The 72,089-nt window shown below is 43.4% G+C and overlaps 8 non-coding genes across 8 annotated transcripts; all 8 read right to left on the bottom strand.

Annotated features, from left to right (window-relative positions):
- Positions 1-13,457: 13,457 nt before the first annotated feature.
- On the bottom strand, positions 13,458-13,530 carry trnaf-gaa (transfer RNA phenylalanine (anticodon GAA)). Its single transcript has one exon. It is a non-coding gene; the product is annotated as a tRNA-Phe (tRNA).
- A 4,553-nt stretch (positions 13,531-18,083) lies between these two features.
- Positions 18,084-18,156, bottom strand: trnaf-gaa (transfer RNA phenylalanine (anticodon GAA)). The gene has a single exon. It is a non-coding gene; the product is annotated as a tRNA-Phe (tRNA).
- A 4,540-nt stretch (positions 18,157-22,696) lies between these two features.
- On the bottom strand, positions 22,697-22,769 carry trnaf-gaa (transfer RNA phenylalanine (anticodon GAA)). The gene has a single exon. It is a non-coding gene; the product is annotated as a tRNA-Phe (tRNA).
- Positions 22,770-31,999: 9,230 nt separating this feature from the next.
- trnaf-gaa (transfer RNA phenylalanine (anticodon GAA)) lies at positions 32,000-32,072 on the bottom strand. The gene has a single exon. It is a non-coding gene; the product is annotated as a tRNA-Phe (tRNA).
- A 9,825-nt stretch (positions 32,073-41,897) lies between these two features.
- Positions 41,898-41,970, bottom strand: trnaf-gaa (transfer RNA phenylalanine (anticodon GAA)). The gene has a single exon. It is a non-coding gene; the product is annotated as a tRNA-Phe (tRNA).
- A 13,738-nt stretch (positions 41,971-55,708) lies between these two features.
- On the bottom strand, positions 55,709-55,781 carry trnaf-gaa (transfer RNA phenylalanine (anticodon GAA)). The gene has a single exon. It is a non-coding gene; the product is annotated as a tRNA-Phe (tRNA).
- A 916-nt stretch (positions 55,782-56,697) lies between these two features.
- Positions 56,698-56,786, bottom strand: trnap-agg (transfer RNA proline (anticodon AGG)). Its single transcript is given in 2 exon segments — positions 56,698-56,733; positions 56,751-56,786. It is a non-coding gene; the product is annotated as a tRNA-Pro (tRNA).
- Positions 56,787-69,529: 12,743 nt separating this feature from the next.
- Positions 69,530-69,602, bottom strand: trnaf-gaa (transfer RNA phenylalanine (anticodon GAA)). The gene has a single exon. It is a non-coding gene; the product is annotated as a tRNA-Phe (tRNA).
- Positions 69,603-72,089: the final 2,487 nt, after the last annotated feature.

Genomic DNA, 72,089 nt, shown 5'->3' with positions numbered 1-72,089 from the left:
GCTCAGCGGCCTAGAATCCGCCCTATCTGTGACAGGAGCGGGGCGCGCAGGCGCGGTAGAGACAGCTCTGTCAGCAGCAAGAGCTGCGGAAACGGAGTTGGAGCGGGATATTCACAAAGTGCGAGAAGACTTTGCGGGCTCACACAGCTGGAGCAGGGCCTCAGGCCACAATAGCATGGAACAATCCCATCTGTATCCCTGCGGATGGCGGTGGTGAAGCTTTTCCCGGTGAGGCTTTCCGAAACGGCGTCTTTCAATGGATAAGAATTGGGGACTGGGCAGGGAGCGTCTCTAAATGAAAAAAATTAGGGTACTGGTCAGGGAGCGTCTGTAAATGGATAAGAATTGGGGACTGGGCAGGGAGCGTCTCTAAATGAATAAAATTAGGGTACTGGTCAGGGAGCGTCTGTAAATGGATAAGAATTGGGGACTGGGCAGGGAGCGTCTGCAAATGGATAAGAATTGGGGGACTGGGCAGGGAGCATCTCTAAATGAATAAGATTTGGGTACTGGGCAGGGAGTGTCTATAATTGAATAAGAGTTGGAGACTGGGCAGGGAGCGTTTCTAAATGAATAAGATTTGGGGACTGGGCAGGGAGCGTCGATAAATGCTTAAGAATTGGGGACTGGTTCGGGAGCGTTTTTTTATTCGTTCGTGGGATGTGGGCGTCGCTGGCTCGATCTCAGCTCGAGTAATGTGTCCAGTTCTGGGCACCAGGCTTTAGAAAGGACATCAAAGCTTCTGAGACAGTTCAGAGGAGATTTACTAGAATGATACCAGAGATGAGGGGTGTCAGTTCTCTGGACAGGCTGGTGAAGCTGGGATTGTTCTCCTCAGAGTAGAGAAGGTTAAGGGAAGATTTAATAGAGGTGTTCAGAATCATGAAGGATTTTCATAGGGTAGAGAGGGAGAAACTGTTTCCACTGTCCTGGGGGGTCAGTAACCAGAGGACACAGATTAAAAATAATTGGCCAAAGATGTCAAGGGGAGGTGAGGAGAGATCTTTTTACCCAGTAACTGATTCGGATTTGGAATGAATTGTCTGACAGGGTGGTGGAAACAGATTCAATTATAACTTTCATAAAGGAATTGGACAAATATTTCAAAGTGAAATTCTCCAGGATTATGGGGAAATAGGCAGGGGGTTGGACTAATTGCATCTTTTTGTCAGAGAGTCAGCAGAGGCACAATGGGGCCGAATGGCCTCCTGTGCTGGATGATTCGATGAACATAAGAACGAGGAGCCGGAGTCGGCAAGTCAGCCACTCGAGCCTGCTCTGCCATTCAATACAATCATGGCTGATCTCATCACGGCAGTTCTTGTTTCTTGCCAGTAGATGTCACTTCACTCCAATACAGTGAAGTTTACAAATCTGAGAGAGACACAACAGGAAATAATTGTTCACATTATATTGAATGTGTGGGATTTAGAAATACTAGGAGTGGAGACGAGTTATTACTTGTCTGCTCGATCCCCATAGCCCTGTAAAATTATTTCCTTCAAGTGCCCATTCAAATTCCTTTTGTAATCCTCGATTGTCTCCATTTCCACCGCCCTCGTGGGCAGCGAGTTACAGATCATCACCAATCAGTGTAAGAAAGTTCTTGCGCACATTCCCCCTGTACCTCCTGTCCAAAACCTTCAATCTGTGTCCCCTAGTCCTTGTACCAATAGTTAACGGGAACAATGTTTCCTTGCCAACTTATTTAAAACTGTCATAGCCGAAAACACATCTATCAATTCTCCCCTCACTCTCCTTTGATGCAGGTAGAACAACCCTAGCTTTTCCAACCTAACCTTGTAACTAAAATCCTCCATCCCTGGATCCATTCTGGTGAATTTCCTCTGCATCCTCTCAAGGACGCTCACATTCTTTCTTAAGTGTGGTAAGCAAAACTGGAAGCAACACGCCAACTGGGGCCTAACCAGAGCTTTATAATGGTTCAGCATAACTTCCCTGCTTTGTACTCAATGCCTCTTTTTTTCAAGCCCAAGATCCCATATGCTTTGCTAACCACTCTCGCAATATGTCTTGCCACCTTCAAAGATTGATGCACATGAACCCCAAGTCCCTCTATTCCAACACACACTTTAGAACTGTGCCATTAAGTAAATATTGCCTCTCCCTATTCCTTATGCCAAAATACATCACCTCACACTTGTCACTATTAAATTCCATCTGCCACCTGTCTGCCCATTCTGCTAGCCTATCATTGTCCTGTTGCAGGCAGTTCATATCATCCTCACTGTTTGCCACTCCTCCAAGTTTGTTGTCATCGGGATATTTTGAGATTCTACTCAATATTCCAAGATCCAAGTCACTTATCTTTAGCAAAAAAAGCAGTGGTTCTAGCACTGACCCTTGGGGAACACCTCTGTCGACTATCCTCCAGTCTGATAAAGAATCATTTCATAAGACTCCCTGTTTTCTGTCCTTAAACCAATTTTCTATCCAATTGGACACTGACCCTCCTATACCACGAACCTCAATTTTGTAAACCCCACTTTTATGTGGTACCTTGTCAAACGCTTCCTTAAAATCCATATAAACAACATCCACTGCATTCCCTTCATCAACCTGCTCTGTTAGTTCATCAAAAAATGCAGTTAGATTAGTCAAGCATGAACTCCCATTTATAAATCCATGCTCACTCTACTTAATTAACTCAAACCTCTCCAAGTGACTGTTGATTTTTTACCCTGATTATTCTTTCTAAAACCTTACCCACCGCTGCTGTTAATCTAACTAGCCTGTAGTTACCCGGACTGTCCTTACACCCTTTCTTGAATAAGGGCGTCGCATTTGCCACTGTTTACTCCTGGCACCTCCCCCGTATCCAGGGAAGATTGGAAGATTATGGCAAACTCTTCCATTATCTGCATCCGCATTTCCTTTCGCAACCTGGGATGCCAGCCATCCAGACCAGGTGATTTATCTAACCTAAGCACAGCCAGCCTTTTTAGTACCTCCCTCTCTCAATTTGTACCCTCTCCATTGACTCTACTCTCTTCACTTCGACTGATATTTTGTCAAATTCCACTTCCTTAGTGATCACTGATACAAAGAACTCATTAAGTAGATTAACATTGCCCTGCACCTCTAAGCTTATATTATCCTTTTTGTCCCTAATAGGCCCGACTCAACCTCTTACTACCCACTTATCATTTACATGCTGCTCGAAGATTTTTGGGTTTCCTTTCATGTTGACTGCCAGTCTATTCTTATAGAAATAGAGAGTAAGCAAATATAGAAGATGTAAGTATTTCCCATCCTTGATGAGGTGGAACTTTCTTATGTTGTGGGTGGTAATGACTTGGCCCACGAGTGTGGTGGAAGCAGAGACAATCGATGATTTGAAAAGGAAATTAGATGGATACTTGAAGGAAAGAAACTTGCAGGAGGAAAGGGATTGAGCTGGTGAGTGGAACTGACTAGATTGCTCCGGGGAGAGCCAGCATGGACGTGATAGGCCAAACGACCACCTTCTATGCTGTAAATGACTCTGTGTTGTTTCTCAAATTCAATCCACTGGTGCTTGGTAAATAATTTCAAAGTAAATTGTGCAACTGGAAAATCAGAACCAAGGCAAGGGACGCATAAGGAAGCAAAGTTGCTGTAACCCGGGATTGAACCAGGAACCTTTAGATCTTCAGTTTAACGCTCTCCCAACTGAGCTATTTTAGCCCTACATTAACAGTAGCTTGTTGTCCTTGTTTTGGAAGAAAATACATACATTCAAGTTTTCCAAAAAATTAAAGAACACAACATGTGAGTAATATTCCCCATTGCTTTCTCAGTACTGATGGATTGTGAAGCGGGAGACAGCCAGAAGTGCCACTGAGCCGCACAGACCCCGAGCTGAGAATGAAATGAGATCAAATTCAATCTTTCATCGTGAGATGCTGCTGAGAGGTAAGAGTCCTGAATCAAAGCGAGACTTGCTCATTTCAAACACTCCCTGTACTCTCTGCTCATGAAGCCTTAAAAAAGGGAAAAACAGAATGGCACTCAAACTCACAACCCTGCCATTAAAAGTCTCATATTCGACTGACAGAACTGTCACTTCTACTCGGTCTCTTATTGGATGGATGCAACTCCAACGCAGGGATGGCATTCAAATCCTCCCATGGGTCTACATGTCAGACTGAGTTCCATGTTGTAGACTCAAGCAAAGGAAATCTGCTCACTTCCAAAACTATCAGCGAATTGAAGCTGATTACAATCAACATCATCAGAGGTCAGAACTACCTGGTGAAAGAAGACACCCTGAAGAAGGATCCACAATTATTCAAAGGCATCGACAAAGTGAAAACCAAGAAAATCGATGAGTCAATGCAAGCCAAACAACAGAAACACTGAAGAATTCCATTCCATTCCAGTCCAGATGTTTTTGGAGTCAGGTCACAATTCCAGCAACAACTTTATATTCCCACTTGGCTATCTGTACATTTAGTTAATTACAATTTTGTCGACAAGCTCTTTGAATCCAGTTGTCTTGTCCTCAAGCCAGCTCCGTATGGAAGTCAATTCCGCCTTCTGCAAGGCTGAAACCAGTAGATAACCTTAATCTAAAAATGCCAGCAGACCAGGGCTCGTCCGGGACTTGAACCCGGGATTTCACGCATGTTAATTAACCATACTCCCTAAGCGAGGATCATACCCCTGGACCAACGAGCCACTGACAGGTCAGGTTTTATTAGCTGCTGTGGAATTTCACTGGAACCCCCCAGCCAATCATCCATTTTTTTTCAGATCAAAGCAACATCCTGCAAATGCTGAAATAAAAACAGAAAGTGCTGGAAATGTTCAGCAGCTCTGGCAGCATCTGTGCTGTGAGAAACACAGTTAACGTTTCAGGGCACTCACCTTTTCTTTCAGCCATCCTTTCAGACTGCTTCTGTCCATCCAATCTCACTTTCTATTCTATCCACATTCTAACCATTCACTACGTTACTACATTTTTCATGAATTCCTCATTTCTTTTATTAATGACAATTTTGTATTTCTGGCCTTTGCTTCAGACACCACTACAAGTGGAATCATGTCTCCATCTACCCAATCAAACCACTTCGCTGTCTCCTCACATTGCAATGTTTCTTTAACCCTGACAGACTGTGGAGTTTCTGCTGCTTGATTGCAGTTCTTGCTTCCCGCCAGTAGATGTCACCTCACTCCAATACAGTGAAGTTTACAAATCTGAGAGAGACACAACAGGAAATAATTGTTCACATTATAGTGAATGTGTGGGATTTAGAAATACTAGGAGTGGAGACGAGTTATTATTGCACTCTGCTATTACATCTTTTATAATGGACTCCAGCATTTTCCCCACGACTGATGTCAGGCTTCTTTTGGGCCCCCTTATCTCGAGAGACAATGGATACGCGCCTGGAGGTGGTCAGTGTTTTGTGAAGCAGCGCCTGGAGTGGCTATAAAGGCCAATTCTGGAGTGACAGGCTCTTCCACAGGTGCTGCAGAGAAATTTGTTTGTCGGGGCTGTTGCACAGTTGGCTCTCCCCTTGCGCCTCTGTCTTTTTTCCTGCCAACAACTAAGTCTCTTCGACTCGCCACAATTTAGCCCTGTCTTTATGGCTGCCCGCCAGCTCTGGCGAATGCTGGCAACTGACTCCCACGACTTGTGATCAATGTCACACGATTTCATGTCGCGTTTGCAGACGTCTTTATAGCGGAGACATGGACGGCTGGTGGGTCTGATACCAGTGGCGAGCTCGCTGTACAATGTGTCTTTGGGGATCCTGCCATCTTCCATGCGGCTCACATGGCCAAGCCATCTCAAGCGCCGCTGACTCAGTAGTGTGTATAAGCTGGGGGTGTTGGCCGCTTCAAGGACTTCTGTGTTGGAGATATAGTCCTGCCACCTGATGCCAAGTATTCTCCGAAGGCAGCGAAGATGGAATGAATTGAGACGTCGCTCTTGGCTGGCATACCTTGTCCAGGCCTCGCTAACCGGTATATAATTCGCTGTTTTCTTTCTGCCTCTTTTTTTAAACAGCGGAGTTACATTAACTACCGTCCAATCCATTGGAACTGTTCCAGAGTCGATAGAAGTTTGAAAAAAGACCAGAAATGCATCTGCTATTTCAAGGGCCACTTCCTTAAGTACTCTGGGATGTAGATTATCAGGCCCTGGGGATGTATCGGCCTTCAATCCCATCAATTTCCCAAACATTTCCTACCAATACTGATTTCATACAGTTCCTCCTTCTCACTAGACCCTATGTTCCCCAACATTTCTGGGAGATAATTTGTATCCTCCTTTGTGAAGACAGATCCAAAGTATGTATTTAATTGGTCTGCCATTTCTTTGTTCCCCATTATAAATTCCCCCGTTTCTGACTGTAAGGGGCCCACATTTGTCTTCACTAATCTTTTTCTCTACACATATCTATAGAAGCTTTTACAGTCAGTTTTTATGTTCTCTGCTAGCTTACTCTCATACTCTATTTCCCCCTTCTTAATCAATCCTTTTGTCCTCCTCTGCTAAATTCCAAACTGCTCACAATCTTCAGGTTTGCTGCTTGTTCTGGCCATTTTATATTTCTCCTCCTTGGATCTAATACTTTCCTTAATTTCTTTTGTAAGCCACAGTTGAGCCACCCTTCCTGTTTTACTTTTGCACAGACAGGAATGAACAATTGTTGTAATTCATCCATGCGCTCTTTAAATGCTAGCCATTGCCTATCCACTGTCAACCCTTTAAGTAACGTTCCCCAATCTATCATAGCCAACTCCCGCCTCATACCTTCATAGTTTTCTTTGTTTAGATTCAGGACCCGAGTCTCGGAATCAACTCTCTCACTCTCCATCTTAATGAAGAATTTTATCATATTATGGGCGCACTTCCCCAAGGGACCCCACACAACAAGATTGTTAACTAATCCTTTCTCATTACACAATACCCAGTCCAGGATGGCCTGTTCTCTAGAGGTGTTATACACCTCTATCAATTCTCCACTCAATCTCCTTTGAGAAAGGCAGAATAATCCTAGCTTTTCCAACCTAACCTTGTAACTAAAATCCCCCATCCCTGGATCCATTCTGGTAAATCGCCTCTGCGTCCTCTCAAGGACCCTCACATTCTTTCTAAAGTCTGCTGAGCAGAACTGTAAGCAACACTCCAATTGGGGCCTAACCAGAGTTTTATAATGGTTCAGCATAACTTCCCTGCTTTTGTACTCAATGCCTCTACTTATAAAGCCCAAGATCCCATATGCTTTGCGAACCACTCTCGCAATATGACTTGCCTCCTTGAAAGATTGATGCACATGAACCCCAAGTCCCTCTATTCCAGTATACTCTTTAGAACTGTGCCATTAAGTATATATTGCCTCTCCCTATTCCTTATGCCAAAATACATCACCTCACACTTGTCACTATTAAATTCCATCTGCCACCTGTCTGCCCATTCTGCTAGCCTATCACTGTCCTGTTGCAGGCAGTTCATATCATCTTCACTGTTTGCCGCTCCTCCAGGTTTGGTGTCATCGGCATATTTTGAGATTCTACTCTGTATTCCAAGATCCAAGTCAATTACCTTGAGCAAAAAAAGCAGTGGTTCTAGCACTGACCCTTGGGGAAAACCACTGTCGACTATCCTCCAGTCTGACAAAGAACCATTTAATAAGACTCGCTGTTTTCTGTCCTTCAACCAATTTTCTATCCAATTGGACACTGACCCTCCTATACCACGAACCTCAATTTTGTTAACCGCCCTTTTATGTGGTACCTTGTCAAACGCTACCTTAAAATCCATATAAACAACATCCACTGCATTCCCTTCATCAACCTGCTCTGTTAGTTCATCAGAAAATGCAGTTAGATTAGTCAAGCATGAACTCCCATTTATAAATCCATGCTCACTCTCCTTAATTAACTCGAACCTCTCCAAGTGACTGTTGATTTTTTACCCTGATTATTCTTTCCAAAACCTTACCCACCGCTGCTGTTAATCTAACTAGCCTGTAGTTACCCGGACTGTCCTTACACCCTTTCTTGAATAAGGGTGTCGCATTTGCCACTGTTTAATCCTCTGGCACCTCCCCCGTATCCAGGGAAGATTGGAAGATTATAGCAAGCCCTTCCGTTATCTGCATCCGCATTTCCTTTCGCAACCTGGGATGTGAGCCATCCGGACCAGGTGATTTATCTTCCCTGAGCACAGCCAGCCTTTTCAGTACCTCCCTCTCTCAATTTGTACCCTCTCCATTGACTCTACTCTCTTCACATCGACTGATATTTTGTCAAATTCCACTTCCTTAGTGATCACTGATGCAATGTACTCATTAAGTAGATTAACATTGCCCTGCACCTCTAAGCTTATATTATCCTTTTTGTCCCTAATAGGCCCGACTCAACCTCTTACTACCCACTTATCATTTACATGCTGCTCGAAGATTTTTGGGTTTCCTTTCATGTTGACTGTCAGTCTATTCTCATGGAAAGAGAGAATAAGCAAATATAGATGATATAAGTATTTCCCATACTTGATGAGGTGGAATTTTTTATGCTGTGGGTAGTAATGTCTTGGCCCACGAGTGTGGTGGAAGCAGAGACAATCAATGATTTGAAAAGGAAATTAGATGGATACTTGAAGGAAAGAAACTTGCAGGAGGAAAGGGACCGAGCTGGTGAGTGGAACTGACTAGATTGCTCCGGGGAGAGCCAGCATGGACGTGATAGGCCAAACGACCACCTTCTGTGCTGTAAATGACTCTGTGTTGTTTCTCAAATTCAATCCACTGGTGCTTGGTAAATAATTTCAAAGTAAATTGTGCAACCGGAAAATCAGAACCAAGGCAAGGGACGCATCAGGAAGCAAAATTGCTGAAACCCGGGACCTTTAGATCTTCAGTCTAACGCTCTCCCAACTGAGCTATTTCAGCCCTACATTAACAGTGGCTTGGTGTCCTTGTTTTGGAAGAAAATACATACATTCAAGTTTTCCAAAAAATTAAAGAACACAACATGTGAGTAATATTCCCCATTGCTTTCTCAGTACTGATGGATTGTGAAGCGGGAGACAGCCAGAAGTCCACTGAGCCGCACAGACCCCGAGCTGAGAATGAAATGAGATCAAATTCAATCTTTCATAGTGAGATGCTGCTGAGAGGTAAGAGTCCTGAATCAAAGCGAGACTTGCTCATTTCAAACACTCCCTGTACTCTCTGCTCATGAAGCCTTAAAAAAGGGAAAAACAGAATGGCACTCAAACTCACAACCCTGCCATTAAAAGTGTCATATTCGACTGACAGAACTGTCACTTCTACTCAGTCTCTTATTGGATGGATGCAACTCCAACGCAGGGGTGGCATTCAAATCCTCCCATGGGTCCACATGTCAGACTGAGTTCCATGTTGTAGACTCAAGCAAAGGAAATCTGCTCACTTCCAAAACTATCAGCGAATTGAAGCTGATTACAATCAACATCATCAGAGGTCAGAACTACCTGGTGAAAGAAGACACCCTGAAGAAGGATCCACAATTATTCAAAGGCATCGACAAAGTGAAAAACAAGAAAATCGATGAGTCAATGCAAGCCAAACAACAGAAACACTGAAGAATTCCATTCCATTCCAGTCCAGAACCCAGTCCTGTTGTTTTTGGAGTCAGGTCACAATTACATCAACAACTTTATATTCCCACTTGGCTATCTGTACATTTAGTTAATTGCAATTTTGTCGACAAGCTCTTTGAATCCAGTTGTCTGGTCCTCAAGCCAGCTCCGTATGGAAGTCAATTCCACCTTCTGCAAGGCTGAAACCAATAGATAACCTTAATCTAAAAATGCCAGCAGACCAGGGCTCGTCCGGGACTTGAACCCGGGATCTCTCGCATGTTAATTAACCATACTCCCAAAGTGAGAATCATACCCCTAGACCAACGAGCCACAGACAAGTCATGCTTTATTAGCTGCTGTGGAATTTCACTGGAACACCCCAGCCAATCATCCATTTTTTTTCAGATCAAAGCAACATCCTGCAAATGCTGAAATAAAAACAGAAAGTGCTGGAAATGTTCAGCAGCTCTGGCAGCATCTGTGCTGTGAGAAACACAGTTAACGTTTCAGGGCACTCACCTTTTGTTTCAGCCATCCTTTCAGACTGCTTCTGTCCATCCAATCTCACTTTCTATTCTATCCACATTCTAACCATTCACTACGTTACTACATTTTTCATGAATTCCTCATTTCTTTTATTAATGACAATTTTGTATTTCTGGCCTTTGCTTCAGACACCACCACAAGTGGAATCATGTCTCCATCTACCCAATCAAACCACTTCGCTGTCTCCTCACATTGCAATGTTTCTTTAACCCTGACAGACTGTGGAGTTTCTGCTGCTTCATTGCAGTTCTTGCTTCCCGCCAGTAGATGTCACCTCACTCCAATACAGTGAAGTTTACAAATCTGAGAGAGACACAACAGGAAATAATTGTTCACATTATAGTGAATGTGTGGGATTTAGAAATACTAGGAGTGGAGACGAGTTATTATTGCACTCTGCTATTACATCTTTTATAATGGACTCCAGCATTTTCCCCACGACTGATGTCAGGCTAACCGGTATATAATTCGCTGTTTTCTTTCTGCCTCTTTTTTTAAATAGTGGAGTTACATTAACTACCGTCCAATCCATTTGAACTGTTCCAGAGTCTACAGAATTTTGAAAAAAGACCAGAAATGCATCTGCTATTTCAAGGGCCACTTCCTTTGGTACTCTGGGATGCAGAATATCAGGCCTTGGGGATTTATCGGCCTTCAATCCCATCAATTTCCCAAACATTCCCTACTAATACTGATTTCATACAGTTCCTCCTTCTCACTAGACCCTATGTTCCCCAACATTTCTGGGAGATAATTTGTATCCTCCTTTGTGAAGACAGATCCAAAGTATGTATTTAATTGGTCTGCCATTTCTTTGTTCCCCATTATAAATTCCCCCGTTTCTGACTGTAAGGGGCCCACATTTGTCTTCACTAATCTTTTTCTCTACACATATCTATAGAAGCTTTTACAGTCAGTTTTTATGTTCTCTGCTAGCTTACTCTCATACTCTATTTCCCCCTTCTTAATCAATCCTTTTGTCCTCCTCTGCTAAATTCCAAACTGCTCACAATCTTCAGGTTTGCTGCTTGTTCTGGCCATTTTATATTTCTCCTCCTTGGATCTAATACTTTCCTTAATTTCTTTTGTAAGCCACAGTTGAGCCACCCTTCCTGTTTTACTTTTGCACAGACAGGAATGAACAATTGTTGTAATTCATCCATGCGCTCTTTAAATGCTAGCCATTGCCTATCCACTGTCAACCCTTTAAGTAACGTTCCCCAATCTATCATAGCCAACTCCCGCCTCATACCTTCATAGTTTTCTTTGTTTAGATTCAGGACCCGAGTCTCGGAATCAACTCTCTCACTCTCCATCTTAATGAAGAATTTTATCATATTATGGGCGCACTTCCCCAAGGGACCCCACACAACAAGATCGTTAACTAATCCTTTCTCATTACACAATACCCAGTCCAGGATGGCCTGTTCTCTAGAGGTGTTATACACCTCTATCAATTCTCCACTCAATCTCCTTTGAGAAAGGCAGAATAATCCTAGCTTTTCCAACCTAACCTTGTAACTAAAATCCCCCATCCCTGGATCCATTCTGGTAAATCGCCTCTGCGTCCTCTCAAGGACCCTCACATTCTTTCTAAAGTCTGCTGAGCAGAACTGTAAGCAACACTCCAATTGGGGCCTAACCAGAGTTTTATAATGGTTCAGCATAACTTCCCTGCTTTTGTACTCAATGCCTCTGTTTATAAAGCCCAAGATCCCATATGCTTGGCGAAGCACTCTCGCAATATGACTTGCCTCCTTCAAAGATTGATGCACATGAACCCCAAGTCCCTCTATTCCACAACACTCTTTAGAACTGTGCCATTAAGTATATATTGCCTCTCCCTATTCCTTATGCCAAAATACATCACCTCACACTTGTCACTATTAAATTCCATCTGCCACCTGTCTGCCCATTCTGCTAGCCTATCACTGTCCTGTTGCAGGCAGTTCATATCATCTTCACTGTTTGCCGCTCCTCCAGGTTTGGTGTCATCGGCATATTTTGAGATTCTACTCTGTATTCCAAGATCCAAGTCACTTACCTTGAGCAAAAAAAACAGTGGTTCCAGCACTGACCCTTGGGGAACACCACTGTCGACTATCCTCCAGTCTGACAAAGAACCATTTAATAAGACTCGCTGTTTTCTGTCCTTAAACCAATTTTCTATCCAATTGGACACTGACCCTCCTATACCACGAACCTCAATTTTGTTAACCGCCCTTTTATGTGGTACCTTGTCAAACGCTTCCTTAAAATCCATATAAACAACATCCACTGCATTCCCTTCATCAACCTGCTCTGTTAGTTCATCAAAAAATGCAGTTAGATTAGTCAAGCATGAACTCCCATTTATAAATCCATGCTCACTCTCCTTAATTAACTCGAACCTCTCCAAGTGACTGTTGATTTTTTACCCTGATTATTCTTTCTAAAACCTTACCCACCGCTGCTGTTAATCTAACTAGCCTGTAGTTACCCGGACTGTCCTTACACCCTTTCTTGAATAAGGGTGTCGCATTTGCCACTGTTTAATCCTCTGGCACCTCCCCCGTATCCAGGGAAGATTGGAAGATTATAGCAAGCCCTTCCGTTATCTGCATCCGCATTTCCTTTCGCAACCTGGGATGTGAGCCATCCGGACCAGGTGATTTATCTTCCCTAAGCACAGCCAGCCTTTTTAGTACCTCCCTCTCCTAATTTGTACTCTCTCCATTGACTCTACTCTCTTCACATCGACTGATATTTTGTCAAATTCCACTTCCTCAGTGATCACTGATGCAAAGTACTCATTAAGTAGATTAACATTGCCCTGCACCTCTAAGCTTATATTATCCTTTTTGTCCCTAATAGGCCCGACTCAACCTCTTACTACCCACTTATCATTTACATGCTGCTCGAAGATTTTTGGGTTTCTTTTCATGTTGACTGCCAGTCTATTCTCATAGAAATAGAGAATAAGCAAATATAGAAGATGTAAGTATTTCCCATCCTTGATGAGGTGGAATTTTTTATGTTGTGGGTGGTAATGTCTTGGCCCACGATTGTGGTGGAAGCAGAGACAATCAATGATTTGAAAAGGAAATTGGATGGATACTTGAAGGAAAGAAACTTGCAGGAGGAAAGGGATCGAGCTGGTGAGTGGAACTGACTAGATTGCTCCGGGGAGAGCCAGCATGGACGTGATAGGCCAAATGACCACCTTCTATGTTGTAAATGACTCTGTGTTGTTTCTCAAATTCAATCCACTGGTGCTTGGGAAATAATCTCAAAGTAAATTGTGCAACTGGAAAATCAGAACCAAGGCAAGGGACGCATAAGGAAGCAAAATTGCTGAAACCCGGGATTGAACCAGGGACCTTTAGATCTTCAGTCTAACGCTCTCCCAACTGAGCTATTTCAGCCCTACATTAACAGCGGTTTGGTGTCCTTGTTTTGGAAGAAAATACATACATTCAAGTTTTCCAAAAAATTAAAGAACACAACATGTGAGTAATATTCCCCATTGCTTTCTCAGTACTGATGGATTGTGAAGCGGGAGACAGCCAGAAGTGCCACTGAGCCGCACAGACCCCGAGCTGAGAATGAAATGAGATCAAATTCAATCTTTCATCGTGAGATGCTGCTGAGAGGTAAGAGTCCTGAATCAAAGCGAGACTTGCTCATTTCAAACACTCCCTGTACTCTCTGCTCATGAAGCCTTAAAAAAGGGAAAAACAGAATGGCACTCAAACTCACAACCCTGCCATTAAAAGTCTCATATTCGACTGACAGAACTGTCACTTCTACTCGGTCTCTTATTGGATGGATGCAACTCCAACGCAGGGATGGCATTCAAATCCTCCCATGGGTCTACATGTCAGACTGAGTTCCATGTTGTAGACTCAAGCAAAGGAAATCTGCTCACTTCCAAAACTATCAGCGAATTGAAGCTGATTACAATCAACATCATCAGAGGTCAGAACTACCTGGTGAAAGAAGACACCCTGAAGAAGGATCCACAATTATTCAAAGGCATCGACAAAGTGAAAACCAAGAAAATCGATGAGTCAATGCAAGCCAAACAACAGAAACACTGAAGAATTCCATTCCATTCCAGTCGAGAACCCAGTCCTGTTGTTTTTGGAGTCAGTTCACAATTACAGCAACAACTTTATATTCCCACTTGGCTATCTGTACATTTAGTTAATTACAATTTTGTCGACAAGCTGTTTGAATCCAGTTGTCTGGTCCTCAAGCCAGCTCCGTATGGAAGTCAATTCCACCTTCTGCAAGGCTGAAACCAATAGATAACCTTAATCTAAAAATGCCAGCAGACCAGGGCTCGTTCAGGACTTGAACCCGGGATCTCTCGCATGTTAATTAACTATTCCCCCTAAGCGAGAATCATACCCCAAGACCAACAAGCCACTGACAAGTCAGGCTTTATTAGCTGCTGTGGAATTTCACTGGAACACCCCAGCCAATCATCCATTTTTTTTCAGATCAAAGCAACATCCTGCAAATGCTGAAATAAAAACAGAAAGTGCTGGAAATGTTCAGCAGCTCTGGCAGCATCTGTGCTGTGAGAAACACAGTTAACGTTTCTGGGCACTCACCTTTTGTTTCAGCCATCCTTTCAGACTGCTTCTGTCCATCCAATCTCACTTTCTATTCTATCCACATTCTAACCATTCACTACGTTACTACATTTTTCATGAATTCCTCATTTCTTTTATTAATGACAATTTTGTATTTCTGGCCTTTGCTTCAGACACCACCACAAGTGGAATCATGTCTCCATCTACCCAATCAAACCACTTCGCTCTCTCCTCACATTGCAATGTTTCTTTAACCCTGACAGACTGTGGAGTTTCTGCTGCTTCATTGCAGTTCTTGCTTCCCGCCAGTAAAATGTCACCTCACTCCAATACAGTGAAGTTTACAAATCTGAGAGAGACACAACAGGAAATAATTGTTCACATTATAGTGAATATGTGGGATTTAGAAATACTAGGAGTGGAGACGAGTTATTATTGCACTCTGCTATTACATCTTTTATAATGGACTCCAGCATTTTCCCCACGACTGATGTCAGGCTAACCGGTATATAATTCGCTGTTTTCTTTCTGCCTCTTTTTTTAAATAGTGGAGTTACATTAACTACCATCCAATCCATTTGAACTGTTCCAGAGTCTACAGAATTTTGAAAAAAGACCAGAAATGCATCTGCTATTTCAAGGGCCACTTCCTTAAGTACTCTGGGATGCAGATTATCAGGCCTTGGGGATTTATCGGCCTTCAATCCCATCAATTTCCCAAACATTCCCTACTAATACTGATTTCATACAGTTCCTCCTTCTCATTAGACCCTATGTTCCCCAACATTTCTGGGAGATAATTTGTATCCTCCTTTGTGAAGACAGATCCAAAGTATGTATTTAATTGGTCTGCCATTTCTTTGTTCCCCATTATAAATTCCCCCGTTTCTGACTGTAAGGGGCCCACATTTGTCTTCACTAATCTTTTTCTCTACACATATCTATAGAAGCTTTTACAGTCAGTTTTTATGTTCTCTGCTAGCTTACTCTCATACTCTATTTCCCCCTTCTTAATCAATCCTTTTGTCCTCCTCTGCTAAATTCCAAACTGCTCACAATCTTCAGGTTTGCTGCTTGTTCTGGCCATTTTATATTTCTCCTCCTTGGATCTAATACTTTCCTTAATTTCTTTTGTAAGCCACAGTTGAGCCACCCTTCCTGTTTTACTTTTGCACAGACAGGAATGAACAATTGTTGTAATTCATCCATGCGCTCTTTAAATGCTAGCCATTGCCTATCCACTGTCAACCCTTTAAGTAACGTTCCCCAATCTATCATCGCCAACTCCCGCCTCATACCTTCATAGTTTTCTTTGTTTAGATTCAGGACCCGAGTCTCGGAATCAACTCTCTCACTCTCCATCTTAATGAAGAATTTTATCATATTATGGGCGCACTTCCCCAAGGGACCCCACACAACAAGATTGTTAACTAATCCTTTCTCATTACACAATACCCAGTCCAGGATGGCCTGTTCTCTAGAGGTGTTATACACCTCTATCAATTCTCCACTCAATCTCCTTTGAGAAAGGCAGAATAATCCTAGCTTTTCCAACCTAACCTTGTAACTAAAATCCCCCATCCCTGGATCCATTCTGGTAAATCACCTCTGCGTCCTCTCAAGGACCCTCACATTCTTTCTAAAGTCTGCTGAGCAGAACTGGAAGCAACACTCCAATTGGGGCCTAACCAGAGTTTTATAATGGTTCAGCATAACTTCCCTGCTTTTGTACTCAATGCCTCTGTTTATAAAGCCCAAGATCCCATATGCTTTGCGAACCACTCTCGCAATATGACTTGCCTCCTTCAAAGATTGATGCACATAAACCCCAAGTCCCTCTATTCCAGAACACTCTTTAGAACTGTGCCATTAAGTATATATTGCCTCTCCCTATTCCTTATGCCAAAATACATCACCTCACACTTGTCACTATTAAATTCCATCTGCCACCTGTCTGCCCATTCTGCTAGCCTATCACTGTCCTGTTGCAGGCAGTTCATATCATCTTCACTGTTTGCCGCTCCTCCAGGTTTGGTGTCATCGGCATATTTTGAGATTCTACTCTGTATTCCAAGATCCAAGTCACTTACCTTGAGCAAAAAAAACAGTGGTTCTAGCACTGACCCTTGGGGAACACCACTGTCGACTATCCTCCAGTCTGACAAAGAACCATTTAATAAGACTCGCTGTTTTCTGTCCTTAAACCAATTTTCTATCCAATTGGACACTGACCCTCCTATACCACGAACCTCAATTTTGTTAACCGCCCTTTTATGTGGTACCTTGTCAAACGCTTCCTTAAAATCCATATCAACAACATCCACTGCATTCCCTTCATCAACCTGCTCTGTTAGTTCATCAAAAAATGCAGTTAGATTAGTCAAGCATGAACTCCCATTTATAAATCCATGCTCACTCTCCTTAATTAACTCGAACCTCTCCAAGTGACTGTTGATTTTTTACCCTGATTATTCTTTTTAAAACCTTACCCACCGCTGCTGTTAATCTAACTAGCCTGTAGTTACCCGGACTGTCCTTACACCCTTTCTTGAATAAGGGTGTCGCATTTGCCACTGTTTAATCCTCTGGCACCTCCCCCGTATCCAGGGAAGATTGGAAGATTATAGCAAGCCCTTCCGTTATCTGCATCCGCATTTCCTTTCGCAACCTGGGATGTGAGCCATCCGGACCAGGTGATTTATCTTCCCTAAGCACAGCCAGCCTTTTTAGTACCTCCCTCTCCTAATTTGTACCCTCTCCATTGACTCTACTTTCTTCACTTCGACTGATATTTTGTCAAATTCCACTTCCTCAGTGATCACTGATGCAAAGTACTCATTAAGTAGATTAACATTGCCCTGCACCTCTAAGCTTATATTATCCTTTTTGTCCCTCATCGGCCCGACTCAACCTCATACTACTCACTTATCATTTACATGTTGCTCGAAGATTTTTGGGTTTCCTTTCATGTTGACTGCCAGTCTATTCTCATAGAAATAGAGAATAAGCAAATATAGAAGATGTAAGTATTTCCCATCCTTGATGAGGTGGAATTTTTTATGTTGTGGGTGGTAATGTCTTGGCCCACGAGTGAGGTGGAAGCAGAGACAATCAATGATTTGAAAAGGAAATTGGATGGATACTTGAAGGAAAGAAACTTGCAGGAGGAAAGGGATCGAGCTGGTGAGTGGAACTGACTAGATTGCTCCGGGGAGAGCCAGCACGGACGTGATAGGCCAAATGACCACCTTCTATGTTGTAAATGACTCTGTGTTGTTTCTCAAATTCAATCCACTGGTGTTTGGGAAATAATCTCAAAGTAAATTGTGCAACTGGAAAATCAAAACCAAGGCAAGGGACGCATAAGGAAGCGAAATTGCTGAAACCCGGGATTGAACCAGGGACCTTTCGATCTTCAGTCTAACGCTCTCCCAACTGAGCTATTTCAGCCCTACATTAACAACGGCTTGGTGTCCTTGTTTTGGAAGAAAATACATACATTCAAGTTTTCCAAAAAATTAAAGAACACAACATGTGAGTAATATTCCCCATTGCTTTCTCAGTACTGATTGATTGTGAAGCGGGAGACAGCCAGAAGAGCCACTGAGCCGCACAGACCCCGAGCTGAGAATGAAATGAGATCAAATTCAATCTTTCATCGTGAGATGCTGCTGAGAGGTAAGAGTCCTGAATCAAAGCGAGACTTGCTCATTTCAAACACTCCCTGTACTCTCTGCTCATGAAGCCTTAAAAAAGGGAAAAACAGAATGGCACTCAAACTCACAACCCTGCCATTAAAAGTGTCATATTCGACTGACAGAACTGTCACTTCTACTCGGTCTCTTATTGGATGGATGCAACTCCAACGCAGGGATGGCATTCAAATCCTCCCATGGGTCCACATGTCAGACTGAGTTCCATGTTGTAGACTCAAGCAAACGAAATCTGCTCACTTCCAAAACTATCAGCGAATTGAAGCTGATTACAATCAACATCATCAGAGGTCAGAACTACCTGGTGAAAGAAGACACCCTGAAGAAGGATCCACAATTATTCAAAGGCATCGACAAAGTGAAAAACAAGAAAATCGATGAGTCAATGCAAGCCAAACAACAGAAACACTGAAGAATTCCATTCCATTCCAGTCCTGTTGTTTTTGGAGTCAGGTCACAATTACAGCAACAACTTTATATTCCCACTTGGCTATCTGTACATTTAGTTAATTACAATTTTGTCGACAAGCTCTTTGAATCCAGTTGTCTGGTCCTCAAGCCAGCTCCGTATGGAAGTCAATTCCACCTTCTGCAAGGCTGAAACCAATAGATAACCTTAATCTAAAAATGCCAGCAGACCAGGGCTCGTCCGGGACTTGAACCCAGGATCTCTCACATGTTAATTAACCATACTCCCAAAGCGAGAACCATACCCCTAGACCAACGAGCCACTGACAAGTCAGGCTTTATTAGCTGCTGTGGAATTTCACTGGAACACCCCAGCCAATCATCCATTTTTTTTCAGATCAAAGCAACATCCTGCAAATGCTGAAATAAAAACAGAAAGTGCTGGAAATGTTCAGCAGCTCTGGCAGCATCTATGCTGTGAGAAACACAGTTAACGTTTCAGGGCACTCACCTTTTGTTTCAGCCATCCTTTCAGACTGCTTCTGTCCATCCAATCTCACTTTCTATTCTATCCACATTCTAACCATTCACTACGTTGCTACATTTTTCATGAATTCCTCATTTCTTTTATTAATGACAATTTTGTATTTCTGGCCTTTGCTTCAGACACCACCACAAGTGGAATCATGTCTCCATCTACCCAATCAAACCACTTCGCTGTATCCTCACATTGCAATGTTTCTTTAACCCTGACAGACTGTGGAGTTTCTGCTGCTTGCTTGCAGTTCTTGATTCCCGCCAGTAGATGTCACCTCACTCCAATACAGTGAAGTTTACAAATCTGAGAGAGACACAACAGGAAATAATTGTTCACATTATAGTGAATGTGTGGGATTTAGAAATACTCGGAGTGGAGACGAGTTATTATTGCACTCTGCTATTACATCTTTTATAATGGACTCCAGCATTTTCCCCACGACTGATGTCAGGCTAACCGGTATATAATTCGCTGTTTTCTTTCTGCCTCTTTTTTTAAAAAGTGGAGTTACATTAACTACCGTCCAATCCATTGGAACTGTTCCAGAGTCGATAGAATTTTGAAAAAAGACCAGAAATGCATCTGCCATTTCAAGGGCCACTTCCTTAAGTACTCTGGGATGTAGATTATCAGGCCCTGGGGATTTATCGGCCTTCAATCCCATCAATTTCCCAAACATTCCCTACTAATACTGATTTCATACAGTTCCTCCTTCTCACTAGACCCTATGTTCCCCAACATTTCTGGGAGATAATTTGTATCCTCCTTTGTGAAGACAGATCCAAAGTATGTATTTAATTGGTCTGCCATTTCTTTGTTCCCCATTATAAATTCCCCCGTTTCTGACTGTAAGGGGCCCACATTTGTCTTCACTAATCTTTTTCTCTACACATATCTATAGAAGCTTTTACAGTCAGTTTTTATGTTCTCTGCTAGCTTACTCTCATACTCTATTTCCCCCTTCTTAATCAATCCTTTTGTCCTCCTCTGCTAAATTCCAAACTGCTCACAATCTTCAGGTTTGCTGCTTGTTCTGGCCATTTTATATTTCTCCTCCTTGGATCTAATACTTTCCTTAATTTCTTTTGTAAGCCACAGTTGAGCCACCCTTCCTGTTTTACTTTTGCACAGACAGGAATGAACAATTGTTGTAATTCATCCATGCGCTCTTTAAATGCTAGCCATTGCCTATCCACTGTCAACCCTTTAAGTAACGTTCCCCAATCTATCATAGCCAACTCCCGCCTCATACCTTCATAGTTTTCTTTGTTTAGATTCAGGACCCGAGTCTCGGAATCAACTCTCTCACTCTCCATCTTAATGAAGAATTTTATCATATTATGGGCGCACTTCCCCAAGGGACCCCACACAACAAGATTGTTAACTAATCCTTTCTCATTACACAATACCCAGTCCAGGATGGCCTGTTCTCTAGAGGTGTTATACACCTCTATCAATTCTCCACTCAATCTCCTTTGAGAAAGGCAGAATAATCCTAGCTTTTCCAACCTAACCTTGTAACTAAAATCCCCCATCCCTGGATCCATTCTGGTAAATTGCCTCTGCGTCCTCTCAAGGACCCTCACATTCTTTCTAAAGTCTGCTGAGCAGAACTGGAAGCAACACTCCAATTGGGGCCTAACCAGAGTTTTATAATGGTTCAGCATAACTTCCCTGCTTTTGTACTCAATGCCTCTACTGATAAAGCCCAAGATCCCATATGCTTTGCGAACCACTCTCGCAATATGACTTGCCTCCTTCAAAGATTGATGCACATGAACCCCAAGTCCCTCTATTCCAGTATACTCTTTAGAACTGTGCCATTAAGTATATATTGCCTCTCCCTATTCCTTATGCCAAAATACATCACCTCACACTTGTCACTATTAAATTCCATCTGCCATCTGTCTGCCCATTCTGCGAGCCTATCACTGTCCTGTTGCAGGCAGTTCATATCATCTTCACTGTTTGCCGCTCCTCCAGGTTTGGTGTCATTGGCATATTTTGAGATTCTACTCTGTATTCCAAGATCCAAGTCACTTACCTTGAGCAAAAAAAACAGTGGTTCTAGCACTGACCCTTGGGGAACACCACTGTCGACTATCCTCCAGTCTGACAAAGAACCATTTAATAAGACTCGCTGTTTTCTGTCCTTAAACCAATTTTCTATCCAATTGGACACTGACCCTCCTATACCACGAACCTCAATTTTGTTAACCGCCCTTTTATGTGGTACCTTGTCAAACGCTTCCTTAAAATCCATATAAACAACATCCACTGCATTCCCTTCATCAACCTGCTCTGTTAGTTCATCAAAAAATGCAGTTAGATTAGTCAAGCATGAACTCCCATTTATAAATCCATGCTCACTCTCCTTAATTAACTCGAACCTCTCCAAGTGACTGTTGATTTTTTACCCTGATTATTCTTTTTAAAACCTTACCCACCGCTGCTGTTAATCTAACTAGCCTGTAGTTACCCGGACTGTCCTTACACCCTTTCTTGAATAAGGGTGTCGCATTTGCCACTGTTTAATCCTCTGGCACCTCCCCCGTATCCAGCGAAGATTGGAAGATTATAGCAAGCCCTTCCGTTATCTGCATCCGCATTTCCTTTCGCAACCTGGGATGTGAGCCATCTGGACCAGGTGATTTATCTTCCCTAAGCACAGCCAGCCTTTTTAGTACCTCCCTCTCCTAATTTGTACCCTCTCCATTGACTCTACTTTCTTCACTTCGACTGATATTTTGTCAAATTCCACTTCCTCAGTGATCACTGATGCAAAGTACTCATTAAGTAGATTAACATTGCCCTGCACCTCTAAGCTTATATTATCCTTTTTGTCCCTAATAGGCCCGACTCAACCTCTTACTACTCACTTATCATTTACATGCTGCTCGAAGATTTTTGGGTTTCCTTTCATGTTGACTGCCAGTCTATTCTCATAGAAATAGAGAATAAGCAAATATAGAAGATGTAAGTATTTCCCATCCTTGATGAGGTGGAATTTTTTATGTTGTGGGTGGTAATGTCTTGGCCCACGAGTGTGGTGGAAGCAGAGACAATCAATGATTTGAAAAGGAAATTGGATGGATACTTGAAGGAAAGAAACTTGCAGGAGGAAAGGGATCGAGCTGGTGAGTGGAACTGACTGGATTGCTCCGGGGAGAGCCAGCACGGACGTGATAGGCCAAATGACCACCTTCTATGTTGTAAATGACTCTGTGTTGTTTCTCAAATTCAATCCACTGGTGTTTGGGAAATAATCTCAAAGTAAATTGTGCAACTGGAAAATCAAAACCAAGGCAAGGGACGCATAAGGAAGCGAAATTGCTGAAACCCGGGATTGAACCAGGGACCTTTAGATCTTCAGTCTAACGCTCTCCCAACTGAGCTATTTCAGCCCTACATTAACAACAGCTTGGTGTCCTTGTTTTGGAAGAAAATACATACATTCAAGTTTTCCAAAAAATTAAAGAACACAACATGTGAGTAATATTCCCCATTGCTTTCTCAGTACTGATGGATTGTGAAGCGGGAGACAGCCAGAAGAGCCAATGAGCCGCACAGACCCCGAGCTGAGAATGAAATGAGATCAAATTCAATCTTTCATCGTGAGATGCTGCTGAGAGGTAAGAGTCCTGAATCAAAGCGAGACTTGCTCATTTCAAACACTCCCTGTACTCTCTGCTCATGAAGCCTTAAAAAAGGGAAAAACAGAATGGCACTCAAACTCACAACCCTGCCATGAAAAGTCTCATATTCGACTGACAGAACTGTCACTTCTACTCGGTCTCTTATTGGATGGATGCAACTCCAACGCAGGGATGGCATTCAAATCCTCCCATGGGTCCACATGTCAGACTGAGTTCCATGTTGTAGACTCAAGCAAACGAAATCTGCTCACTTCCAAAACTATCAGCGAATTGAAGCTGATTACAATCAACATCATCAGAGGTCAGAACTACCTGGTGAAAGAAGACACCCTGAAGAAGGATCCACAATTATTCAAAGGCATCGACAAAGTGAAAAACAAGAAAATCGATGAGTCAATGCAAGCCAAACAACAGAAACACTGAAGAATTCCATTCCATTCCAGTCCTGTTGTTTTTGGAGTCAGGTCACAATTACAGCAACAACTTTATATTCCCACTTGGCTATCTGTACATTTAGTTAATTACAATTTTGTCGACAAGCTCTTTGAATCCAGTTGTCTGGTCCTCAAGCCAGCTCCGTGTGGAAGTCAATTCCACCTTCTGCAAGGCTGAAACCAATAGATAACCTTAATCTAAAAATGCCAGCAGACCAGGGCTCGTCCGGGACTTGAACCCGGGATCTCTCACATGTTAATTAACCATACTCCCAAAGCGAGAATCATACCCCTAGACCAACGAGCCACTGACAAGTCAGGCTTTATTAGCTGCTGTGGAATTTCACTGGAACACCCCAGCCAATCATCCATTTTTTTTCAGATCAAAGCAACATCCTGCAAATGCTGAAATAAAAACAGAAAGTGCTGGAAATGTTCAGCAGCTCTGGCAGCATCTGTGCTGTGAGAAACACAGTTAACGTTTCAGGGCACTCACCTTTTGTTTCAGCCATCCTTTCAGACTGCTTCTGTCCATCCAATCTCACTTTCTATTCTATCCACATTCTAACCATTCACTACGTTACTACATTTTTCATGAATTCCTCATTTCTTTTATTAATGACAATTTTGTATTTCTGGCCTTTGCTTCAGACACCACCACAAGTAGAATCATGTCTCCATCTACCCAATCAAACCACTTCGCTGGATCCTCACATTGCAATGTTTCTTTAACCCTGACAGACTGTGGAGTTTCTGCTGCTTGCTTGCAGTTCTTGCTTCCCGCCAGTAGATGTCACCTCACTCCAATACAGTGAAGTTTACAAATCTGAGAGAGACACAACAGGAAATAATTGTTCACATTATAGTGAATGTGTGGGATTTAGAAATACTCGGAGTGGAGACGAGTTATTATTGCACTCTGCTATTACATCTTTTATAATGGACTCCAGCATTTTCCCCACGACTGATGTCAGGCTAACCGGTATATAATTCGCTGTTTTCTTTCTGCCTCTTTTTTTAAAAAGTGGAGTTACATTAACTACCGTCCAATCCATTGGAACTGTTCCAGAGTCGATAGAATTTTGAAAAAAGACCAGAAATGCATCTGCTATTTCAAGGGCCACTTCCTTAAGTACTCTGGGATGTAGATTATCAGGCCCTGGGGATTTATTGGCCTTCAATCCCATCAATTTCCCAAACATTCCCTGCAAATACTGATTTCATACAGTTCCTCCTTCTCACTAGACCCTATGTTCCCCAACATTTCTGGGAGATAATTTGTATCCTCCTTTGTGAAGACAGATCCAAAGTATGTATTTAATTGGTCTGCCATTTCTTTGTTCCCCATTATAAATTCCCCCGTTTCTGACTGTAAGGGGCCCACATTTGTCTTCACTAATCTTTTTCTCTACACATATCTATAGAAGCTTTTACAGTCAGTTTTTATGTTCTCTGCTAGCTTACTGTCATACTCTATTTCCCCCTTCTTAATCAATCCTTTTGTCCTCCTCTGCTAAATTCCAAACTGCTCACAATCTTCAGGTTTGCTGCTTGTTCTGGCCATTTTATATTTCTCCTCCTTGGATCTAATACTTCCCTTAATTTCTTTTGTAAGCCACAGTTGAGCCACCCTTCCTGTTTTACTTTTGCACAGACAGGAATGAACAATTGTTGTAATTCATCCATGCGCTCTTTAAATGCTAGCCATTGCCTATCCACTGTCAACCCTTTAAGTAACGTTCCCCAATCTATCATAGCCAACTCCCGCCTCATACCTTCATAGTTTTCTTTGTTTAGATTCAGGACCCGAGTCTCGGAATCAACTCTCTCACTCTCCATCTTAATGAAGAATTTTATCATATTATGGGCGCACTTCCCCAAGGTACCCCACACATCAAGATTGTTAACTAATCCTTTCTCATTACACAATACCCAGTCCAGGATGGCCTGTTCTCTAGAGGTGTTATACACCTCTATCAATTCTCCACTCAATCTCCTTTGAGAAAGGCAGAATAATCCTAGCTTTTCCAACCTAACCTTGTAACTAAAATCCCCCATCCCTGGATCCATTCTGGTAAATCGCCTCTGCGTCCTCTCAAGGACCCTCACATTCTTTCTAAAGTCTGCTGAGCAGAACTGGAAGCAACACTCCAATTGGGGCCTAACCAGAGTTTTATAATGGTTCAGCATAACTTCCCTGCTTTTGTACTCAATGCCTCTACTTATAAAGCCCAAGATCCCATATGCTTTGCGAACCACTCTCGCAATATGACTTGCCTCCTTCAAAGATTGATGCACATGAACCCCAAGTCCCTCTATTCCAGTACACTCTTTCTTTTGGGCCTCCTTATCTCGAGAGACAATGGATACGCGCCTGGAGGTGGTCAGTGGTTTGTGAAGCAGCGCCTGGAGTGGCTATAAAGGCCAATTCTGGAGTGACAGGCTCTTCCACAGGTGCTGCAGAGAAATTTGTTTGTTGGGGCTGTTGCACATTTGGCTCTCCCCTTGCGCCTCTGTCATTTTTCCTGCCAACTACTAAGTCTCTTCGACTCGCCACAATTTAGCCCTGTCTTTATGGCTGCCCGCCAGCTCTGGCGAATGCTGGCAACTGACTCCCACGACTTGTGATCAATGTCACACGATTTCATGTCGCGTTTGCAGACGTCTTTATAACGGAGACATGGACGGCCGGTGGGTCTGATACCAGTGGCGAGCTCACTGTACAATGTGTCTTTGGGGATCCTGCCATCTTCCATGCGGCTCACATGGCCAAGCCATCTCAAGCGCCGCTGACTCAGTAGTGTGTATAAGCTGGGGATGTTGGCCGCTTCAAGGACTTCTGTGTTGGAGATATAGTCCTGCCACCTGATGCCAAGTATTCTCCGAAGGCAGCGAAGATGGAATGAATTGAGACGTCGCTCTTGGCTGGCATACGTTGTCCAGGCCTCGCTGCCGTAGAGCAAGGTACTGAGGACACAGGCCTGATACACTCGGACTTTTGTGTTCCGTGTCAGTGCGCCATTTTCCCACACTCTCTTGGCCAGTCTGGACATAGCAGTGGAAGCCTTACCCATGCGCTTGTTGATTTCTGCATCTAGAGACAGGTTACTGGTGATAGTTGAGCCTAGGTAGGTGAACTCTTGAACCACTTCCAGTGCGTGGTCGCCAATATTGATGGATGGAGCATTTCTGACATCCTGCCCCATGATGTTCGTTTTCTTGAGGCTGATGGTTAGGCCAAATTCATTGCAGGCAGACGCAAACCTGTCGATGAGACTCTGCAGGCATTCTTCAGTGTGAGATGTTAAAGCAGCATCGTCAGCAAAGAGGAGTTCTCTGATGAGGACTTTCCGTACTTTGGACTTCGCTCTTAGACGGGCAAGGTTGAACAGCCTGCCCCCTGATCTTGTGTGGAGGAAAATTCCTTCTTCAGAGGATTTGAACGCATGTGAAAGCAGCAGGGAGAAGAAAATCCCAAAAAGTGTGGGTGCGAGAACACAGCCCTGTTTCACACCACTCAGGATAGGAAAGGGCTCTGATGAGGAGCCACCATGTTGAATTGTGCCTTTCATATTGTCATGGAATGAGGTGATGATACTTAGTAGCTTTGGTGGACATCCGATCTTTTCTAGTAGTCTGAAGAGACCACGTCTGCTGACGAGGTCAAAGGCTTTGGTGAGATCAATGAAAGCAATGTAGAGGGGCATCTGTTGTTCACGGCATTTCTCCTGTATCTGACGAAGGGAGAACAGCATGTCAATAGTCGATCTCTCTGCACGAAAGCCACACTGTGCCTCAGGGTAGACGCGCTCGGCCAGCTTCTGGAGCCTGTTCAGAGCGACTCGAGCAAAGACTTTCCCCACTATGCTGAGCAGGGAGATTCCACGGTAGTTGTTGCAGTCACCGCGGTCACCTTTGTTTTTATAGAGGGTGATGATGTTGGCATCGCGCATGTCCTGGGGTACTGCTCCCTCGTCCCAGCACAGGCATAGCAGTTCATGTAGTGCTGAGAGTATAGCAGGCTTGGCACTCTTGATTATTTCAGGGGTAATGCTGTCCTTCCCAGGGGCTTTTCCGCTGGCTAGGGAATCAATGGCATCACTGAGTTCCGATTTGGTTGGCTGTATGTCCAGCTCATCCATGACTGGTAGAGGCTGGGCTGCATTGAGGGCAGTCTCAGTGACAGCATTCTCCCTGGAGTACAGTTCTAGGTAGTGCTCAACCCAGCGGTCCATCTGTTTGCGTTGGTCAGTGATTATGTCCCCCGATTTAGATTTGAGGGGGGTGATCTTCTTGATGGTTGGCCCAAGAGCTCTCTTCATGCCATCATACATTCCTCTGATGTTTCCGGTGTCTGAGGCCAGCTGAATATGACTGCATAGGTGTTGCCAGTAGTCGTTTGCGCAACGCCTAGCTGTTCTTTGTGCAGTACTTCTGGCTGCTTTAAGTGCTGCGGATGTTAAATCGCTGGGGGCTTTCTTGTAGTTCAAAAGTGCAATGCGCTTAGCGGCTATGACAGGTTCCAGCTCTTCATTATGAGATTGAAACCAGTCTGCATTTCTCTTCGCACTTTTGCCGTAGGTGGTAAAAGCTGACTCATAGATGGCGTCTCTGATGTGGGCCCACTTGGTCTCAGCATCCCCTGTGGGAGTGTTTTGAAGGGCTGTTACAAGTGAATTTAGAAATTTTTGTAACAGCTGTGGGTGAGAAATTCTGCTCGTGTTGATGCGCGGGTGGCCCTTCTGCTTGGAATGATGCAACTTCTTTGGTCTGAGTCTAACCTTGCTGCACACCAGGGAGTGGTCGGTGTCGCAGTCCGCACTGTGGAAGCTGCGTGTGATTTGAACACTGTTTAAGGCGGCTCGCCTTGTGACAATGAGGTCTAGCTGGTGCCAACGACGTGATCTTGGGTGCCTCCATGAAACCTGGTGACAGGGTTTAGTGTGAAAGAACGAGTTGGTGATGCAGAGGTTATGATAGGTACACAACTCAAGCAGTCTCTGCCCGTTCTCATTCATCCTTCCAACGCCATAGCGCCCAAGGCAGGAGGGCCATGAGTCATGGTCGGCCCCAACCCTGGCATTAAAGTCCCCCAGCAGGAATAGGTGTTCGGTGTTGGGGATGCTGCTAATGATGTTATGGAGTTGTTCATAGAACTGGTCTTTAGCTTCAGGTGCGGAACAGAGTGTTGGAGCATAGATGCTGAGTAGGTGTACTGGACCAGAGGTGGTGAGCAGTCGGATGGACAGTATGCGTTCCGAGCCATTTGAGGGAGGCTCTATCATGCTGAGCAAGGAGTTTCTGATGGCGAAGCCCACTCCATGCTGTCTTGGTTCTTCAGGATCCCTGCCCTGCCAGAAGAAGGTGTAGTCTTGCTCTGCTAGAGAGCCACTCGTGGGGAGGCGAGTCTCCTGAAGTGCTGCAATGTCCACATTGAGTCTACTGAGCTCGTTGTTAATGATGGCGGTCTTCCGAGAATCGTTGATTTGTGTAAGGTCTTCCGACAGGCCAGGACACATAGTTCTGACGTTCCAGCTTGCAAAGCGAAGGGCTGGTACCTTCTTTCCTTTTTTCATGTTGTTTGGTGCGGTGTGTCAGTCCACCTTTCGGGCAATGACCCTGAGCTCCAAGCACCCATTGAAGCAGGCAGACTGTGGCGGGACAGAACCTTATTGACCGGGGGCTGCCCGGTTTGAGGCGGGCGGTAGCTGTCCAGTGAGGTGCAATGACCTCTCCCACCGACAAAGGCAACCCGTGGCGCCCAGTTTCTACGCCAATTTATCTGGACTTATAACCCGTAACTGCTGCCTTCCGTGTTGTTTCAGTCGCTGTGAGGCAACTATGGAGTGACCTCTCCATGGCGCATGCCTGGGCAAATTTATGGAGGTTGAGAGTTGCCCAGTCGTCAAAACCCCCCTCTCGGCCTTTCTGGTGGGGTCCAAAGGAGTGCAGGACACGACGTTTGGCACCAGTATGGCTGCAGGAACTGCCGGAAACATGCCAAAGGTGACACATGACCGCCTACGGGGTTCCGCTCCGGATTTTCTGTTCGGGTTTACTCCCTTAGCCTTGGTCTCTCCCGAGACGCCCACAAGGCAGTGGGGTTGTTGGGGCCCCTACACAGGTGTAGGATGGTGCCGGTGGGAGGAGGGGATGCAAGGGGGAGGGGTAGAGGGAGGGGGTGGGGGGGGTGCAGGGGAAGGGGGTGCGGGGTGAAGATGGTGCGAGGGGGGGGTGGGCTGGGACGGGGTTGTGAGGGGGTGAGCTGAGAGGGTGGAGCAGGGAAGGGGACGGGGTGGGGGGGTGGAAGGGGGGTAAAGGGGGGGGGGAGGGGGGGTGAGGGGGGGTGGAATCTGGTGCAGGTAATAAGCCATTTCCTCAGTGCCCACCATCGACGTCCGGAAAGCTCATCCACGTCCTTCGGGAGGTGAAGCATCATTTGGCAGACTTAGAGGTGATTACATTTGCTAAGGGTTTTTTTTTTTGCAGTGGTTTAAATAAAGGCATGCAGCATTGCCGTCAGTGCGCTGCAGATGCTCTCCAAGCCATCTCCCGCGGGCGCTTTGAAGTTGCGGCCGGGGGGGCCGTTCGTGGATGTTTTGGGTGTTCGGGGCACCTTTTCACAGGACTTCTCTCGGGTCCCGCAGCTCCTTCTTCACCTCAATGGACTTACCGCATGCCGTGGCTGCAGACACTCTGGACTGTGAAAACAGCAGGATCGGAGATTAAAGTATCGGCAGCTGTTCTCGTCAGTTTCATCCGGATCAATTTCATTGAGAAAACAAAAAGCAGGTGTGGCTGGGGGAGGGCAGTGGGCCCAGGTAACATACACTAAACTAACTGTTAACTTTTAGATAGGGCTAAAATGAACTGATTTAAAGAGCCAGGGGAATTTAAACAGTTTAAGAGGGCAGATTGGGGGAGAAAACGTTAGGGATGGGAGCAGATGGCCATGGATAGAGTTGAACAGCAAGGGAGCTTCCTAGGGAGCTTCCAGCCCAGGAGCCATCTTGAAGAACTCTTTAGAACTGTGCCATTAAGTATATATTGCCTCTCCCTATTCCTTATGCCAAAATACATCACCTCACACTTGTCACTATTAAATTCCATCTGCCATCTGTCTGCCCATTCTGCTAGCCTATCACTGTCCTGTTGCAGGCAGTTCATATCATCTTCACTGTTTGCCGCTCCTCCAGGTTTGGTGTCATCGGCATATTTTGAGATTCTACTCTGTATTCCAAGATCCAAGTCAATTACCTTGAGCAAAAAAAGCAGTGGTTCTAGCACTGACCCTTGGGGAACACCACTGTCGACTATCCTCCAGTCTGACAAAGAACCATTTAATAAGACTCGCTGTTTTCTGTCCTTAAACCAATTTTCTATCCAATTGGACACTGACCCTCCTATACCACGAACCTCAATTTTGTTAACCGCCCTTTTATGTGGTACCTTGTCAAACGCTTCCTTAAAATCCATATAAACAACATCCACTGCATTCCCTTCATCAACCTGCTCTGTTAGTTCATCAAAAAATGCAGTTAGATTAGTCAAGCATGAACTCCCATTTATAAATCCATGCTCACTCTCCTTAATTAACTCGAACCTCTCCAAGTGACTGTTGATTTTTTACCCTGATTATTCTTTCCAAAACCTTACCCACCGCTGCTGTTAATCTAACTAGCCTGTAGTTACCCGGACTGTCCTTACACCCTTTCTTGAATAAGGGTGTCGCATTTGCCACTGTTTAATCCTCTGACACCTCCCCCGTATCCAGGGAAGATTGGAAGATTATAGCAAGCCCTTCCGTTATCTGCATCCGCATTTCCTTTCGCAACCTGGGATGTGAGCCATCCGGACCAGGTGATTTATCTTCCCTAAGCACAGCCAGCCTTTTTAGTACCTCCCTCTCTCAATTTGTACCCTCTCCATTGACTTTACTCTCTTCACATCGACTGATATTTTGTCAAATTCCACTTCCTTAGTGATCACTGATACAAAGTACTCATTAAGTAGATTAACATTGCCCTGCACCTCTAAGCTTATATTATCCTTTTTGTCCCTCATAGGCCCGACTCAACCTCTTACTACCCACTTATCATTTACATGCTGCTCGAAGATTTTTGGGTTTCCTTTCATGTTGACTGTCAGTCTATTCTCATGGAAAGAGAGAATAAGCAAATATAGATGATATAAGTATTTCCCATCCTTGATGAGGTGGAATTTTTTATGCTGTGGGTAGTAATGTCTTAGCCCACGAGTGTGGTGGAAGCAGAGACAATCAATGATTTGAAAAGGAAATTGGATGGATACTTGAAGGAAAGAAACTTGCAGGAGGAAAGGGACCGAGCTGGTGAGTGGAACTGACTAGATTGCTCCGGGGAGAGCCAGCATGGACGTGATAGGCCAAACGACCACCTTCTGTGCTGTAAATGACTCTGTGTTGTTTCTCAAATTCAATCCACTGGTGCTTGGTAAATAATTTCAAAGTAAATTGTGCAACTGGAAAATCAGAACCAAGGCAAGGGACGCATAAGGAAGCAAAATTGCTGAAACCCGGGATTGAACCAGGGACCTTTAGATCTTCAGTCTAACGCTCTCCCAACTGAGCTATTTCAGCCTTACATTGACAGTGGCTTGGTGTCCTTGTTTTGGAAGAAAATACATACATTCAAGTTTTCCAAAAAATTAAAGAACACAACATGTGAGTAATATTCCCCATTGCTTTCTCAGTACTGATGGATTGTGAAGCAGGAGACAGCCAGAAGTGCCATTGAGCCGCACAGACCCCGAGCTGAGAATGAAATTAGATCAAATTCAATCTTTCATAGTGAGATGCTGCTGAGAGGTAAGAGTCCTGAATCAAAGCGAGACTTGCTCATTTCAAACACTCCCTGTACTCTCTGCTCATGAAGCCTTAAAAAAGGGAAAAACAGAATGGCACTCAAACTCACAACCCTGCCATTAAAAGTCTCATATTCGACTAACAGAACTGTCACTTCTACTCGGTCTCTTATTGGATGGATGCAACTCCAACGCAGGGATGGCATTCAAATCCTCCCATGGGTCCACATGTCAGACTGAGTTCCATGTTGTAGACTCAAGCAAAGGAAATCTGCTCACTTCCAAAACTATCAGCGAATTGAAGCTGATTACAATCAACATCATCAGAGGTCAGAACTACCTGGTGAAAGAAGACACCCTGAAGAAGGATCCACAATTATTCAAAGGCATCGACAAAGTGAAAAGCAAGAAAATCGATGAGTCAATGCAAGCCAAACAACAGAAACACTGAAGAATTCCATTCCATTCCAGTCCTGTTGTTTTTGGAGTCAGGTCACAATTACAGCAACAACTTTATATTCCCACTTGGCTATCTGTACATTTAGTTAATTACAATTTTGTCGACAAGCTCTTTGAATCCAGTTGTCTGGTCCTCAAGCCAGCTCCGTATGGAAGTCAATTCCACCTTCTGCAAGGCTGAAACCAATAGATAACCTTAATCTAAAAATGCCAGCAGACAGGGCTCGTCCGGGATTTGAACCCGGGATTTCTCGCATGTTAATTAACCATACTCCCAAAGTGAGAATCATACCCCTAGACCAACGAGCCACTGACAAGTCATGCTTTATTAGCTGCTGTGGAATTTCACTGGAACCCCCCAGCCAATCATCCATTTTTTTTCAGATCAAAGCAACATCCTGCAAACGCTGAAATAAAAACAGAAAGTGCTGGAAATGTTCAGCAGCTCTGGCAGCATCTGTGCTGTGAGAAACACAGTTAACATTTCAGGGCACTCACCTTTTGTTTCAGCCATCCTTTCAGACTGCTTCTGTCCATCCAATCTCACTTTCTATTCTATCCACATTCTAACCATTCACTACGTTACTACATTTTTCATGAATTCCTCATTTCTTTTATTAATGACAATTTTGTATTTCTGGCCTTTGCTTCAGACACCACCACAAGTAGAATCATGTCTCCATCTACCCAATCAAACCACTTCGCTGGATCCTCACATTGCAATGTTTCTTTAACCCTGACAGACTGTGGAGTTTCTGCTGCTTGATTGCAGTTCTTGCTTCCCGCCAGTAGATGTCACCTCACTCCAATACAGTGAAGTTTACAAATCTGAGAGAGACACAACAGGAAATAATTGTTCACATTATAGTGAATGTGTGGGATTTAGAAATACTAGGAGTGGAGACGAGTTATTATTGCACTCTGCTATAACATCTTTTATAATGGACTCCAGCATTTTCCCCACGACTGATGTCAGGCTAACCGGTATATAATTCGCTGTTTTCTTTCTGCCTCTTTTTTTAAATAGCGGAGTTACATTAACTACCGTCCAATCCATTGGAACTGTTCCAGAGTCGATAGAATTTTGAAAAAAGACCAGAAATGCATCTGCTATTTCAAGGGCCACTTCCTTAAGTACTCTGGGATGTAGATTATCAGGCCCTGGGGATTTATCGGCCTTCAATCCCATCAATTTCCCAAACATTCACTACTAATACTGATTTCATACAGTTCCTCCTTCTCACTAGACCCTATGTTCCCCAACATTTCTGGGAGATAATTTGTATCCTCCTTTTTAGTTTTTTAGCTTTTAGTTTCGGTGGCCGCAGCGTGGATAGCAGCGGAGGTGCGTGAACGGGCTTACAGCTGAGAAGTCAATTTCAGCGTAAGTTTAAAAGTGAATTCCCTTTTGTTTTCGGAGGACCAGGGGACTGCTGGGTAAGGAAAAAGGTATATATTTGTGTGGTTTAGAATCTCTTTCTTTTAGTTTCGGTGGCCGCAGCGTGGATAGCAGCGGAGGTGCGTGAACGGGCTTGCAGCTGAGAAGTCAATTTCAGCGTAAGTTTAAAAGTGAATTCCCTTTTGTTCTCGGAGGACCAGGGGACTGCTGGGTAAGGAAAAAGGTATATATTTGTGTGGTTTAGAATCTCTTTCTTTTAGTTTCGGTGGCCGCAGCGTGGATAGCAGCGGAGGTGCGTGAACGGGCTTGCAGCTGAGAAGTCAATTTCAGCGTAAGTTTAAAAGTGAATTCCCTTTTGTTCTCGGAGGACCAGGGGACTGCTGGGTAAGGAAAAAGGTATATATTTGTGTGGTTTAGAATCTCTTTCTTTTAGTTTCGGTGGCCGCAGCGTGGATAGCAGCGGAGGTGCGTGAACGGGCTTACAGCTGAGAAGTCAATTTCAGCGTAAGTTTAAAAGTGAATTCCCTTTTGTTTTCGGAGGACCAGGGGACTGCTGGGTAAGGAAAAAGGTATATATTTGTGTGGTTTAGAATCTCTTTCTTTTAGTTTCGGTGGCCGCAGCGTGGATAGCAGCGGAGGTGCGTGAACGGGCTTGCAGCTGAGAAGTCAATTTCAGCGTAAGTTTAAAAGTGAATTCCCTTTTGTTCTCGGAGGACCAGGGGACTGCTGGGTAAGGAAAAAGGTATATATTTGTGTGGTTTAGAATCTCTTTCTTTTAGTTTCGGTGGCCGCAGCGTGGATAGCAGCGGAGGTGCGTGAACGGGCTTGCAGCTGAGAAGTCAATTTCAGCGTAAGTTTAAAAGTGAATTCCCTTTTGTTTTCGGAGGACCAGGGGACTGCTGGGTAAGGAAAAAGGTATATATTTGTGTGGTTTAGAATCTCTTTCTTTTAGTTTCGGTGGCCGCAGCGTGGATAGCAGCGGAGGTGCGTGAACGGGCTTGCAGCTGAGAAGTCAATTTCAGCGTAAGTTTAAAAGTGAATTCCCTTTTGTTCTCGGAGGACCAGGGGACTGCTGGGTAAGGAAAAAGGTATATATTTGTGTGGTGGCTGTACCCGAGACACTACACGTGTAGTGTCTCCCACCCACCCTCCTCCTCTAACCATAAAAAAAGTACTCTGGTGTGTTGATAAGGTAAGCTTTTTATTTAGGAAGTTCTGTCCGTTGGATTGCTAACCTAACAAGTTTTGACTTTTTGTTTTTCAGTAGATTTGTTGGGAATTTGGAATAGTGGGAATGGAGGTTAAGGCAGTTGCATGTTCCTCCTGCAGAATGTGGGAGGTAAGGGTCGCCAAGAGTGTCCCTGCTGACTGCATCTGTGGGAAGTGCACCCAACTCCAGCTCCTCGAGAACCGCGTTAGGGAACTGGAGCTGGAGCTGGATGAACTTCGGATCATTCGGGAGGCGGAGGAGGTTATTGAGAGGAGTTATGGGGAGGTAGTCACACCTCAGGTAAAAGAAGTAGGTAGATGGGTTACCGTCAGGGGAAGGAGAGGGAACCAGCAGGCAGTGCAGGGATCCCCTGTGGCCGTTTCCCTCAACAACAGGTATACCGTTTTGGATACTGTTGCGGGGGACGACTTACCAGGGGTAAGCAATGGGGTACAGATATCTGGCACAGAGTCTGTCCCTGTTGCTCAGAAGGGAAGGGGGAAGAGGAGCAGAACATTAGTCATTGGGGACTCCATAGTTAGGGGAACAGATAGGAGGTTCTGTGGGAACGAGAGAGACTCACGGTTGGTATGTTGCCTCCCAGGTGCCAGGGTTCGTGATGTCTCGGATCGTGTTTTTGGGATCCTTAATGGGGAGGGGGAGCAGCCCCAAGTCGTGGTCCACATAGGCACCAACGACATAGGTAGGAAGAGAGATGGGGATTTAAGACAGAAATTTAGGGAGCTAGGGTGGAAGCTTAGAGCGAGAACAAACAGAGTTGTTATCTCTGGGTTGTTGCCCGTGCCACGTGATAGCGAAGCGAGGAATAGGGAGAGAGAGGAGTTGAACACGTGGCTGCAGGGATGGTGCAGGAGGGAGGGTTTTGGTTTCCTGGATAATTGGGGCTCTTTCTGGGGTAGGTGGGACCTCTACAAACAGGATGGTCTTCACCTGAACCAGAGGGGTACCAATATCCTGGGGGGGAGGTTTGCTAGTGCTCTTCGGGGGGGTTTAAACTAATTCAGCAGGGGAATGGGAACCTAAATTGTGGTGCCAGTGTACAGGATGTTGAGAGTAGTGAGGTCAGGGATATGGTTACAAGGACGCAAGAGGGCACTGGCAAGCAAGAACCTGGTTTAAAGTGTGTCTATTTCAACGCCAGGAGCATCCGGAATAAGGTGGGTGAGCTTGCAGCATGGGTTGGTACCTGGGATCTCGATGTAGTGGCCATTTCGGAGACATGGGTAGAGCAGGGGCAGGAATGGATGTTGCAGATTCCGGGATTTAGATGTTTTAGTAAGAACAGAGAAGATGGTAAAAGAGGGGGGGGGTGGCATTGTTAATCAAGGAGAGTATTACAGCGACAGAAAGGACGTTTGAGGACTCGGCTACTGAGGTAGTATGGGCTGAGGTTAGAAACAGGAGAGGTGAGGTTACCCTGTTGGGAGTCTTTTATAGACCTCCGAATAGTTCCAGAGATGTAGAGGAAAGGATAGCGAAGATGATTCTCGACAGGGGTGAGAGTAACAGGGTAGTTGTTATGGGGGACTTTAACTTTCCAAATATCGACTGGAAGTACTATAGTTCGAGTACTTTAGATGGGTCAGTTTTTGTCCAGTGTGTGCAGGAGGGTTTTCTGACACAGTATGTAGACAGGCCAACCAGGGGCGATGCCACATTGGATTTGGTACTGGGAAATGAACCCGGCCAGGTGTTAGATTTAGATGTAGGTGAGCACTTTGGTGATAGTGATCACAATTCGGTTAGGTTTACCTTAGCGATGGGCAGGGACAGGTATATACCGCAGGGCAAGAATTATAACTGGGGGAAAGGAAATTATGATGCGATTAGGCAAGATTTAGGATGCGTAGGATGGGGAAGGAAACTGCTGGGGATGGGAACAATCGAAATGTGGAGCTTATTCAAGGAGCAGCTACTGCGTGTCCTTGACAAGTATGTACCTGTGAGGCAGGGAGGAAGTTGTCGTGCGAGGGAGCCGTGGTTTACTAAAGAAGTTGAAGCGCTTGTCAAGAGGAAGAAGAAGGCTTTTGTTAGGATGAGACGTGAAGGCTCAGTTAGGGCGCTTGAGAGCTACAAGCTAGCCAGGAAGGATCTAAAGGGAGAGCTAAGAAGAGCAAGGAGAGGACACGAGAAGTCATTGGTGGATCGGATCAGGGAAAACCCTAAGGCTTTCTATAGGTATATCAGGAATAAAAGAATGACTAGAGTTAGATTAGGGCCAATCAAGGATAGTAGTGGGAAGTTGTGTGTGGAATCAGAGGAGATAGGGGAAGTGTTAAATGAATATTTTGCGTCAGTATTTACAGTAGAGAAAGAAAATGTTGTTGAGAATACTGAGATTCAGGCTACGAGGCTAGATGGGATTAAGGTTCACAAGGAGGAGGTGTTAGCAATTTTGGAAAGTGTGAAAATAGATAAGTCCCCTGGGCCAGATGGGATTTATCCTAGGATTCTCTGGGAAGCTAGGGAGGAGATTGCAGAGCCTTTGTCCTTGATCTTTATGTCGTCATTGTCGACAGGAATAGTGCTGGAAGACTGGAGGATTGCAAATGTTGTCCCCTTGTTCAAGAAGGGGAGTAGAGACAGCCCTGGTAATTATAGACCTGTGAGCCTTACTTCGGTTGTGGGTAAAATGTTGGAAAAGTTTATAAGAGACAGGATTTATAATCATCTTGAAAAGAATAAGTACATTAGAGATAGTCAGCACGGTTTTGTGACGGGTAGGTCGTGCCTCACAAACCTTATAGAGTTTTTCGAGAAGGTGACCAAACAGGTGGATGAGGGTAAAGCAGTGGATGTGGTGTATATGGATTTCAGTAAGGCGTTTGATAAGGTTCCCCACGGTAGGCTATTGCAGAAAATACGCAAGTATGTGGTTGAAGGTGATTTAGAGCTTTGGATCAGAAATTGGCTAGCTGAAAGAAGACAGAGGGTGGTGGTTGATGGCAAATGTTCATCCTGGAGTTTAGTTACTAGTGGTGTACCGCAAGGATCTGTTTTGGGGCCACTGCTGTTTGTCATTTTTATAAATGACCTGGAAGAGGGTGTAGAAGGGTGGGTTAGTAAATTTGCAGATGACACTAAGGTCGGTGGAGTTGTGGATAGTGCCGAAGGATGTTGTCGGGTACAGAGAGACATAGATAGGCTGCAGAGCTGGGCTGAGAGATGGCAAATGGAGTTTAATGCGGAAAAGTGTGAGGTGATTCACTTTGGAAGGAGTAACAGGAATGCAGAGTACTGGGCTAATGGGAGGATTCTTGGTACTGTAGATGAACAGAGAGATCTTGGTGTCCAGGTGCATAAATCCCTGAAGGTTGCTAACCAGGTTAATAGGGCTGTTAAGAAGGCATATGGTGTGTTAGCTTTTATTAGTAGGGGGGTCGAGTTTCGGAGCCACGATGTCATGCTGCAGCTGTACAAAACTCTGGTGAGACCGCACCTGGAGTATTGCGTGCAGTTCTGGTCACCGCATTATAGGAAGGATGTGGAAGCTATGGAAAGGGTGCAGAGGAGATTTACTAGGATGTTGCCTGGTATGGAGGGAAGGTCTTACGAGGAAAGGCTGAGGGACTTGAGGTTGTTTTCGTTGGAGAGAAGGAGGAGGAGAGGTGACTTAATAGAGACATATAAGATAATCAGAGGGTTAGATAGGGTGGATAGTGAGCGTCTTTTTCCTCGGATGGTGATGGCAAACACGAGGGGACATAGCTTCATGTTGAGGGGTGATAGATATCGGACAGATGTGAGAGGTAGTTTCTTTACTCAGAGAGTAGTAAGGGCGTGGAACGCCCTGCCTGCAGCAGTAGTAGATTCGCCAACTTTAATGGCATTTAAGTGGACATTGGATAGACACATGGATGAAAATGGAATAGTGTAGGTCAGATGGTTTCACAGGGCGGCGCAACATCGAGGGCCGAAGGGCCTGTACTGCGCTGTAATGTTCTAAAAAATTCTTTGTGAAGACAGATCCAAAGTATGTATTTAATTGGTCTGCCATTTCTTTCTTCCCCATTATAAATTCCCCCGTTTCTGACTGTAAGGGGCCCACATTTGTCTTCACTAATCTTTTTCTCTACACATATCTATAGAAGCTTTTACAGTCAGTTTTTATGTTCTCTGCTAGCTTACTCTCATACTCTATTTCCCCCTTCTTAATCAATCCTTTTGTCCTCCTCTACTAAATTCCAAACTGCTCACAATCTTCAGGTTTGCTGCTTGTTCTGGCCATTTTATATTTCTCCTCCTTGGATCTAATACTTTCCTTAATTTCTTTTGTAAGCCACAGTTGAGCCACCCTTCCTGTTTTACTTTTGCACAGACAGGAATGAACAATTGTTGTAATTCATCCATGCGCTCTTTAAATGCTAGCCATTGCCTATCCACTGTCAACCCTTTAAGTAACGTTCCCCAATCTATCATAGCCAACTCCCGCCTCATACCTTCATAGTTTTCTTTGTTTAGATTCAGGACCCGAGTCTCGGAATCAACTCTCTCACTCTCCATCTTAATGAAGAATTTTATCATATTATGGGCGCACTTCCCCAAGGGACCCCACACAACAAGATTGTTAACTAATCCTTTCTCATTACACAATACCCAGTCCAGGATGGCCTGTTCTCTAGAGGTGTTATACACCTCTATCAATTCTCCACTCAATCTCCTTTGAGAAAGGCAGAATAATCCTAGCTTTTCCAACCTAACCTTGTAACTAAAATCCCCCATCCCTGGATCCATTCTGGTAAATTGCCTCTGCGTCCTCTCAAGGACCCTCAAATTCTTTCTAAAGTCTGCTGAGCAGAACTGGAAGCAACACTCCAATTGGGGCCTAACCAGAGTTTTATAATGGTTCAGCATAACTTCCCTGCTTTTGTACTCAATGCCTCTGTTTATAAAGCCCAAGATCCCATATGCTTTGCGAACCACTCTCGCAATATGACTTGCCTCCTTCAAAGATTGATGCACATGAACCCCAAGTCCCTCTATTCCAGAACACTCTTTAGAACTGTGCCATTAAGTATATATTGCCTCTCCCTATTCCTTATGCCAAAATACATCACTTCACACTTGTCACTATTAAATTCCATCTGCCACCTGTCTGCCCATTCTGCTAGCCTATCACTGTCCTGTTGCAGGCAGTTCATATCATCTTCACTGTTTGCCGCTCCTCCAGGTTTGGTGTCATCGGCATATTTTGAGATTCTACTCTGTATTCCAAGATCCAAGTCACTTACCTTGAGCAAAAAAAACAGTGGTTCTAGCACTGACCCTTGGGGAACACCACTGTCGACTATCCTCCAGTCTGACAAAGAACCATTTAATAAGACTCGCTGTTTTCTGTCCTTAAACCAATTTTCTATCCAATTGGACACTGACCCTCCTATACCACGAACCTCAATTTTGTTAACCGCCCTTTTATGTGGTACCTTGTCAAACGCTTCCTAAAAATCCATATAAACAATATCCACTGCATTCCCTTCATCAAGCTGCTCTGTTAGTTCATCAAAAAATGCAGTTAGATTAGTCAAGCATGAACTCCCATTTATAAATCCATGCTCACTCTCCTTAATTAACTCGAACCTTTCCAAGTGACTGTTGATTTTTTACCCTGATTATTCTTTCTAAAACCTTACCCACCGCTGCTGTTAATCTAACTAGCCTGTAGTTACCCGGACTGTCCTTACACCCTTTCTTGAATAAGGGTGTCGCATTTGCCACTGTTTAATCCTCTGGCACCTCCCCCGTATCCAGGGAAGATTGGAAGATTATAGAAAGCCCTTCCGTTATCTGCATCCGCATTTCCTTTCGCAACCTGGGATGTGAGCCATCCGGACCAGGTGATTTATCTTCCCAAAGCACAGCCAGCCTTTTTAGTCCCTCCCTCTCCTAATTTGTACTCTCTCCATTGCCTCTACTTTCTTCACTTCGACTGATATTTTGTCAAATTCCACTTCCTCAGTGATCACTGATGCAAAGTACTCATTAAGTAGATTAACATTGCCCTGCACCTCTAAGCTTATATTATCCTTTTTGTCCCTAATAGGCCCGACTCAACCTCTTACTACCCACTTATCATTTACATGCTGCTCGAAGATTTTTGGGTTTCCTTTCATGTTGACTGCCAGTCTATTCTCATAGAAATAGAGAATAAGTAAATATAGAAGATGTCAGTATTTCCCATCCTTGATGAGGTGGAATTTTTTATGCTGTGGGTAGTAATGTCTTCGAGTGTGGTGGAAGCAGAGACAATCAATGATTTGAAAAGGAAATTGGATGGATACTTGAAGGAAAGAAACTTGCAGGAGGAAAGGGATCGAGCTGGTGAGTGGAACTGACTAGATTGCTCCGGGGAGAGCCAGCATGGACGTGATAGGCCAAATGACCACCTTCTATGTTGTAAATGACTCTGTGTTGTTTCTCAAATTCAATCCACTGGTGCTTGGGAAATAATCTCAAAGTAAATTGTGCAACTGGAAAATCAGAACCAAGGCAAGGGACGCATAAGGAAGCGAAATTGCTAAAACCCGGGATTGAACCAGGGACCTTTAGATCTTCAGTCCAACGCTCTCCCAACTGAGCTATTTCAGCCCTACATTAACAGCGGCGTGGGGTCCTTGTTTTGGAAGAAAATACATACATTCAAGTTTTCCAAAAAATTAAAGAACACAACATGTGAGTAATATTCCCCATTGCTTTCTCAGTACTGATGGATTGTGAAGCAGGAGACAGCCAGAAGTGCCACTGAGCCGCACAGACCCCGAGCTGAGAATGAAATGAGATCAAATTCAATCTTTCATCGTGAGATGCTGCTGAGAGGTAAGAGTCCTGAATCAAAGCGAGACTTGCTCATTTCAAACACTCCCTGTACTCTCTGCTCATGAAGCCTTAAAAAAGGGAAAAACAGAATGGCACTCAAACTCACAACCCTGCCATTAAAAGTCTCATATTCGACTGACAGAACTGTCACTTCTACTCGGTCTCTTATTGGATGGATGCAACTCCAACGCAGGGATGGCATTCAAATCCTCCCATGGGTCCACATGTCAGACTGAGTTCCATGTTGTAGACTCAAGCAAACGAAATCTGCTCACTTCCAAAACTATCAGCGAATTGCAGCTGATTACAATCAACATCATCAGAGGTCAGAACTACCTGGTGAAAGAAGACACCCTGAAGAAGGATCCACAATTATTCAAAGGCATCGACAAAGTGAAAAGCAAGAAAATCGATGAGTCAATGCAAGCCAAACAACAGAAACACTGAAGAATTCCATTCCATTCCAGTCCTGTTGTTTTTGGAGTCAGGTCACAATTACAGCAACAACTTTATATTCCCACTTGGCTATCTGTACATTTAGTTAATTACAATTTTGTCGACAAGCTCTTTGAATCCAGTTGTCTGGTCCTCAAGCCAGCTCCGTATGGAAGTCAATTCCACCTTCTGCAAGGCTGAAACCAATAGATAACCTTAATCTAAAAATGCCAGCAGACAGGGCTCGTCCGGGACTTGAACCCGGGATCTCTCGCATGTTAATTAACCATACTCCCAAAGTGAGAATAATACCCCTAGACCAACGAGCCACTGACAAGTCATGCTTTATTAGCTGCTGTGGAATTTCACTGGAACACCCCAGCCAATCATCCATTTTTTTTCAGATCAAAGCAACATCCTGCAAACGCTGAAATAAAAACAGAAAGTGCTGGAAATGTTCAGCAGCTCTGGCAGCATCTGTGCTGTGAGAAACACAGTTAACGTTTCAGGGCACTCACCTTTTGTTTCAGCCATCCTTTCAGACTGCTTCTGTCCATCCAATCTCACTTTCTATTCTATCCACATTCTAACCATTCACTACGTTACTACATTTTTCATGAATTCCTCATTTCTTTTATTAATGACAATTTTGTATTTCTGGCCTTTGCTTCAGACACCACCACAAGTAGAATCATGTCTCCATCTACCCAATCAAACCACTTCGCTGGATCCTCACATTGCAATGTTTCTTTAACCCTGACAGACTGTGGAGTTTCTGCTGCTTGATTGCAGTTCTTGCTTCCCGCCAGTAGATGTCACCTCACTCCAATACAGTGAAGTTTACAAATCTGAGAGAGACACAACAGGAAATAATTGTTCACATTATAGTGAATGTGTGGGATTTAGAAATACTAGGAGTGGAGACGAGTTATTATTGCACTCTGCTATAACATCTTTTATAATGGACTCCAGCATTTTCCCCACGACTGATGTCAGGCTAACCGGTATATAATTCGCTGTTTTCTTTCTGCCTCTTTTTTTAAATAGCGGAGTTACATTAACTACCGTCCAATCCATTGGAACTGTTCCAGAGTCGATAGAATTTTGAAAAAAGACCAGAAATGCATCTGCTATTTCAAGGGCCACTTCCTTAAGTACTCTGGGATGTAGATTATCAGGCCCTGGGTATTTATCGGCCTTCAATCCCATCAATTTCCCAAACATTCCCTACTAATACTGATTTCATACAGTTCCTCCTTCTCACTAGACCCTATGTTCCCCAACATTTCTGGGAGATAATTTGTATCCTCCTTTGTGAAGACAGATCCAAAGTATGTATTTAATTGGTCTGCCATTTCTTTGTTCCCCATTATAAATTCCCCCGTTTCTGACTGTAAGGGGCCCACATTTGTCTTCACTAATCTTTTTCTCTACACATATCTATGGATGCTTTTACAGTCAGTTTTTATGTTCTTTGCTAGCTTACTCTCATACTCTATTTCCCCCTTCTTAATCAATCCTTTTGTCCTCCTCTGCTAAATTCCAAACTGCTCACAATCTTCAGGTTTGCTGCTTGTTCTGGCCATTTTATATTTCTCCTCCTTGGATCTAATACTTTCCTTAATTTCTTTTATAAGCCACAGTTGAGCCACCCTTCCTGTTTTACTTTTGCACAGACAGGAATGAACAATTGTTGTAATTCATCCATGCGCTCTTTAAATGCTAGCCATTGCCTATCCACTGTCAAGTCTTTAAGTAACGTTCCCCAATCTATCATAGCCAACTCCCGCCTCATACCTTCATAGTTTCCTTTGTTTAGATTCAGGACCCGAGTCTCGGAATCAACTCTATCACTCTCCATCTTAATGAAGAATTTTATCATATTATGGGCGCACTTCCCCAAGGGACCCCACACAACAAGATTGTTAACTAATCCTTTCTCATTACACAATACCCAGTCCAGGATGGCCTGTTCTCTAGAGGTGTTTTACACCTCTATCAATTCTCCACTCAATCTCCTTTTAAATCGGCAGAATAATCCTAGCTTTTCCAACCTAACCTTGTAACTAAAATCCCCCATCCCTGGATCCATTCTGGTAAATCGCCTCTGCGTCCTCTCAAGTACCCTCACATTCTTTCTAAAGTCTGCTGAGCAGAACTGGAAGCAACACTCCAATTGGGGCCTAACCAGAGTTTTATAATGGTTCAGCATAACTTCCCTGCTTTTGTACTCAATGCCTCTATTTATAAAGCCCAAGATCCCATATGCTTTGCGAACCACTCTCGCAATATGTCTTGCCACCTTCAAAGATTGATGCACATGAACCCCATGTCCCTCTATTCCAGTGCACTCTTTAGAACTGTGCCATTAAGTATATATTGCCTCTCCCTATTCCTTATGCCAAAATACATCACCTCACACTTGTCACTATTAAATTCCATCTGCCACCTGTCTGCCCATTCTGCTAGCCTATCACTGTCCTGTTGCAGGCAGTTCATATCATCCTCACTGTTTGCCACTCCTCCAAGTTTGTTGTCATCGGGATATTTTGAGATTCTACTCTGTATTCCAAGATCCAAGTCAATTACCTTGAGCAGAAAAAGCAGTGGTTCTAGCACTGACCCTTGGGGAACACCACTGTCGACTATCCTCCAGTCTGACAAAGAACCATTTAATAAGACTCGCTGTTTTCTGTCCTTAAACCAATTTTCTATCCAATTGGACACTGACCCTCCTATACCACGAACCTCAATTTTGTTAACCGCCCTTTTATGTGGTACCTTGTCAAACGCTTCCTTAAAATCCATATAAACAACATCCACTGCATTCCCTTCATCAACCTGCTCTGTTAGTTCATCAAAAAATGCAGTTAGATTAGTCAAGCATGAACTCCCATTTATAAATCCATGCTCACTCTACTTAATTAACTCGAACCTCTCCAAGTGACTGTTGATTTTTTACCCTGATTATTCTTTCTAAAACCTTACCCACCGCTGCTGTTAATCTAACTAGTCTGTAGTTACCCGGACTGTCCTTACACCCTTTCTTGAATAAGGGTGTCGCATTTGCCACTGTTTAATCCTCTGGCACCTCCCCCGTATCCAGGGAAGATTGGAAGATTATAGCAAGCCCTTCCGTTATCTGCATCCGCATTTCCTTTCGCAACCTGGGTTGTGAGCCATCCGGACCAGGTGATTTATCTTCCCTGAGCACAGCCAGCCTTTTTAGTACCTCCCTCTCCTAATTTGTACTCTCTCCATTGCCTCTACTTTCTTCACTTCAACTGATATTTTGTCAAATTCCACTTCCTTAGTGATCACTGATGCAAAGTACTCATTAAGTAGATTAACATTGCCCTGCACCTCTAAGCTTATATTATCCTTTTTGTCCCTAATAGGCCCGACTCAACCTCTTACTACCTCTTACTTATCATTTACATGCTGCTCGAAGATTTTTGGGTTTCCTTTCATGTTGACTGCCAGTCTATTCTCATAGAAATAGAGAATAAGCAAATATAGAAGAAGTAAGTATTTCCCATGCTTGATGAGGTGGAATTTTTTATGTTGTGGGTGGTAATGTCTTGGCCCACGAGTGTGGTGGAAGCAGAGACAATCAATGATTTGAAAAGGAAATTGGATGGATACTTGAAGGAAAGAAACTTGCAGGAGGAAAGGGATCGAGCTGGTGAGTGGAACTGACTAGATTGCTCCGGGGAGAGCCAGCATGGACGTGATAGGCCAAATGACCACCTTCTGTGTTGTTTCTCAAATTCAATCCACTGGTGCTTGGTAAATAATCTCAAAGTAAATTGTGCAACTGGAAAATCAGAACCAAGGCAAGGGACACATAAGGAAGCGAAATTGCTGAAACCCAGGATTGAACAAGGGACCTTTCAATCTTCAGTCTAACGCTCTCCCAACTGAGCTATTTCAGCCCTACCTTAACAATAGCTTGGTGTCCTTGTTTTGGAAGAAAATACATACATTCAAGTTTTCCAAAAAATTAAAGAACACAACATGTGAGTAATATTCCCCATTGCTTTCTCAGTACTGATGGATTGTGAAGCGGGAGACAGCCAGAAGTGCCACTGAGCCGCACAGACCCCGAGCTGAGAATGAAATGAGATCAAATTCAATCTTTCATAGTGAGATGCTGCTGAGAGGTAAGAGTCCTGAATCAAAGCGAGACTTGCTCATTTCAAACACTCCCTGTACTCTCTGCTCATGAAGCCTTAAAAAAGGGAAAAACAGAATGGCACTCAAACTCACAACCCTGCCATTAAAAGTCTCATATTCGACTGACAGAACTGTCACTTCTACTTGGTCTCTTATTGGATGGATGCAACTCCAATGCAGGGATGGCATTCAAATCCTCCCATGGGTCCACATGTCAGACTGAGTTCCATGTTGTAGACTCAAGCAAAGGAAATCTGCTCACTTCCAAAACTATCAGCGAATTGAAGCTGATCACAATCAACATCATCGGAGGTCAGAACTACCTGGTGAAAGGAGACACCCTGAAGAAGGATCCACAATTATTCAAAGGCATCGACAAAGTGAAAAACAAGAAAATCGATGAGTCAATGCAAGCCAAACAACAGAAACACTGAAGAATTCCATTCCATTCCAGTCCTGTTGTTTTTGGAGTCAGGTCACAATTACAGCAACAACTTTATATTCCCACTTGGCTATCTGTACATTTAGTTAATTGCAATTTTGTCAACAAGCTCTTTGAATCCAGTTGTCTGGTCCTCAAGCCAGCTCCGTATGGAAGTCAATTCCACCTTCTGCAAGGCTGAAACCAATAGATAACCTTAATCTAAAAATGCCAGCAGACCAGGGCTCGTCCGGGACTTGAACCCGGGATCTCTCGCATGTTAATTAACCATACTCCCTAAGGGAGAATCATACCCCTAGACCAACGAGCCACTGACAAGGCAGGCTTTATTAGCTGCTGTGGAATTTCACTGGAACCCCCCAGCCAATCATCCATTTTTTTTTCAGATCAAAGCAACATCCTGCAAATGCTGAAATAAAAACAGAAAGTGCTGGAAATGTTCAGCAGCTCTGGCAGCATCTGTGCTGTGAGAAACACAGTTAACGTTTCAGGGCACTCACCTTTTGTTTCAGCCATCCTTTCAGACTTCTTCTGTCCATCCAATCTCACTTTCTATTCTATCCACATTCTAACCATTCACTACGTTACTACATTTTTCATGAATTCCTCATTTCTTTTATTAATGACAATTTTGTATTTCTGGCCTTTGCTTCAGACACCACCACAAGTGGAATCGTGTCTCCATCTACCCAATCAAACCACTTCGCTGGATCCTCACATTGCAATGTTTCTTTAACCCTGACAGACTGTAGAGTTTCTGCTGCTTGATTGCAGTTCTTGCTTCCCGCCAGTAGATGTCACCTCACTCCAATACAGTGAAGTTTACAAATCTGAGAGAGACACAACAGGAAATAATTGTTCACATTATAGTGAATGTGTGGGATTTAGAAATACTAGGAGTGGAGACGAGTTATTATTGCACTCTGCTATTACATCATTTATAATGGACTCCAGCATTTTCCCCACGACTGATGTCAGGCTAACCGGTATATAATTCGCTGTTTTCTTTCTGCCTCTTTTTTTAAATAGCGGAGTTACATTAACTACCGTCCAATCCATTGGAACTGTTCCAGAGTCGATAGAATTTTGAAAAAAGACCAGAAATGCATCTGCTATTTCAAGGGCCACTTCCTTAATTACTCTGGGATGTAGATTATCAGGCCCTGGGGATTTATCGGCCTTCAATCCCATCAATTTCCCAAACATTCCCTACTAATACTGATTTCATACAGTTCCTCCTTCTCATTAGACCCTATGTTCCCCAACATTTCTGGGAGATAATTTGTATCCTCCTTTGTGAAGACAGATCCAAAGTATGTATTTAATTGGTCTGCCATTTCTTTGTTCCCCATTATAAATTCCCCCGTTTCTGACTGTAAGGGGCCCACATTTGTCTTCACTAATCTTTTTCTCTACACATATCTATGGAAGCTTTTACAGTCAGTTTTTATGTTCTTTGCTGGCTTACTCTCATACTCGATTTCCCCCTTCTTAATCAATCCTTTTGTCCTCCTCTGCTAAATTCCAAACTGCTCACAATCTTCAGGTTTGCTGCTTGTTCTGGCCATTTTATATTTCTCCTCCTTGGATCTAATACTTTCCTTAATTTCTTTTGTAAGCCACAGTTGAGCCACCCTTCCTGTTTTACTTTTGCACAGACAGGAATGAACAATTGTTGTAATTCATCCATGCGCTCTTTGAATGCGAACCATTGCCTATCCACTGTCAACCCTTTAAGTAACGTTCCCCAATCTATCATAGCCAACTCCCGCCTCATACCTTCATAGTTTTCTTGTTTAGATTCAGGACCCGAGTCTCGGAATCAACTCTCTCACTCTCCATCTTAATGAAGAATTTTATCATATTATGGGCGCACTTCCCCAAGGGACCCTACACAACAAGATTGTTAACTAATCCTTTCTCATTACACAATACCCAGTCCAGGATGGCCTGTTCTCTAGAGGTGTTTTACACCTCTATCAATTCTCCACTCAATCTCCTTTGATATAGGCAGAATAATCTTAGCTTTTCCAACCTAACCTTGTAACTAAAATCCCCCATCCCTGGATCCATTCTGGTAAATCGCCTCTGCGTCCTCTCAAGGACCCTCGCATTCTTTCTAAAGTCTGCTGAGCAGAACTGGAAGCAACACTCCAATTGGGGCCTAACCAGAGTTTTATAATGGTTCAGCATAACTTCCCTGCTTTTGTACTCAATGCCTCTATTTATAAAGCCCAAGATCCCATATGCTTTGCAAACCACTCTCGCAATATGTCTTCCCACCTTCAAAGATTGATGCACATGAACCCCAAGTCCCTCTATTCCAGTACACTCTTTAGAACTGTGCCATTAAGTATATATTGCCTCTCCCTATTCCTTATGCCAAAATACATCACCTCACACTTGTCACTATTAAATTCCATCTGCCACCTGTCTGCCCATTCTGCTAGCCTATCACTGTCCTGTTGCAGGCAGTTCATATCATCCTCACTGTTTGCCACTCCTCCAAGTTTGGTGTCATTGGCATATTTTGAGATTCTACTCTGTATTCCAAGATCCAAGTCAATTACCTTTAGCAAAAAAAGAAGTGGTTCTAGCACTGACCCTTGGGGAACACCACTGTCGACTATCCTCCAGTCTGACAAAGAACCATTTAATAAGACTCGCTGTTTTCTGTCCTTAAACCAATTTTCTATCCAATTGGACACTGACCCTCCTATACCACGAACCTCAATTTTGTTAACCGCCCTTTTATGTGGTACCTTGTCAAACGCTTCCTTAAAATCCATATAAACAACATCCACTGCATTCCCTTCATCAACCTGCTCTGTTAGTTCATCAGAAAATGCAGTTAGATTAGTCAAGCATGAACTCCCATTTATAAATCCATGCTCACTCTCCTTAATTAACTCGAACCTCTCCAAGTGACTGTTGATTTTTTACCCTGATTATTCTTTCTAAAACCTTCCCCACCGCTGCTGTTAATCTAACTAGCCTGTAGTTACCCGGACTGTCCTTACACCCTTTCTTGAATAAGGGTGTCGCATTTGCCACTGTTTAATCCTCTGGCACCTCCCCCGTATCCAGGGAAGATTGGAAGATTATAGCAAGCCCTTCCGTTATCTGCATCCGCATTTCCTTTCGCAACCTGGGATGTGAGCCATCCGGACCAGGTGATTTATCTTCCCTGAGCACAGCCAGCCTTTTTAGTACCTCCCTCTCCTAATTTGTACTCTCTCCATTGTCTCTACTCTCTTCACTTCGACTGATATTTTGTCAAATTCCACTTCCTTAGTGATCACTGATACAAAGTACTCATTAAGTAGATTAACATTGCCCTGCACCTCTAAGCTTATATTATCCTTTTTGTCCCTAATAGGCCCGACTCAACCTCTTACTACCCACTTATCATTTACATGCTGCTCGAAGATTTTTGGGTTTCCTTTCATGTTGACTGCCAGTCTATTCTCATAGAAATAGAGAATAAGCAAATATTGAAGATGTAAGTATTTCCCATCCTTGATGAGGTGGAATTTTTTATGCTGTGGTTAGTAATGACTTGGCCCACGAGTGTGGTGGAAGCAGAGACAATCAATGATTTGAAAAGGAAATTGGATGGATACTTGAAGGAAAGAAACTTGCAGGAGGAAAGGGATCGAGCTGGTGAGTAGAACTGACTAGATTGCTCCGGGGAGAGCCAGCATGGACGTGATAGGCCAAACGACCACCTTCTATGTTGTAAATGACTCTGTGTTGTTTCTCAAATTCAATCCACTGGTGCTTGGGAAATAATCTCAAAGTAAATTGTGCAACCAGAAAATCAGAACCAAGGCAAGGGACGCATAAGGAAGCAAAATTGCTGAAACCCGGGATTGAATCAGGGACCTTTAGATCTTCACTCTAACGCTCTCCCAACTGAGTTTTTCAGCCCTACATTAACAGTGGCTTGGTGTCCTTGTTTTGGAAGAAAATACATACATTCAAGTTTTCCAAAAAATTAAAGAACACAACATGTGAGTAATATTCCCCATTGCTTTCTCAGTACTGATGGATTGTGAAGCGGGAGACAGCCAGAAGTGCCACTGAGCCGCACAGACCCCGAGCTGAGAATGAAATGAGATCAAATTCAATCTTTCATAGTGAGATGCTGCTGAGAGGTAAGAGTCCTGAATCAAAGCGAGACTTGCTCATTTCAAACACTCCCTGTACTCTCTGCTCATGAAGCCTTAAAAAAGGGAAAAACAGAATGGCACTCAAACTCATAACCCTGTCATTAAAAGTCTCATGTTCGACTGACAGAACTGTCACTTCTACTCGGTCTCTTATTGGATGGATGCAACTCCAACGCAGGGGTGGCATTCAAATCCTCCCATGGGTCCACATGTCAGACTGAGTTCCATGTTCTAGACTCAAGCAAAGGAAATCTGCTCATTTCCAAAACTATCAGCGAATTGAAGCTGATTACAATCAACATCATCAGAGGTCAGAACTACCTGGTGAAAGAAGACACCCTGAAGAAGGATCCACAATTATTCAAAGACATCGACAAAGTGAAAAACAAGAAAATCGATGAGTCAATGCAAGCCAAACAACAGAAACACTGAAGAATTCCAGTCCAGAACCCAGTCCTGTTGTTTTTGGAGTCAGGTCACAATTACAGCAACAACTTTATATTCCCACTTGGCTATCTGTACATTTAGTTAATTACAATTTTGTCGACAAGCTCTTTGAATCCAGTTGTCTGGTCCTCAAGCCAGCTCCGGATGGAAGTCAATTCCACCTTCTGCAAGCCTGAAACCAATAGATAACCTTAATCTAAAAATGCCAGCAGACCAGGGCTCGTCCGGGACTTGAACCCGGGATTTCTCGCATGTTAATTAACCATACTCCCTAAGCGAGAATCATACCCCTAGACCTATGAGCCACTGACAGGTCAGGCTCTATTAGCTGCTGTGGAATTTCACTGGAACCCCCCAGCCAATCATCCATTTTTTTTCAGATCAAAGTAACATCCTGCAAATGCTGAAATAAAAACAGAAAGTGCTGGAAATGTTCAGCAGCTCTGGCAGCATCTGTGCTGTGAGAAACACAGTTAACGTTTCTGGGCACTCACCTTTTGTTTCAGCCATCCTTTCAGACTGCTTCTGTCCATCCAATCTCACTTTCTATTCTATCCACATTCTAACCATTCACTACGTTACTACATTTTTCATGAATTCCTCATTTCTTTTATTAATGACAATTTTGTATTTCTGGCCTTTGCTTCAGACACCACCACAAGTGGAATCATGTCTCCATCTACCCAATCAAACCACTTCGCTGTATCCTCACATTGCAATGTTTCTTTAACCCTGACAGACTGTGGAGTTTCTGCTGCTTAATTGTAGTTCTTGCTTCCCGCCAGTAGATGTCACCTCACTCCAATACAGTGAAGTTTACAAATCTGAGAGAGACACAACAGGAAATAATTGTTCACATTATAGTGAATGTGTGGGATTTAGAAATACTAGGAGTGGAGACGAGTTATTATTGCACTCTGCTATTACATCTTTTATAATGGACTCCAGCATTTTCCCCACGACTGATGTCAGGCTAACCGGTATATAATTCGCTGTTTTCTTTCTGCCTCTTTTTTTAAATAGTGGAGTTACATTAACTACCATCCAATCCATTGGAACTGTTCCAGAGTCTATAGAATTTTGAAAAAAGACCAGAAATGCATCTGCTATCTCAAGGGCCACTTCCTTAAGTACTCTGGGATGTAGATTATCAGGCCCTGGGGATTTATCGGCCTTCAATCCCATCAATTTCCCAAACATTCCCAACTAATACTGATTTCATACAGTTCCTCCTTCTCACTAGACCCTATGTTCCCCAACATTTCTGGGAGATAATTTGTATCCTCCTTTGTGAAGACAGATCCAAAGTATGTATTTAATTGGTCTGTCATTTCTTGGTTCCCCATTATAAATTCCCCCGTTTCTGACTGGAAGGGACCCACATTTGTCTTCACTACTCTTTTTCTCTTCACATATCTATAGAAGCTTTTTCAGTCAATTTTGATGTTCTCTGCAAGCTTATTTCCACTTGTTAATCAATCCCTTTGTCCTCCTCTGCTAAATTCCAAACTGCTCACAATCTTCAGGTTTGCTGCTTGTTCTGGCCATTTTATATTTCTCCTCCTTGGATCTAATACTTCCCTTAATTTCTTTTGTAAGCCACAGTTGAGCCACTATTCCTGTTTTACTTTTGCACAGACAGGAATGAACAATTGTTGTAATTCATCCATGCGCTCTTTAAATGCTAGCCATTGCCTATCCACTGTCAACCCTTTAAGTAACGTTCCCCAATCTAACATAGCCAACTCCCGCCTCATACCTTCATAGCTTCCTTTGTTTAGATTCAAGACCCGAGTCTCGGAATCAACTCTCTCACTCTCCATCTTAATGAAGAAGTTTATCATATTATGGGCGCACTTCCCCAAGGGACCCCACACAACAAGATTGTTAACTAATCCTTTCTCATTACACAATACCCAGTCCAGGATGGCCTGTTCTCTAGAGGTGTTATACACCTCTATCAATTCTCCACTCAATCTCATTTGATATAGGCAGAATAATCCTAGCTTTTCCAACCTAACCTTGTAACTAAAATCCCCCATCCCTGGATCCATTCTGGTAAATCGCCTCTTCGTCCTCTCAAGGACCCTCACATTCTTTCTAAAGTCTGCTGAGCAGAACTGAAAGCAACACTCCAATTGGGGCCTAACCAGAGTTTTATAATGGTTCAGCATAACTTCCCTGCTTTTGTACACAATGCCTCTATTTATAAAGCCCAAGATCCCATATGCTTTGCAAACCACTCTCGCAATATGTCTTCCCACCTTCAAAGATTGATGCACATGAACCCCAAGTCCCTCTATTCCAGTACACTCTTTAGAACTGTGCCATTAAGTATATATTGCCTCTCCCTATTCCTTATGCCAAAATACATCACCTCACACTTGTCACTATTAAATTCCATCTGCCACCTGTCTGCCCATTCTGCCAGCCTGTCACTGTCCTGTTGCAGGCAGTTCATATCATCCTCACTGTTTGCCACTCCTCCAAGATTGTTGTCATCGGGATATTTTGAGATTCTACTCTGTATTCCAAGATCAAAGTCATTTATCTTGAGCAAAAAAAGCAGTGGTTCTAGCACTGACCCTTGGGGAACACCACTGTCGACTATCCTCCAGTCTGATAAAGAACCATTTCATAAGACTCGCTGTTTTCTGTCCTTAAACCAATTTTCTATCCAATTGGACACTGACCCTCCTATACCACGAACCTCAATTTTGTTAACCGCCCTTTTATGTGGTACCTTGTCAAACGCTTCCTTAAAATCCATATAAACAACATCCACTGCATTCCCTTCATCAACCTGCTCTGTTAGTTCATCAACAAATGCAGTTAGATTAGTCAAGCATGAACTCCCATTTATAAATCCATGCTCACTCTCCTTAATTAACTCGAACCTCTCCAAGTGACTGTTGATTTTTTACCCTGATTATTCTTTCTAAAACCTTACCCACCGCTGCTGTTAATCTAACTAGCCTGTAGTTACCCGGACTGTCCTTACACCCTTTCTTGAATAAGGGTGTCGCATTTGCCACTGTTTAATCCTCTGGCACCTCCCCCGTATCCAGGGAAGATTGGAAGATTATAGCAAGCCCTTCCGTTATCTGCATCCGCATTTCCTTTCGCAACCTGGGATGTGAGCCATCCGGACCAGGTGATTTATCTTCCCTAAGCACAGCCAGCCTTTTTAGTACCTCCCTCTCCTAATTTGTACCCTCTCCATTGACTCTACTCTCTTCACTTCGACTGAAATTTTGTCAAATTCCACTTCCTTAGTGATCACTGATGCAAAGTACTCATTAAGTAGATTAACATTGCCCTGCACCTCTAAGCTTATATTATCCTTTTTGTCCCTAATAGGCCCGACTCAACCTCTTACTACCCACTTATCATTTACATGCTGCTCGAAGATTTTTGGGTTTCCTTTCATGTTGACAGCCAGTCTATTCTCATAGAAATAGAGAATAAGCAAATATAGAAGATGTAAGTATTTCCCATCCTTGATGAGGTGGAATTTTTTATGTTGTGGGTGGTAATGTCTTGGCCCACGAGTGTGGTGGAAGCAGAGACAATCAATGATTTGAAAAGGAAATTGGATGGATACTTGAAGGAAAGAAACTTGCAGGAGGAAAGGGATCGAGCTGGTGAGTGGAACTGACTAGATTGCTCCGGGGAGAGCCAGCATGGACGTGATAGGCCAAATGACCACCTTCTATGTTGTAAATGATTCTGTGTTGTTTCTCAAATTCAATCCACTGGTGCTTGGTAAATAATCTCAAAGTAAATTGTGCAACTGGAAAATCAGAACCAAGGCAAGGGACACATAAGGAAGCGAAATTGCTGAAACCCGGGATTAAACCAGGGACCTTTAGATCTTCAGTCTAACGCTCTCCCAACTGAGCTATTTCAGCCCGACATTAACAGTGGCTTGGTGTCCTTGTTTTGGAAGAAAATACATACATTCAAGTTTTCCAAAATATTAAAGAACACAACATGTGAGTAATATTCCCCATTGCTTTCTCAGTACTGATGGATTGTGAAGCAGGAGACAGCCAGAAGTGCCACTGAGCCGCACAGACCCCGAGCTGAGAATGAAATGAGATCAAATTCAATCTTTCATAGTGAGATGCTGCTGAGAGGTAAGAGTCCTGAATCAAAGCGAGACTTGCTCATTTCAAACACTCCCTGTACTCTCTGCTCATGAAGCCTTAAAAAAGGGAAAAACAGAATGGCACTCAAACTCACAACCCTGCCATTAAAAGTCTCATATTCGACTGACAGAACTGTCACTTCTACTCGGTCTCTTATTGGATGGATGCAACTCCAACGCAGGGATGACATTCAAATCCTCCCATGGGTCCACATGTCAGACTGAGTTCCATGTTGTAGACTCAAGCAAAAGAAATCTGCTCACTTCCAAAACTATCAGCGAATTGAAGCTGATTACAATCAACATCATCGGAGGTCAGAACTACCTGGTGAAAGGAGACACCCTGAAGAAGGATCCACAATTATTCAAAGGCATCGACAAAGTGAAAAACAAGAAAATCGATGAGTCAATGCAAGCCAAACAACAGAAACACTGAAGAATTCCATTGCATTCCAGTCCAGAACCCAGTCCTGTTGTTTTTGGAGTCTGGTCACAATTACAGCAACAACTTTATATTCCCACTTGGCTATCTGTACATTTAGTTAATTGCAATTTTGTCAACAAGCTCTTTGAATCCAGTTGTCTGGTCCTCAAGCCAGCTCCTTATGGAAGTCAATTCCACCTTCTGCAAGCCTGAAACCAATAGATAACCTTAATCTAAAAATGCCAGCAGACCAGGGCTCGTCCGGGATTTGAACCCGGGATCTCTCGCATGTTAATTAACCATACTCCCTAAGCGAGAATCATACCCCTAGACCAACGAGCCACTGACAGGTCAAGCTTTATTAGCTGCTGTGGAATTTCACTGGAACCCCCCAGCCAATCATCCATTTTTTTTCAGATCAAAGCAACATCCTGCAAATGCTGAAATAAAAACAGAAAGTGCTGGAAATGTTCAGCAGCTCTGGCAGCATCTGTGCTGTGAGAAACACAGTTAATGTTTCAGGGCACTCACCTTTTGTTTCAGCCATCCTTTCAGACTGCTTCTGTCCATCCAATCTCACTTTCTATTCTATCCACATTCTAACCATTCACTACGTTACTACATTTTTCATGAATTCCTCATTTCTTTTATTAATGACAATTTTGTATTTCTAGCCTTTGCTTCAGACACCACCACAAGTGGAATCATGTCTCCATCTACCCAATCAAACCACTTCGCTGTATCCTCACATTGCAATGTTTCTTTAACCCTGACAGACTGTGGAGTTTCTGCTGCTTGATTGCAGTTCTTGCTTCCCGCCAGTAGATGTCACCTCACTCCAATACAGTGAAGTTTACAAATCTGAGAGAGACACAACAGGAAATAATTGTTCACATTATAGTGAATATGTGGGATTTAGAAATACTAGGAGTGGAGACGAGTTATTATTGCACTCTGCTATTACATCTTTTATAATGGACTCCAGCATTTTCCCCACGACTGATGTCAGGCTAACCGGTATATAATTCGCTGTTTTCTTTCTGCCTCTTTTTTTAAATAGCGGAGTTACATTAACTACCGTCCAATCCATTGGAACTGTTCCAGAGTCGATAGAATTTTGAAAAAAGACCAGAAATGCATCTGCTATTTCAAGGGCCACTTCCTTAATTACTCTGGGATGTAGATTATCAGGCCCTGGGGATTTATCGGCCTTCAATCCCATCAATTTCCCAAACATTCCCTACTAATACTGATTTCATACAGTTCCTCCTTCTCACTAGACCCTATGTTCCCCAACATTTCTGGGAGATAATTTGTATCCTCCTTTGTGAAGACAGATCCAAAGTATGTATTTAATTGGTCTGCCATTTCTTTGTTCCCCATTATAAATTCCCCCGTTTCTGACTGTAAGGGGCCCACATTTGTCTTCACTAATCTTTTTCTCTACACATATCTATAGAAGCTTTTACAGTCAGTTTTTATGTTCTTTGCTAGCTTACTCTCATACTCTATTTCCCCCTTCTTAATCAATCCTTTTGTCCTCCTCTGCTAAATTCCAAACTGCTCACAATCTTCAGGTTTGCTGCTTGTTCTGACCATTTTATATTTCTCCTCCTTGGATCCAATACTTTCCTTAATTTCTTTTGTAAGCCACAGTTGAGCCACCCTTCCTGTTTTACTTTTGCACAGACAGGAATGAACAATTGTTGTAATTCATCCGTGCGCTCTTTAAATGCTAGCCATTGCCTATCCACTGTCAACCCTTTAAGTAACGTTCCCCAATCTATCATAGCCAACTCCCGCCTCATACCTTCATAGTTTCCTTTATTTAGATTCAGGACCCGAGTCTCGGAATCAACTCTCTCACAATCCATCTTAATGAAGAATTTTATCATATTATGGGCGCACTTCCCCAAGGGACGCCACACAACAAGATTGTTAACTAATCCTTTCTCATTACACAATACCCAGTCCAGGATGGCCTGTTCTCTAGAGGTGTTATACACCTCTATCAATTCTCCACTAATCTCCTTTGATATAGGCAGAATAATCCTAGCTTTTCCAACCTAACCTTGTAACTAAAATCCCCCATCCCTGGATCCATTCTGGTAAATCGCCTCTGCGTCCTCTCAAGGACCCTCACATTCTTTCTAAAGTCTGCTGAGCAGAACTGAAAGCAACACTCCAATTGGGGCCTAACCAGAGTTTTATAATGGTTCAGCATAACTTCCCTGCTTTTGTACTCAATGCCTCTATTTATAAAGCCCAAGATCCCATATGCTTTGCAAACCACTCTCGCAATATGTCTTCCCACCTTCAAAGATTGATGCACATGAACCCCAAGTCCCTCTATTCCAGCACACTCTTTAGAACTGTGCCATTAAGTATATATTGCCTCTCCCTATTCCTTATGCCAAAATACATCACCTCACACTTGTCACTATTAAATTCCATCTGCCACCTGTCTGCCCATTCTGCTAGCCTATCACTGTCCTGTTGCAGGCTGTTCATATCTTCCTCACTGTTTGCCACTCCTCCACGTTTGGTGTCATCGGCATATTTTGAGATTCTACTCTGTATTCCAAGATCCAAGTCACTTACCTTTAGCAAAAAAAGCAGTGGTTCTAGCACTGACCCTTGGGGAACACCACTGTCGACTATCCTCCAGTCTGACAAAGAACCATTTAATAAGACTCGCTGTTTTCTGTCCTTAAACCAATTTTCTATCCAATTGGACACTGACCCTCCTATACCACGAACCTCAATTTTGTTAACCGCCCTTTTATGTGGTACCTTGTCAAACGCTTCCTTAAAATCCATATAAACAACATCCACTGCATTCCCTTCATCAACCTGCTCTGTTAGTTCATCAGAAAATGCAGTTAGATTAGTCAAGCATGAACTCCCATTTATAATTCCATGCTCACTCTCCTTAATTAAGTCAAACCTCTCCAAGTGACTGTTGATTTTTTACCCTGATTATTCTTTCTAAAACCTTACCCACCGCTGCTGTTAATCTAACTAGCCTGTAGTTACCCGGACTGTCCTTACACCCTTTCTTGAATAAGGGTGTCGCATTTGCCACTGTTTAATCCTCTGGCACCTCCCCCGTATCCAGGGAAGATTGGAAGATTATAGCAAGCCCTTCCGTTATCTGCATCCGCATTTCCTTTCGCAACCTGGGATGTGAGCCATCCGGACCAGGTGATTTATCTTCCCTGAGCACAGCCAGCCTTTTTAGTACCTCCCTCTCCTAATTTGTACTCTCTCCATTGTCTCTACTCTCTTCACTTCGACTGATATTTTGTCAAATTCCACTTCCTTAGTGATCACTGATGCAAAGTACTCATTAAGTAGATTAACATTGCCCTGCACCTCTAAGCTTTATTATCCTTTTTGTCCCTAATAGGCCCGACTCAACCTCTTACTACCCACTTATCATTTACATGCTGCTCGAAGATTTTTGGGTTTCCTTTCATGTTGACTGCCAGTCTATTCTCATAGAAATAGAGAATAAGCAAATATTGAAGATGTAAGTATTTCCCATCCTTGATGAGGTGGAATTTTTTATGCTGTGGTTAGTAATGACTTGGCCCACGAGTGTGGTGGAAGCAGAGACAATCAATGATTTGAAAAGGAAATTGGATGGATACTTGAAGGAAAGAAACTTGCAGGAGGAAAGGGATCGAGCTGGTGAGTAGAACTGACTAGATTGCTCCGGGGAGAGCCAGCATGGACGTGATAGGCCAAACGACCACCTTCTATGTTGTAAATGACTCTGTGTTGTTTCTCAAATTCAATCCACTGGTGCTTGGGAAATAATCTCAAAGTAAATTGTGCAACCAGAAAATCAGAACCAAGGCAAGGGACGCATAAGGAAGCAAAATTGTTGAAACCCGGGATTGAATCAGGGACCTTTAGATCTTCAGTCTAACGCTCTCCCAACTGAGTTTTTCAGCCCTACATTAACATTGGCTTGGTGTCCTTGTTTTGGAAGAAAATACATACATTCAAGTTTTCCAAAAAATTAAAGAACACAACATGTGAGTAATATTCCCCATTGCTTTCTCAGTACTGATGGATTGTGAAGCGGGAGACAGCCAGAAGTGCCACTGAGCCGCACAGACCCCGAGCTGAGAATGAAATGAGATCAAATTCAATCTTTCATAGTGAGATGCTGCTGAGAGGTAAGAGTCCTGAATCAAAGCGAGACTTGCTCATTTCAAACACTCCCTGTACTCTCTGCTCATGAAGCCTTAAAAAAGGGAAAAACAGAATGGCACTCAAACTCATAACCCTGTCATTAAAAGTCTCATGTTCGACTGACAGAACTGTCACTTCTACTCGGTCTCTTATTGGATGGATGCAACTCCAACGCAGGGGTGGCATTCAAATCCTCCCATGGGTCCACATGTCAGACTGAGTTCCATGTTCTAGACTCAAGCAAAGGAAATCTGCTCATTTCCAAAACTATCAGCGAATTGAAGCTGATTACAATCAACATCATCAGAGGTCAGAACTACCTGGTGAAAGAAGACACCCTGAAGAAGGATCCACAATTATTCAAAGGCATCGACAAAGTGAAAAACAAGAAAATCGATGAGTCAATGCAAGCCAAACAACAGAAACACTGAAGAATTCCAGTCCAGAACCCAGTCCTGTTGTTTTTGGAGTCAGGTCACAATTACAGCAACAACTTTATATTCCCACTTGGCTATCTGTACATTTAGTTAATTACAATTTTGTCGACAAGCTCTTTGAATCCAGTTGTCTGGTCCTCAAGCCAGCTCCGTATGGAAGTCAATTCCACCTTCTGCAAGCCTGAAACCAATAGATAACCTTAATCTAAAAATGCCAGCAGACCAGGGCTCGTCCAGGACTTGAACCCAGGATTTCTCGCATGTTAATTAACCATACTCGCTAAGCGAGAATCATACCCCTAGACCAATGAGCCACTGACAGGTCAGGCTTTATTAGCTGCTGTGGAATTTCACTGGAACCCCCCAGCCAATCATCCATTTTTTTTCAGATCAAAGCAACATCCTGCAAATGCTGAAATAAAAACAGAAAGTGCTGGAAATGTTCAGCAGCTCTGGCAGCATCTGTGCTGTGAGAAACACAGTTAACGTTTCTGGGCACTCACCTTTTGTTTCAGCCATCCTTTCAGACTGCTTCTGTCCATCCAATCTCATTTTCTATTCTATCCACATTCTAACCATTCACTACGTTACTACATTTTTCATGAATTCCTCATTTCTTTTATTAATGACAATTTTGTATTTCTGGCCTTTGCTTCAGACACCACCACAAGTGGAATCATGTCTCCATCTACCCAATCAAACCACTTCGCTGCATCCTCACATTGCAATGTTTCTTTAACCCTGACAGACTGTGGAGTTTCTGCTGCTTAATTGCAGTTCTTGCTTCCCGCCAGTAGATGTCACCTCACTCCAATACAGTGAAGTTTACAAATCTGAGAGAGACACAACAGGAAATAATTGTTCACATTATAGTGAATGTGTGGGATTTAGAAATACTAGGAGTGGAGACGAGTTATTATTGCACTCTGCTATTACATCTTTTATAATGGACTCCAGCATTTTCCCCACGACTGATGTCAGGCTAACCGGTATATAATTCGCTGTTTTCTTTCTGCCTCTTTTTTTAAATAGTGGAGTTACATTAACTACCATCCAATCCATTGGAACTGTTCCAGAGTCTATAGAATTTTGAAAAAAGACCAGAAATGCATCTGCTATTTCAAGGGCCACTTCCTTAAGTACTCTGGGATGTAGATTATCAGGCCCTGGGGATTTATCGGCCTTCAATCCCATCAATTTCCCAAACATTCCCAACTAATACTGATTTCATACAGTTCCTCCTTCTCACTAGACCCTATGTTCCCCAACATTTCTGGGAGATAATTTGTATCCTCCTTTGTGAAGACAGATCCAAAGTATGTATTTAATTGGTCTGTCATTTCTTGGTTCCCCATTATAAATTCCCCCGTTTCTGACTGGAAGGGACCCACATTTGTCTTCACTACTCTTTTTCTCTTCACATATCTATAGAAGCTTTGACAGTCAATTTTGATGTTCTCTGCAAGCTTATTTCCACTTGTTAATCAATCCCTTTGTCCTCCTCTGCTAAATTCCAAACTGCTCACAATCTTCAGGTTTGCTGCTTGTTCTGGCCATTTTATATTTCTCCTCCTTGGATCTAATACTTCCCTTAATTTCTTTTGTAAGCCACAGTTGAGCCACTATTCCTGTTTTACTTTTGCACAGACAGGAATGAACAATTGTTGTAATTCATCCATGCGCTCTTTAAATTCTAGCCATTGCCTATCCACTGTCAACCCTTTAAGTAACGTTCCCCAATCTAACATAGCCAACTCCCGCCTCATACCTTCATAGTTTCCTTTGTTTAGATTCAAGACCCGAGTCTCGGAATCAACTCTCTCACTCTCCATCTTAATGAAGAAGTTTATCATATTATGGGCGCACTTCCCCAAGGGACCCCACACAACAAGATTGTTAACTAATCCTTTCTCATTACACAATACCCAGTCCAGGATGGCCTGTTCTCTAGAGGTGTTATACACCTCTATCAATTCTCCACTCAATCTCCTTTGATATAGGCAGAATAATCCTAGCTTTTCCAACCTAACCTTGTAACTAAAATCCCCCATCCCTGGATCCATTCTGGTAAATCGCCTCTGCGTCCTCTCAAGGACCCTCACATTCTTTCTAAAGTCTGCTGAGCAGAACTGAAAGCAAAACTCCAATTGGGGCCTAACCAGAGTTTTATAATGGTTCAGCATAACTTCCCTGCTTTTGTACTCAATGCCTCTATTTATAAAGCCCAAGATCCCATATGCTTTGCAAACCACTCTCGCAATATGTCTTCCCACCTTCAAAGATTGATGCACATGAACCCCAAGTCCCTCTATTCCAGTACACTCTTTAGAACTGTGCCATTAAGTATATATTGCCTCTCCCTATTCCTTATGCCAAAATACATCACCTCACACTTGTCACTATTAAATTCCATCTGCCACCTGTCTGCCCATTCTGCTAGCCTATCACTGTCCTGTTGCAGGCAGTTCATATCATCCTCACTGTTTGCCACTCCTCCAAGTTTGGTGTCATCGGCATATTTTGAGATTCTACTCTGTATTCCAAGATCCAAGTCACTTACCTTTAGCAAAAAAAGCAGTGGTTCTAGCACTGACCCTTGGGGAACACCACTGTCGACTATCCTCCAGTCTGACAAAGAACCATTTAATAAGACTCGCTGTTTTCTGTCCTTAAACCAATTTTCTATCCAATTGGACACTGACCCTCCTATACCACGAACCTCAATTTTGTTAACCGCCCTTTTATGTGGTACCTTGTCAAACGCTTCCTTAAAATCCATATACACAACATCCACTGCATTCCCTTCATCAACCTGCTCTGTTAGTTCATCAGAAAATGCAGTTAGATTAGTCAAGCATGAACTCCCATTTATAAATCCATGCTCACTCTCCTTAATTAACTCGAACCTCTCCAAGTGACTGTTGATTTTTTACCCTGATTATTCTTTCTAAAACCTTACCCACCGCTGCTGTTAATCTAACTAGCCTGTAGTTACCCGGACTGTCCTTACACCCTTTCTTGAATAAGGGTGTCGCATTTGCCACTGTTTAATCCTCTGGCACCTCCCCCGTATCCAGGGAAGATTGGAAGATTATAGCAAGCCCTTCCGTTATCTGCATCCGCATTTCCTTTCGCAACCTGGGATGTGAGCCATCCGGACCAGGTGATTTATCTTCCCTGAGCACAGCCAGCCTTTTTAGTACCTCCCTCTCCTAATTTGTACTCTCTCCATTGTCTCTACTCTCTTCACTTCGACTGATATTTTGTCAAATTCCACTTCCTTAGTGATCACTGATGCAAAGTACTCATTCAGTAGATTAACATTGCCCTGCACCTCTAAGCTTATATTATCCTTTTTGTCCCTAATAGGCCCGACTCAACCTCTTACTACCCACTTATCATTTATATGCTGCTCGAAGATTTTTGGGTTTCCTTTCATGTTGACTGCCAGTCTATTCTCATAGAAATAGAGAATAAGTAAATATAGAAGATGTAAGTATTTCCCATCCTTGATGAGGTGGAATTTTTTATGCTGTGGTTAGTAATGACTTGGCCCACGAGTGTGGTGGAAGCAGAGACAATCAATGATTTGAAAAGGAAATTGGATGGATACTTGAAGGAAAGAAACTTGCAGGAGGAAAGGGATCGAGCTGGTGAGTAGAACTGACTAGATTGCTCCGGGGAGAGCTAGCATGGACGTGATAGGCCAAACGACCACCTTCTATGTTGTAAATGACTCTGTGTTGTTTCTCAAATTCAATCCACTGGTGCTTGGGAAATAATCTCAAAGTAAATTGTGCAACCAGAAAATCAGAACCAAGGCAAGGGACGCATAAGGAAGCAAAATTGCTGAAACCCGGGATTGAATCAGGGACCTTTAGATCTTCAGTCTAACGCTCTCCCAACTGAGTTTTTCAGCCCTACATTAACAGTGGCTTGGTGTCCTTGTTTTGGAAGAAAATACATACATTCAAGCTTTCCAAAAAATTAAGAACACAACATGTGAGTAATATTCCCCATTGCTTTCTCAGTACTGATGGATTGTGAAGCGGGAGACAGCCAGAAGTGCCACTGAGCCGCACAGACCCCGAGCTGAGAATGAAATGAGATCAAATTCAATCTTTCATAGTGAGATGCTGCTGAGAGGTAAGAGTCCTGAATCAAAGCGAGACTTGCTCATTTCAAACACTCCCTGTACTCTCTGCTCATGAAGCCTTAAAAAAGGGAAAAACAGAATGGCACTCAAACTCATAACCCTGTCATTAAAAGTCTCATGTTCGACTGACAGAACTGTCACTTCTACTCGGTCTCTTATTGGATGGATGCAACTCCAACGCAGGGGTGGCATTCAAATCCTCCCATGGGTCCACATGTCAGACTGAGTTCCATGTTCTAGACTCAAGCAAAGGAAATCTGCTCATTTCCAAAACTATCAGCGAATTGAAGCTGATTACAATCAACATCATCAGAGGTCAGAACTACCTGGTGAAAGAAGACACCCTGAAGAAGGATCCACAATTATTCAAAGGCATCGACAAAGTGAAAAACAAGAAAATCGATGAGTCAATGCAAGCCAAACAACAGAAACACTGAAGAATTCCAGTCCAGAACCCAGTCCTGTTGTTTTTGGAGTCAGGTCACAATTACAGCAACAACTTTATATTCCCACTTGGCTATCTGTACATTTAGTAAATTACAATTTTGTCGACAAGCTCTTTGAATCCAGTTGTCTGGTCCTCAAGCCAGCTCCGTATGGAAGTCAATTCCACCTTCTGCAAGCCTGAAACCAATAGATAACCTTAATCTAAAAATGCCAGCAGACCAGGGCTCGTCCGGGACTTGAACCCAGGATATCTCGTACGTTAATTAACCATACTCCCTAAGCGAGAATCATACCCCTAGACCAACGAGCCACTGACAGGTCAGGCTTTATTAGCTGCTGTGGAATTTCACTGGAACCCCCCAGCCAATCATCCATTTTTTTTCAGATCAAAGCAACATCCTGCAAATGCTGAAATAAAAACAGAAAGTGCTGGAAATGTTCAGCAGCTCTGGCAGCATCTGTGCTGTGAGAAACACAGTTAACGTTTCTGGGCACTCACCTTTTGTTTCAGCCATCCTTTCAGACTGCTTCTGTCCATCCAATCTCACTTTCTATTCTATCCACATTCTAACCATTCACTACGTTACTACATTTTTCATGAATTCCTCATTTCTTTTATTAATGACAATTTTGTATTTCTGGCCTTTGCTTCAGACACCACCACAAGTGGAATCATGTCTCCATCTACCCAATCAAACCACTTCGCTGCATCCTCACATTGCAATGTTTCTTTAACCCTGACAGACTGTGGAGTTTCTGCTGCTTAATTGCAGTTCTTGCTTCCCGCCAGTAGATGTCACCTCACTCCAATACAGTGAAGTTTACAAATCTGAGAGAGACACAACAGGAAATAATTGTTCACATTATAGTGAATGTGTGGGATTTAGAAATACTAGGAGTGGAGACGAGTTATTATTGCACTCTGCTATTACATCTTTTATAATGGACTCCAGCATTTTCCCCACGACTGATGTCAGGCTAACCGGTATATAATTCGCTGTTTTCTTTCTGCCTCTTTTTTTAAATAGTGCAGTTACATTAACTACCATCCAATCCATTGGAACTGTTCCAGAGTCTATAGAATTTTGAAAAAAGACCAGAAATGCATCTGCTATTTCAAGGGCCACTTCCTTAAGTACTCTGGGATGTAGATTATCAGGCCCTGGGGATTTATCGGCCTTCAATCCCATCAATTTCCCAAACATTCCCAACTCATACTGATTTCATACAGTTCCTCCTTCTCACTAGACCCTATGTTCCCCAACATTTCTGGGAGATAATTTGTATCCTCCTTTGTGAAGACAGATCCAAAGTATGTATTTAATTGGTCTGTCATTTCTTGGTTCCCCATTATAAATTCCCCCGTTTCTGACTGGAAGGGACCCACATTTGTCTTCACTACTCTTTTTCTCTTCACATATCTATAGAAGCTTTTACAGTCAATTTTGATGTTCTCTGCAAGCTTATTTCCACTTGTTAATCAATCCCTTTGTCCTCCTCTGCTAAATTCCAAACTGCTCACAATCTTCAGGTTTGCTGCTTGTTCTGGCCATTTTATATTTCTCCTCCTTGGATCTAATACTTCCCTTAATTTCTTTTGTAAGCCACAGTTGAGCCACCCTTCCTGTTTTACATTTGCACAGACAGGAATGAACAATTGTTGTAATTCATCCATGCGCTCTTTAAATTCTAGCCATTGCCTATCCACTGTCAACCCTTTAAGTAACATTCCCCAATGTATCATAGCCAACTCCCGCCTCATACCTTCATAGTTTCCTTTGTTTAGATTCAAGACCCGAGTCTCGGAATCAACTCTCTCACTCTCCATCTTAATGAAGAATTTTATCATATTATGGGCGCACTTCCCCAAGGGACCCCACACAACAAGATTGTTAACTAATCCTTTCTCATTACACAATACCCAGTCCAGGATGGCCTGTTCTCTAGAGGTGTTTTACACCTCTATCAATTCTCCACTCAATCTCCTTTGATATAGGCAGAATAATCCTCGCTTTTCCAACCTAACCTTGTAACTAAAATCCCCCATCCCTGGATCCATTCTGGTAAATCACCTCTGCGTCCTCTCAAGGACCCTCAAATTCTTTCTAAAGTCTGCTGAGCAGAACTGGAAGCAACACTCCAATTGGGGCCTAACCAGAGTTTTATAATGGTTCAGCATAACTTCCCTGCTTTTGTACTCAATGCCTCTATTTATAAAGCCCAAGATCCCATATGCTTTGCGAACCACTCTCGCAATATGACTTGCCACCTTCAAAGATTGATGCACATGAACCCCAAGTCCCTCTATTCCAGCACACTCTTTAGAACTGTGCCATTAAGTATATATTGCCTCTCCCTATTCCTTATGCCAAAATACATCACCTCATACTTGTCACTATTAAATTCCATCTGCCACCTGTCTGCCCATTCTGCTAGCCTATCACTGTCCTGTTGCAGGCAGTTCATATCATCCTCACTGTTTGCCACTCCTCCAAGTTTGGTGTCATCGGCATATTTTGAGATTCTACTCTGTATTCCAAGATCCAAGTCACTTACCTTGAGCAAAAAAAGCAGTGGTTCTAGCACTGACCCTTGGGGAACACCACTGTCGACTATCCTCCAGTCTGACAAAGAACCATTTAATAAGACTCGCTGTTTTCTGTCCTTAAACCAATTTTCTATCCAATTGGACACTGACCCTCCTATACCACGAACCTCAATTTTGTTAACCGCCCTTTTATGTGGTACCTTGTCAAACACTTCCTTAAAATCCATATAAACAACATCCACTGCATTCCCTTCATCAACCTGCTCTGTTAGTTCATCAAAAAATGCAGTTAGATTAGTCAAGCATGAACTCCCATTTATAAATCCATGCTCACTCTCCTTAATTAACTCGAACCTCTCCAAGTGACTGTTGATTTTTTACCCTGATTATTCTTTCTAAAACCTTACCCACCGCTGCTGTTAATCTAACGAGCCTGTAGTTACCCGGACTGTCCTTACACCGTTTCTGGAATAAGGGTGTCGCATTTGCCACTGTTTAATCCTCTGGAACCTCCCCCGTATCCAGGGAAGATTGGAAGATAATAGCAAGCCCTTCCGTTATCTGCATCCGCATTTCCTTTCGCAACCTGGGATGTGAGCCATCCGGACCAGGTGATTTATCTTCCCTAAGCACAGCCATCCTTTTTGTACCTCCCTCTCCTAATTTGTACTCTCTCCATTGCCTCTACTCTCTTCACTTCGACTGATATTTTGTCAAATTCCACTTCCTTAGTGATCACTGATACAAAGTACTCATTAAGTAGATTAACATTGCCCTGCACCTCTAAGCTTATATTATCCTTTTTGTCCCTAATAGGCCCGACTCAACCTCTTACTACCCACTTATCATTTACATGCTGCTCGAAGATTTTTGGGTTTCCTTTCATGTTGACTGCCAGTCTATTCTCATAGAAATAGAGAATAAGCAAATATAGAAGATATTAGTATTTCCCATCCTTGATGAGGTGGAATTTTTTATGTTGTGGGTGGTAATGTCTTGGCCCACGAGTGTGGTGGAAGCAGAGACAATCAATGATTTGAAAAGGAAATTGGATGGATACTTGAAGGAAAGAAACTTGCAGGAGGAAAGGGATCGAGCTGGTGAGTGGAACTGACTAGATTGCTCCGGGGAGAGCCAGCATGGACGTGATAGGCCAAACGACCACCTTCTATGCTGTAAATGACTCTGTGTTGTTTCTCAAATTCAATCCACTGGTGCTTGGTAAATAATTTCAAAGGAAATTGTGCAACTGGAAAATCAGAACCAAGGCAAGGGACGCATAAGGAAGCGAAATTGCTGAAACCCAGGATTGAACCAGGGACATTTAGATCTTCAGTCTAATGCTCTCCCAACTGAGCTATTTCAGCTCTACGTTAACAGTGTTTTGGTGTCCGTGTTTTGGAAGAAAATACATACATTCAAGTTGTCCAAAAAATTAAAGAACACAACATGTGAGTAATATTCCCCATTTCTTTCTCAGTACTGATGGATTGTGAAGCGGGAGACAGCCAGAAGTGCCACTGAGCCGCACAGACCCCGAGCTGAGAATGAAATGAGATCAAATTCAATCTTTCATAGAGAGATGCTGCGGAGAGGTAAGAGTCCTGAATCAAAGCGAGACTTGCTCATTTCAAACACTCCCTGTACTCTCTGCTCATGAAGCCTTAAAAAAGGGAAAAACAAAATGGCACTCAAACTCACAAAAATAATAGCAAAATACTGCGGATGCTGGAAATCTGAAACAAAAACAAGAAATACTGCAACCACTCAGCAGGTCTGGCAGCATCTGTGGAAAGAGAAGCAGAGTTAACGTTTCGGGTCAGTGACCCTTCTTCGGAACTGACAAATATTAGAAAAGTCACAGATTATAAGCAAGTGAGGTGGGGGTGGGGCAAGAGATAACAAAGGAGAAGGTGCAGATTGGACCAGGCCACATTGCTGACCAAAAGGTCATGGAGCAAAGGCAAACAATATGTTGATGGTGTGTTGAAAGACAAAGCATTAGTACAGATTAGGTGTGAATACACTGAATGTTGAACAGCAGCAAGTGCAAACCTGAAAAAAAACCTGAAAAAAAACAGTGGGTAAGCAAACTGAACAAACTAAAATGAAATGAAATAAATGCAAAAAAAGATTGTAAAAAATGTAAAAAAGAATGTAAAAAAAAAGGAAGAAAAACTAACTAAAAATGAAAGTAAAATGGGGGGCTGTCATGCTCTGAAATTATTGAACTCAATGTTCAGTCCGGCAGGCTGTAGTGTGCCTAATCGGTAGATGAGATGCTGTTCCTCGAGCTTGCGTTGATGTTCACTGGAACACTGCAGCAATCCCAGGACAGAGATGTGAGCATGAGAGCAGGGGGGAGTGTTGAAATGGCAAGCAACCGGAAGCTCAGGGTCCTGCTTGCGGACTGAGCGGAGATGTTCCGCAAAGCGGTCACCCAGTCTGCGCTTGGTCTCCCCAATGTAGAGGAGACCACACTGTGAGCAGCGAATACAGTATACTACATTGAAAGAAGTACAAGTAAATCGCTGCTTCACCTGAAAGGAGTGTTTTGGGCCTGGGATAGTGAGGAGAGAGGAGGTAAATGGGCAGGTATTACACCTCCTGCGATTGCAGGGGAAGGTGCCCTGAGACGGGGACGAGGTGGTGGGGGTAATGGAGGAGTGGACCAGGGTGTCGCGGAGGGAACGATCCCTTCGGAATGCTGACAGGGGAAGGGAGGGGAAGATGCGACTGGTAGTGGCATCACGCTGGAGGTGGCGAAAATGGCGGAGGATGATCCTTTGGATATGGAGGCTGGTGGGATGAAAAGTGAGGACAAGGGGAACCCTGTCACGGTTCTGGGAGGGAGGGGAAGGGGTGAGGGTAGAGGTGCGGGGAATGGGTCGGACACGGTTGAGGGCCCTGTCAACAACAGTGGGGGGAAATCCTCGGTTGAGGAAAAAGGTCATATCAGAAGCACCGTCATGGAAGGTAGCATCATCAGAGCAGATGCGTCGGAGACGGAGAATCTGGGAGAATGGAATGGAGTCCTTACAGGAGGTAGGGTGTGAAGAAGTGTAGTCGAGGTAGCTGTGGGAGTCGGTGGGCTTATAATGGATATTGGTAGACAACCTATTCCCAGAGATGGAGACAGTGAAGTCGAGGAAGGGAAGGGAAGTGTCAGAGATGGACCATGTGAAGGTGAGAGAAGGGTGGAAATTGGAAGCAAAGTTGATAAAGTTTTCTGGTTCGGGGCGGGAGCAGGAAACGGCACCGATACAGTCATCAATGTACCGGAAAAAGAGTTGGGGGAGGGGGCCTGAGTAGGACTGGAACAAAGAATGCTCGACATATCCCACAAAAAGACAGGCATAACTAGGACCCATGGGACATCGATCTGGTCCAGGGGAAATGATTCCTGTTCCTCCGGCCTGGGTATTCTGCTGCGGGAAGGCAATTTAACCATCTCTGCAGTTAAGATGCTGGTGGGCGGTCGCCTTCTCGTAGCAGATGTAATGTACAACAATGCTCCGCTCCAGTTAAGCAACGTATATGCCCCGGTCCAATACAGTGAGCGGCTGACCATCCTCCAGCAACTCACACTGCTGCTGGTGACATCCAGGCCGGTCATTCTTGGAGGTGACTTCAACTGCATCATTGATGCAGCTGGACAATCTGGCAGTAACGACAGAAAACTGGACGCTCCGCACAGATTCTTAAAAAATGCCAAACTGCACAATGTCTTCAGCAAACCTGCAGACGGAGCGCAGCGTAGATACACCTGGTCAAGGTCGGACGGGTCTGCCCGTTCCAGGATTGACTTCCTGTATGTGTCCCCTGCTTTCACGGTCAGATCCACCGACGTCAAG

The sequence above is a fragment of the Heterodontus francisci genome, chromosome 35 (genome assembly GCF_036365525.1).
Source record: "Heterodontus francisci isolate sHetFra1 chromosome 35, sHetFra1.hap1, whole genome shotgun sequence".
NCBI classification, from domain to species: domain Eukaryota; kingdom Metazoa; phylum Chordata; class Chondrichthyes; order Heterodontiformes; family Heterodontidae; genus Heterodontus; species Heterodontus francisci.
Note: the sequence above shows the minus strand (reverse complement) of the source record. Positions and strands in the feature narration are given on the sequence as shown.